General features: G+C 32.9%; 2 protein-coding genes and 2 non-coding genes across 5 annotated transcripts; 1 reads left to right on the top strand and 3 right to left on the bottom strand.

Moving 5' to 3' along the window:
* Positions 1-4,166: 4,166 nt before the first annotated feature.
* LOC103496669 (uncharacterized) lies at positions 4,167-9,194 on the bottom strand. Its single transcript, XM_008458612.3, has 6 exons — positions 9,055-9,194; positions 8,696-8,965; positions 6,650-6,784; positions 5,946-6,002; positions 4,792-4,926; positions 4,167-4,366 (listed from the first exon to the last, which is right to left on the bottom strand). Exons 2-6 carry the CDS (start codon positions 8,960-8,962, stop codon positions 4,301-4,303), a joined length of 660 nt encoding a protein of 219 aa, XP_008456834.2. The 5' UTR covers positions 8,963-8,965; positions 9,055-9,194; the 3' UTR covers positions 4,167-4,300.
* Positions 9,195-43,925: 34,731 nt separating this feature from the next.
* LOC103496668 (uncharacterized) lies at positions 43,926-56,225 on the top strand. Of its 2 annotated transcripts, XM_008458609.3 has the most exons (7): positions 43,926-44,261; positions 44,352-44,427; positions 53,210-53,282; positions 53,586-53,681; positions 54,338-54,388; positions 55,108-55,467; positions 55,677-56,225. In XM_008458609.3, the coding sequence occupies exons 1-7, from the start codon at positions 44,060-44,062 to the stop codon at positions 56,010-56,012; spliced, it is 1,194 nt and encodes a 397-aa protein (XP_008456831.2). In that variant the 5' UTR covers positions 43,926-44,059; the 3' UTR covers positions 56,013-56,225. The 2 variants fall into 2 exon arrangements, with proteins under 2 accessions (XP_008456831.2, XP_008456833.2); XM_008458611.3 differs by lacking the exon at positions 53,586-53,681.
* An 11,615-nt stretch (positions 56,226-67,840) lies between these two features.
* Positions 67,841-67,950, bottom strand: LOC127151513 (small nucleolar RNA Z152/R70/R12). Its single transcript, XR_007824563.1, has one exon. It is a non-coding gene; the product is annotated as a small nucleolar RNA Z152/R70/R12 (small nucleolar RNA).
* Positions 67,951-68,056: 106 nt separating this feature from the next.
* LOC127151509 (small nucleolar RNA R11/Z151) lies at positions 68,057-68,142 on the bottom strand. Its single transcript, XR_007824560.1, has one exon. It is a non-coding gene; the product is annotated as a small nucleolar RNA R11/Z151 (small nucleolar RNA).
* Between the last annotated feature and the right edge of the window lie 3,892 nt (positions 68,143-72,034).

Genomic DNA, 72,034 nt, shown 5'->3' with positions numbered 1-72,034 from the left:
TCTCAGGAAAATGTATGCCTGAAATTGAATAAAATAAAGGCAGAATTGTTTCATCCCTAGTCATCTCAGAGCAATTAAGGCCCGAGATCGAATAACTAAATGAAGAAGTCTTTCATCCTGGGGATCTCGTGGTAATGTATGCACGAGATCGAATAAAATAAAGGAAAAATTCTTTCATCCTAGACCATTCAAAGCCAATAAGGCCCGAGATATAATAACTAAAGGAAGAATTCTTTTATTCCGAGGATTACACCCAAATCGTATATCAAAATCTACACGATTGTGTATGATGTAGCCGATTTATCAATATTTTAGTTTGATTCATTAGAATATTTTAGGAGTTTTTTCAAAGATTAAAAAAAATATATATCTAGACTCCTTACAGAAAAAGAACAACTAAAAGACAATTTATTACTCTCATTTTTTTTAATGATAAACATTTTGTCAAATTTTCTATTGTTGATAATTTTCCATTCTTCATTGGCTAATTTATTAATTAATACAACATAATTTTATAAATTCAGCAAATTTGCCGCATCAAATTATGTAATCAAGTATTAAATGCATTTTGGGTCTTCGAAGTTTGGAGTTCATGTCTATTTGGTCTCTGAAGTTTCAGAATAAATATTTTGGTCCACATACTTGCTAAATACTTCTAAATGGTCCATGAATTAACTTTTAGTTAACAGCTAACTAGACCGTTATAGGATGATATGGATGCTAGTATGCATTTGATGATCTGTTAATTATATTTAATTAGTTGTAAAATCAATTAATCATTCGATGGCATGAGGCTCGTAAACAGTGGTCATGGCTTCTACTTCTTTCTCCCCTCAAAATATGGCTTCTCCTCCTTAGTGCTTCATTTTCTGGAAATACTTGTCTGTACAAATTCAATTTTAACAATATGATTCAATTTAGGAAATCAGATCCACGAATTTTTGTATTTCAAATGATAATTGAACAAGAAATTTTATTTTCTGTCATTGCCAGGTTTGATGGTTTGCACAATCTCGTTCGGTGCTAAGCTTCTTCGTCATTAAGCTATAATCCTGTTGAGCTTGGCCAGGTTGCTGTAATGTTGTTTTTCATCTTCCTTATTGCCTTTGACTTCGGTCTATGACTTTTGATAGAATATGATCTTAGTGATGTAACTTCCCCCCAGTATTTTATAGTCGTTGACTTGTACAATTTTGATGGATTCTTAAATTCTTCTTAAATTCATTCATCAATCACCCTATTAAATTCATTTTTGCAACTACTACCTATTAAAATGCCTTGTACATAATCTCAGAATGCATATCTCGATCCGGTGGTAGCTCAAGATCCCCCGGTACCTATTATTTATTGCTTCAAAGTATATAATTATGAAGAGATACCCCGAGTTTTAAATAAGGAATTTACATAAGTCATTTCTCGAGGCACGTTGTCTTGAGATGCCTCGAGTTTATAAAAAAATACTCCTCAACTTTGTATTTATATGATGATCTCGATCGAGATTTTCTCCAGATTCATCAGAGAATACTATATATTTTCTTTCTCTTGCATATGCCTCTTGTCACGAAGATCAATTTTTGGTTAAATTATAAAAAAAATACTCCTTAACTTTGCAGTTTGTGACAGGTGGCATCTACAAAAAAAAACACGTAAATCAATATTCCGTTATGAATCTTGAAAAGTTTTTGGAATAATCTCGATTGAGATTACATGAATAAGCAATAGAAATCAGGCAAGATTGCACCGAGATGCCACGAGATTAAGATTTTACATGCATTTTGTATAGTGATCTCGGTCAAACGTCAAAGAAAATCGATCTCGAAATTATCCTGCAAAATGCATGTGAAACTCATCTGATCTTGGGACTCCTTTAATGAAACTCAGGACAAAGTCATAAATCTCAATCGAGGTTTCATCATCTGCACGGACAAAGATTCATAAAAAAATCGAGATTCTTCAAAAGAGTTCATGAAAAACTATAAAATCAACTCATATTAACTCAATAATAACTAAGATCAAAGCACTAAGACTCGAAAATATATATTTTTTTTTACCGACAACTTAAATAAAAAAGATAAAAGATTTTAAAGTTGTATATTTTGAAACTTTTAAATATTTTAAAGCTTTTATTTATTTATTTTTCAACTAATTCAATATAATTTACATATCACCAAATATAACTAATGTCCGGTATGCATTCCATTAAATTAAAGTTAACTCACGACCATTTAGAAGTATTTGGTAAACGTGGAGATAAAAGTATGTATTTTGAAACTTCAGAAACCCAAAAATGCATTTTATCCTTGCTTGTTTTACAAATACAACTAATTAATAGCATTTGATTGTTAAATAATTGGATTTTCTCGAAACTTTGAATAGGATTTAATATTTATGAATTAATCTATTAAAATTCTATTGAGTTTTCATAAGTAATTTTGCAAATTAAATACAAGAATAATTTATTCCGTATCATTCACATACACAACCACAGACATCATTGATTCCCAACAATCTTATCATGGATTTTCTATTCTATTAAATAAATCAAAATGCATAGCAAGCTTAGGTAAATAAATACACCGATAGAAGAACGCTAAATTGGAAAACCCAAAACACTAATTAGCAACAAACTCGAATTTTCTTCAACACATTCCCTTAAACTCAAGATGGTAAAATGAGAAACTTGAGTTTCCGAAGAACTTCGAGATCAAATCAACAGATTTGAGTTAGAAACAAAAACTCGAGAAAAACAGGAAGAAAAACAAGATATTCTAGGTCGAAAAAACAAAAAAAATATCATAAAAAATCTAAAATAAAACCTACTGTTGGAAAGAAAGATTCTCGTAGATAGATCTACACAAAGCCATCAAACAATTAATTTGAAAATGGAACATAAACCCACAAATGCAAAGAGTCATAAACAGTACCAACAAACACCCAAAGTAGATTCTAAAATGAATAGAAAACAAAAGCCTAGCAACTGTGAACCATGAGCAACGAATCCTATGCATGGATCTACCTCCATCGACGAAGGTAGAGATTAGACAAAGCGACAATCACTAAAGTTCAATCAAACAAAACCCAAAGCTCTAAGACCATGCCAATTTTCTATATTATTGTATAAATCAAAGAGCTGTTTCATAGGTGAATAAATAGATACCAATCAATAAATAAAGGGAAAGGTACATAGAAGGAAAGTATGCTATAAAAGAAAATACTAAATAAGAATAACCTAAAGTCTAATTAAAAATAAAATCCATCTTTCTTTTAAGATTTTTCTTGAGGTTTATTATTTCTAGACATCCTTAATTCATGGATATTTATAGAACATTAAACCTAACCGATCCTTCAAAAGAGTCATCCCGTTTTTTCAGACCTTCAACAACAATGAATTGTTGCAACCACCACCACCACACCATTTCCTCACCATTTCATTTTCAGAATTTATAAAGTATCCCTGATTCCTTCAGACACTTCCAGATTAAAAAAAATCCCATTCTCCCTATCTCTCCCACAACCAACACTATTGGCAAAATTTCTCAAACTTCTACAGGTGATATCCTTCTTCTTCTGTTAGCAAGATCACGGATAGATGTTGGTGATAACAACTAATAACACATTTATCAAATTGAAAGTTAATCTACTCTTCAGTGACTATCATGATAGAAACTATTACTTAAAGTTGTTGTCTTTTATCAATGATAGTCATTATCAATTATATTAACCGATAACACTTTTCTTAAATTAAAAGTTATAATCGATGGTTGTTAACACTGATAATCGCTATTATTGATAGTAACTATTGATGATAGCTTTTAATTTTAAGAAAACCAAGAAACAGTGCTTGTAATGGTAATAAATAAAAGTTATCATTGATAATAGCTATTAGAGATAACTAATGGCAGGAATTAGTGATATTCACTAATTGTAGCTATCAGTGATAGCTTTCAACATGAAAAAATCGAGAAAAAAGTATGTGAAACAATCATTTCTCGAATTGAAACCAATGTAGCAACTATCAGCTTGTGATATATGCTATCAATTATTACTTTTAATTTGAGAAGTTCAGGAAGAAACATCCAAAATGGTGGTTGCAGGTGAGTATTTTAGTATTTTACTCATTTTTGTGTTGTATATGCAATTATTTTATCCTTGCGCTAGATATGCTATTATTTTAAGTTATTTTTTTTCTTTTTGTCATTTATGCAACTAACCCATTAATAAAATGTGTATTTATTAGATTTTTACCTATACAAAAAAATATATAAGAAATATACATTTGAATTTTGTTCGTGTAAGTAATCTACTTGTATATCCACTCGTTGGCACGACCACCAGACTCGTCCATGTCAATAAAAATACTGACTGCCTGCAAAGTGTCGAGAGCAACCAATGATCACATTCCATAAGAAAATACAAAGCTAACAAAACACAACCAACAAAGGTATTCAGTCTCAAGCTCATGTGAAGTCAGCATTGCTAAAGATCATCAAGTTTTCTAGCTTGCCTTTTAACTCAATGGGTCATCGTAATTCTACTATTTGATCAACCTTTTAAATGACCTTTTGGACGATAATAATAGGCATTTTATCCACTGAGCTATGCTTAGGTTTGTAATGAAATGAACTAAGGCAATTTGTGGTACACTCAAGTACCCGTTTTTGCCGGTTCCTACCAAAAAGTTCTCCCCTTCAACTCCGTCCTTGCCCGCTAGCCTATGTTCATAATTCTAGTGGAGATTGCTTAAAAATGAAAGACATACAGAAAAAAGAGTCTAGGTCCCAGTAATCTTACCTTTCCTATCCGAGGCCTGTCTTTAGTTTTGTCTAAGCTGTTTCGGATGTGGGCAACAGCTCCCCAGCATTTTAATGTATTAGCCACACCATCAAGCCGCAATAGATACTCTTCCTCAGACAATGGAAATGATTTCTACGAAATTGACAATTATCCAAGATTTAAAATGTGAAATAATCTCCCAAATTTTTAGGGCAGTGATGCTCTGTGAAGTGCTCATTTTCCTTCATGCACAGTCAATAGCTAATTGTTAAAAAAATCATCAAAATATGTTGAGCAAGAAGAAGATATAAATATAGAAGAATATATTTGGTCTATAATTGTTTTTGAAAAATAACCATTCCTTTCGACTCTATAAATTATTTGTTCATGTTTAGTTTCATTAACATCATTAACTGACATATGCTTCAATTTTGGTGATCTTACTAGAGCTTGTGCTTGGTTTTTAGTTCTTGGACGCAAGCCAATTAATGCAGCTAGAAGCCTAGAAGCATTTAAATCCTGATAAGCCTAGATATATGGTAAGATAAACGGTCTTGAAAATACAAGATAAATCAAGTGTTATCAAGTGTTTGAGGTACTTGTACTCTCCCAATCTTGAGATAACTCTCAAGCCCTAATACGATTTCCAAATATTGCTTACCTTCTTCATTCCCCTCCTCTGATCTATTTATGGACTTTCCTAACATAATTCCTAAGTACTAATGTACCCCTAATATTCCTCTCCTATCATCCTTCCGCTTCTCCCGAAATCTGGTTTGCTACAATCATCTAAAGGAACTTCCGTCAGATAGGTCAATTTCAGGTAACTTTCCGGGTACTATGAGAGAATAAACACTCCTTCCGAGCATTATCTACCACGCCACATCCTTTTAAAAGAGTCATGGTAGCCACCAACATTAAAAGATTGCAGAGGGAATACAATATTTCCATAGTACTGGAAATTTGCTTGCTAATTTCCTAATTGTTCAGATAGGTTCAATTGGGAGGTTAGAACAATATTCCAATCAGAAAATTCCATTTTTTAATCTTTAATTAACCTCTCGGTTGTTAACTTGTCATAATTCATTGACAGGTAGGTTCCCCTAATTCTGTTCTCGGTTGATTTAAAGATTTTGATGAAAAAGTAGAAGTGGGGACAAGGTCTTGCATACCTGCTCTCTGTATTTCCACATGACATTTAAAGCAAGAAGATTCCGTCCCATGAACTCCTGAATTATGACAGAAACAAGATGAGGAATCCATAATTTAGTTTAGATAAAGAACAGACCACACTAATAATATGACATACTCGAAAACTAGACAATCCAAGTGAGTTTATGAGAAATTGGATTCTTGAATTTTAACGATACTGCACAACAAATCATCTTTTGAAACGGTAAGATTTCAGGGAGAATGGATGGAAAAGAAATTCAAAATTGAATCGAGTTTGTTTAGGTAATATTAATATGGTTAAAACTCAAACATGTTCCTAAACTTTAATTTTTGTCTATTAGCTAAGTCTCTAAACTTTAAAAGACATCTAAGTACTGGAAATTTCAGTTTTGTATTTTATTAGTTCCAAAGCTTTAAAATTTTCAAATAGATACTTGACCTTTTAATTTAGTCTTATAGATCCCTAACATCTATTAGTAGGCATAAAATTAATTTTGTCTTGATAACATATCTCATTAAACTTACAATTTCGTATCCAAATAAAAGCTCAAGGCCTTATTAGACACAAAATCAATGAAATTGTGAAGTACTTTTAAAGTTCAAGGACCAAGACTTATTACACACTTGTTCAAATTCAGAGACTAATTTAACCGACCTAAAAGCCTATACTAGTAATTTAATTTAAGGAATCAAAGTTGAATACCTTCTTTATTAGTTGAACATCATAAGACTTGCCATACTTGTTTCTGATAAGAGTAGCCAGATCAATCCCACTAAATCTGGAATCGTCTGTCCCAACCGATCTCTCCAAGTTCTCCCTAAGCATTTCGAAGTTCATCTGAAAGAACATAAATGGCTCAATTTAAGTCTATACAGGAAAAATGAAGCCACGATGGCTGAAAATTTCTGTTTCTTCTACCATAAAATGTGACATGACGCTTATTTTTGTTGCATCCTTTTCATTCAATTGAACCTATTTTTCATAATAATGAAAGTGTGATTAAAATCACTTTTTTCATGTCGAAAATCATACTAAAACATAATCTCATTTTCAATATCAATTGTGATGCTTGAAAATGGATTTAAGAAGTGTAGAGATGATTGGAGAAAATTCAGTATTATTCAATTACCTAAAACAGCTAGTTCCAACCTTTACCGAGCAATAACATTCCAAATGGTCAAATCCTAAGATCTAAACTTTTAAGTACAGTAAAACTAAACCAAGTCTAAAATAACTTGAAGAAAAGAACAGCCATGAAAAATTAGGGATTGATTGAGTTGTCCAGCAGAGTATGAATCTTGAATAGACTGTGGACTGATTTAAGTGGGTAAATTCCATTTGAATGGTTAAAAATTGGTTTGGCTTCCTCCCCAATTACTTGTCTTATTTGAATATTTTCTTGAAAAGATTAAAAAACTATTTGCACTGAAGTCTTGCACTTCATTTTCAAAGCACAGTTGAGTCGAATAAAATGGAGAATGGTCAAATGTCTCCATCAATTTTTTTCTCAACTTCCTCTTCCTCATCAAAATAATTTTTAAAATTTCAGAAAACACTCCTCTTTGTTGAAAACCCCAGATTCTTTCTGCATTCTTGGAGTATTTACCATGCTGAAATATGTTCCTAACATTATTTGGAAGATGGCCTTTCTGTTTCTTGGAAATTTTGTAATAAACATCTTCAGGGTTTGATCCTTGGTAGAAATTTTCTTTGCTCCAACATTCATATTCTTGACTGAATCTTGAAACTTTATGTTCTAGAGGCCATCTCACTTTATTTTCTTGATATTGATTGATCGTAAGTTGCTCAATGTGCGTGTCATTGTAACAATCATTTGATGAATCTCACCGACAACTTTCTGTAAATTTTCTCAATGTCCTTCCCCGACCCACCCCCACCCTGTGGATGTGTCGAGTTTCCCTCTCTCCCCTCTTTTCTGTTATCATTCTCTCCCCAATTTCCTCTGGTTCTTCATATTCCTTTTCTCTCTCTTCACCCGATTTTCCTTCAATTCTCTCCTCTCGGTTCTTTTCCCTATCATTTTCTTTTCTGAGTTGCAGCTCCCTTTTCTCCTCCTTCCCATTTTTTACGTCCTCTCCCTTTTACTCTCTGTCATGACTTGATCCGTTGGTTGTTTCAACCAACATCACTGCTGTACATTCAACCATGTGAGCCATCGCACGTCCAAGCTTTCGTCCATCTCAAAACCAACTATACCGACCGACAGAACAGATGAAAGACAGTTGGTTAGTACATAGCTGTTAAGTTTTTGACCAACTGGTTGACTTTCAGTGACGTTTCTGTGCTGAGATGGACGCTGACCAACTAACTTACATCTCTAGGTAGTAGAATTATACTCTCAAACTTTCAATCGTAATAATTGATCCCTTATACTTATACAAGATACGGTTAAAATTGGACCCTCAAACTTAAAATGGTTGTATACGGACCTCCAAATGATAAATGTTGAACCCTCAAACAATATCTATATAGTTAAGTTAAACCAAACCTCACTTTCATTTCAGTTAAGAAAGGAGTCGATAATATCTATATAGTTTAACCAAGTCACATTTAGGGCAGCAAATCGAGAAGTCTAGAATTGAGATTCTTTTTCTTTTGAGTTCAAGCTATATGGGAATGGGGACTCAACTGAAGGTATATGTCTAAACACCTATGTTGGAGAAATATTTAGAAGTTAAAAACGATAGATAATATGTTAAGTGAAAGCAGAAGCAGTCGAGTACTAACCCCTCCATTTTCTGTTTTAGGACTCTCACTGTCGTTAATCCGACGATCAGGGTCATCGGGATCCATGGCACCGTCGATGGAACCGGCAAGAACAGGTCTGAGTTGCCGTCCAGTTCTCCGGCGACAGTAAGCAACATGATTCCCATGGTGGGTGGAAGGAAGAAATGGAAAACAATCCACCCTAGAAATCTTTGTTCTACCTCGATGCTCTTGAATCCCAATCCCGGGCGACCAATTACTCTGGTGACCAAACGTTACGCTCGTCATAATCTGTAAAAACAATCAATCGGTTTCATTGGTTAAAGACAGGTTTAGCGAAACTGAAATTGAATAACTGAAAATTTGTACATGAACATTACCTTCGAGGATAATCGGAGGGATCGAAATGGAACAGGAGTGGAGAATTAAGAATTAGAGGAAGGATGTGGCTTCCAATTGCTTTATTCATGTTTTCACTCTCACATTAATTTGAACCACTTGTTTGCTTGCAATTCTAGACCCACACGACTTCTTTTTCTTTTTTTATTCTTTTTTTTTTCTTATTAATTCTATTCATAAAACAATAATAATTATATAAATGGATGGAGTTTGCTTCAAATATTTACAAATTATAACAAAATTTTAAATTTTATCAAGGAAAGTTATTAATAGATTTTTATTCCTTTTTATCAAGGTCATCAATATATAGAGATAGAAGTCTATTAGTGACTATCAATGTCTATCTACCCGATCTGAAATTTTATTATATTTTGTAAAAAGAAATGGTTCATTTTGCTATTTTTGAAAATATCTCTTAAATTTTTTAAGGATTTTTTTAAAAATATAACAAACCAACAAAATATTTACATTATATAGCACAATTTTGAAAATGGAAAAAGTCCACAGGTCCACAATGGAGAAATACAAAAAATGCCCTGGTTAATACGTGATTAATCAATCACACGCGCGCGTGTAATTTTTGTTCTAAATAATCATGATACGCGATTGTATAGGAAACGATACACTATCGTCTAGGAAATGATATACAATTGTGTAATTCTTTTTAACGATGGAAAAAATGTTTTGTGTAATTCTTCTTCTAAATGATCATGATACACAATCATGTAGGAAATGATACACGGTCATGTAGTTCTTTTTAACGATGAGAAAAATGATTTGTTTAATTCTTTTTCTAAACGATCATAATACACAATCATGTAATGTAGGAAAAGATACATGATTGTGTATTTCTTTTTAATGATGGAAAAAATATTTCATGTAATTCTTCTTATAAACGCTCATGATACGCGATCGTGTAGGAAGTGATACAGGATTGTATACACGATCGTATAGGAAATGTTTCAAATCTAAACGATCGTTGATCATATTAAAATGATACTTAAACGATCTTGATATTCTGGGAGAGAAGATGTAAGAAAGAAATAGAAGATGAAGAAAAAAAGTAAGAAAAAGAAGATGGATAAAATAAAAGAAAGAAAATCTTAGAAGAAATCTATATTTTATTTAAAAAAAAAAGATGAACGGATGAGTTCAAGAAATCTGGAATAAACATAAAAATAAAAGAAGAAAGAGGTGAAGATCAAAATTTGAAAGAAAAGATGAATAAATCGCAAATAAGAAGAAATAGAATTAATGAATCGTCCTCAATATCAAGGGCAAATCTGAGATTTATGAAAAATTTCTACCGACTTCATAGTTTTTTTTATTTTTATATACGAATCATAAATATTTTGGTAATTTATTATATTTAAGAAAATTAACCAATTTTTTAAGTATATTAATTAAGACACTTGTTGTTTGACTTATTTATAATCACACTTAATCTTATAAATCAATTTCGTTCATATTGATGTCAAAATTCAGAGAGATTATACATAGCCTCTATACGACAATAACCGTAAAATTTATAATTAAAAAAGAATATGTGCTCCCAAGTATAGATGCACACTAATGTGGCGGTATGGAGCAATTAGAAAAATTAAAGTATTAAAATGGACGTGCTTCCTATGTGTCTGTTGAGTTGCATTAGAGTTATCGTTTGACTCACAAGGCTAAGGTGTGCCTCATTTGATGTTTTGCTAGGTACGACTTCTACTAAGGCCAAGGTCGAGCAACTTTTTCTTGCCATATTTTGAGTCTTAATTGTTTGGGTTCGAGCATGCTCCTTTAGGTAGGTTTTAGGCTCAATTTTTGGTTTGGTTGAGATTGAGCATGATGCCATAAACCAAGAACCAATACCCTTTTCTAAGCCTATTTTGGTCTAAATTGTTACTTTTGTCTTTACTTGATCTTGTTCATATTCTTTGGTTCATAATCATGCATAAGAGACAAACCATCCATGCATTTAAGTGGTTTACATGTGTAGACATCTTCAAATGTTGGATAAATAAAATTGACGATTAGAATCACTGAATACACAATTTTTTTAAAAAATGTTAATTGAGAGTTTAAATTGATAATTAAAGATTTAATTGACATAATATACAAGTTTCACGTGATTGTTATGCAAAACGTATGGAGGATGTAAATTTATACCCCAATATGATTAATATTCCTTTTCTTTTTTTCCCTTTTCTACTCATCTCATGTTTAGAAATGAGTTGGCCCTATGTGTGGCAAGAGAATTCAAATGGGGAAAGGAACACAAACTTGTACTTGTACGTTATACCCATTCTATTTTGTTGTTGAATGTGAAATTTGGATTTGTCCTAGTTGACCATATAAATTGGATACGTTTCCTAAGTAAAATAAGCGTGTGGAAATATAGAATTGTAGTTCAAATTATAAGGTTAGGAGTTTGTGTCAATTATCAATAAATTGACTTTATCATAATTCAACTACTTTGATAAACGATATAGATTATGCAATTCTTCTTCTTATTATTTTTTTTAATGCTATTCTTATTCTTATTAATGTTGTTGTATTATCTAAATAATGTTAACTAGAATTGAAATTAATGTCCTCAATCATAATGATAGTTGCTTGCAGTGGCAGATCCAAATAATTTATTGACAACAAGTTTTATAATTCAGTTAAAATAATTTATCAGTGAGTGGTTCTAAAATTAATAAATTTACTGACTTTTGTACATCACAATTGTCCTCTACGAGATTTCATATTTTGAAATCGATACATAATAACTTCATTATCTATCTTATCAAATAAATCTCTCAAATATATGTTACAAGACAATCATTTATCCATTGGTCTCCCATTCGATTGCGCAATTAAGTCTTTATAATGCTCATAGCAGAAAATATTCATCTCCACGGTATTCGTTATAACTGGTAAGATTAATGTTAAGGTAAGTCACCGATAGACTAATGAGTAGACTTTATCTTTAGTTGTTATCACCCATCTTTTGAAAAAGATCACCAATACTTGTTAACTCAACAAACATATTATTTATTTGAAATATGAAAACCAAATGCTTCAAAATAAAATAACAAACTTGAAAATAGAAGAAAATAAATTACAAAATTTACCTCATAAATTAGGAGATAAAGTTGAAGAAGAAACCAAGAAGAAGTTGAAGAAAAAATTTTAACAAGTAAAACAAAAAATAAGAATGATTTTAAATATTAAAAAGAATGCATAAAATAAAAAACTTAGAAAGAAAAAGAAAATAAATAAATAAAAACTTACATCACAAGCTATGAGTAGTAAAATGAGTGAATTTGAATAGCCTAGTAGCTTTAATTTAGTTGGGGAAGAGTATATAATTATGATTTCTTGGGCGAGCAAACAGAGTAACCACTAAGCTACTTACCAGTATTATATATATATATATATAAAGACAATAAAATTGAGGAGGGCTCAAGCCCCCCTCCTGATCCTATACTAAATTCGTCGATGGTTTCTTTGGTGTGGTGTCTTTAAAGTAAAGCTACATGTCTTTGGTGCTAAACATTTCACAATGATGTTAATGATCTTACATTATTGTTTTCAGCATTAGTAGAACACTCTTGACAAACGAGCACTCATAAAAAAAAAGTTGGAATCAAGAAAACTTTACACGGTGAGAATAAACATAGATGAGTAAGAAAAACCATGCAAGTTGCTAAAGAATCTTATTCAACTTTTATAAAACACCAAAATAGTTTGCTTGAGCTTGTTTTTGAAAGCAAAAGCCCGTAAACTATTTTGCATCGATTGTTGGAATAAAATGGTTAATTGTTTGTGTTTCTTCATGAATGGATTCATCACGAGTGGATTGTTTTTGTTTTTCATGAATGGATGTATCACTTCATGGAAAATACCAACAACTAAATTATAGGAAAATATATGAATTTTCAAATGGCCACAAATAAATCTATAAATAAGGTCTTTTCTATTTGGTTGAAGAGATATCATTTTATATAATCCTTTGTCTTCTTCAAAAAGAATTCTCTCCATTATCCACAATCTTGACGTTCGGTAGATCCACAAAATTTCGTTCGTTGATCTTCTAGACATGGTGCTACTCTTAAAAGAAAGGTGATCTTTTCTATCCTGGGAGATGATTACTCTCAAAACTCAAGTACTAAGGTGAGTAAATTTGTCTTAATGAGCATCTTGAATTCATTAGGCTTAGATATATAATACATATATGATTTTTTGTTTTGTTGTGATGATAAGTTTGATAACATTGACAAAATAAATAAAAAATTAATTCTTTTAACATGCAAGTGAGGTTATTTGAACTCGACAAACAATAGTGGCACAAGCGTGAGAAGTGTTAGTAACACTTTAGACATTATTTACAAGCTCGTGACGTAAGACAAGGGTTAAAGGTTTAGAGTGTTATCTTTTGAAATATTAATCTCTTCAATTAACGGTGTACATAACGAGAGATTATTTGACGACCTGGTCTTATACAATCTCATTACACATATACCCTTATTCACATAACATTAACAATTTGAACCAAATCACTTATAAGACTTATAACTCTTGTAACATTTACAAAATGAGTCGTATCCATATTTTTACCGAGATGATGCAAACTCAAACTTATCTATATACTACAGATTTTTTAAGTTATTACTTGAACCTAATCCACTTATACGTTGATCACATACTGTTCAAGGTATATAAAATAACCTTGAATTTTGGCTTATTGGGTTATGTGCAAAGACTTTTGTTCAACATATTGTTTTCTTTGCAACTTCACAAGCAATAACATACTCTACCTTAGCCAATTTGGCGAAGCATCAAACAAAGTCAGTGTATCTTGTAAGGATCAAATATTTAACGTGTTATCTCGTGCATATGAATTCGTATCTCGCGTCAAGATTGATGTTGTTTTATTCTGCACACTAGGCATTCAGCGTGTTATCTCCTAGGGAGATTCAAGTTGAATATCTAAACAGTCATGCCTCCACATGATCGTATGAAGTGATCTTAGGGCAAGGCATGACAAAAAACAACCATCTTCATTACATCCCAACTCAATCGATCTTGAATTAGATCTCAATGTCTCAAACTCAAAATTAGTCTTAACAGCTATAAAGCGGAATGGCTTTAGCAAAATTTCTTTACTACAAAACAAACTCTTCTCTTTAAAATTACAAAAAACCTGCTGAATATTCAAATTACAAGAAACCTGCTGAAAAACAACAAAATGAAGTTTAAAAGAGTAAAATTAAACAAAAAGTTTTTTTTTTTTTTTGCTACAAATGCAGAAAAGAAGGACATTATGTCAATAAGTGTCTACAAAGAGGGATCCATGAAATAAATGAAGAAAAATATTCTTTAGATTCATCCTATATTTCTGACTTTAAATGGCAGGAAATTGCAGACGAAACCGATTCAGAAATTTCAAGCCAATCTTCCTCAGATGAAGAACTAAGAACATGCGGGTGTATAAAAGACCTATGTAAATGTATTTAAAATGAAATAAATGTTTTAACTTCCGAATAGGATTTATTATTTCAAACAATTAACCATGTTTCAAATGAAGAATTAAAAATAAATATTTTAGAAACGCTTAGAGATTTCTCAAAAAACCATCTCCAAAGAAAAAAAAACAATTTCTCAAAAAAGTCTTTCAAATATTTTACAAACTTTAAAAGAAGAAGCACAAGTTTCTATTGATGATTTAAAATTTAAAATCAATTGCCTAAAAAGAGAAATTTCTCAACATAAATATGAAATTTTAGAAATTTAAAAAGAAAATTTTCAAATGAAACAAAATGATTATTTAGGAGTTTTAGTTTTAGGAAAAGATTTTCTAAATAATCTAAATCCTGAAATTAATTTAATTTAAGAATAAGTTTTTAAAAATGGTATGTTTAATTACACTAAAAATAGAAGATTTCAAATTTACTTTGAAAACACTAATAGACTCATGTGCACAGATCAAAATTGTATTACAAAAGGTTTAATTTCTAAAAAATATTTTGAAAAAACCACAGAGGTTCTTACAAGAGCAAACGATAAAAGATGAAATATCAAATTTAAACTTTCAAAGGTATATGTTTGTAATAAAGAACATTGTTTCAAAATTTATTTTCTTTTAGTTAAAGACATTCGCCAAGAATTAATTCTTGGAATACCTTTTATTGCACAATTGTAGTTTTTAACAATAACAAAAAAATGATAAGTAACAAAGAAATTTGGAGAAGAATTGGTTTTTGAATTTTTTTCCTCCAATGTTACCTCATAAACTTTTAGAAATTAATGTTCTGAAAAGCGAACAAATAAAAAGAAAACAAAAAAAAATTTAATTATCAATGTGTTGAGAACCAATTTAATTATCAATGTATTGAGAACCAATTTCAGTTTTGAAATTGGTGGTCTGCTTAAGGATGCTCAAGGAAATTAGGTTCGTTAATCTTGGGAGATTTTGTCTTAATTAATTTTCTATTAGTTCATCTGTTGAAGCTTTTAGACTGTATACATTAGTGTAAACTTTAGTGTCGTGATTATGCAATAAAACCTTAACATTGTATATAACAATAAGTACTAAAATCTTTGAACTAAATAATTTTACAAATTAAATTTAGTTAAAGAACAACATACCTTGATCCATGAATAATCTTCTTGAGAAATTGTGTTTCTCTCACTTGGCCTTCCTTTCGAACTTAGTTTAAGTTTCTTGATGGGAAGAATAAACGACTTAATGAGGCAGTGAGAGGACCAATCCTTAAGATTTTATTTATAGACATCACTCATTATGGTGTTTAATTAGGGCATTATCTTTTTACCTAATAGGCCTAATAAAATAATAGGCCCGAAAGAGATGAATAACATATAATGTCTATGGGTCACATTAATAATAATGTTATATTTAAAATAAATCTAACATTCTCCCACTTGACCCATTGGCATTATTTACCATATACGTTCATAGACATAATATGCAAAATTAAACTTCATAACATATCATGTCAAGTGAAAATCATAGCGGTCATACATCATTGCATTAACATACTCCCTTCCATGTATCATTGAAATAGTTCTTCTATTAACAAGATCTATAATAAAGATAATCAATAATGGTCCAACAATAAGTGTCTTTATCAAAGACGATGTCCTGTTTGGTTTACATAATTCATTTATGTAAACCAATTCCACTCAAATAACTCGACTGAAAGGATCAAAGAATGATCGAAGAATGATCGAAGCGACTGGAAAATACTAATCATAAGAATAGAATCATAAGATAAAATCAGAAACAATAAATAAATAAGCTCAAAGTGTCAAATAACATAATCTTGATCTCAATAATGATATCTACCAATGTCCATACGTTCAACATGATCATTGAACGTCTTTGGTGGCAATCCTTTAGTTAGTTGATCCGCAATCATAAGTTTAGTGCTAATGTGTTCGATTGACATCCTTTGTTTCTAAACTTCTTTTTTAACGACAAAGTATTTTAATTCCATATGTTTAGCATCTTTAGAATACTTGTCATTTCTTAAAAGAAAATTGCTGCATAATTATCATAATAAATTTCTCGGTGACTTAGCAATACTGTTGACAATTCCAAGTCTTGAAATAAAGTTTTGCAACCATAAACCATGAATTGTACCCTCAAAGCATGCTATAAATTCAGCCTCCATAGTGGATGCAGTGATAATAAATTGCTTTGCACTTTTCAATAAAATTGCTCCTTCAGCTAATAGGAACAAATAGCCAAAAGTGAATTTTCTTGAATCCACACATTCGGCAAAATTTGAATCTGAGTATCCAATCACTTCAAGATGATTAGATGTCTTGTAAGTAAGCATATAATCCTTTTTGTTCCTTACAAATACCTTAAAACTTTCTTTGCAGCTTTTCCAATGATCCATTATTGGATTACTTTGATACCTGTCTAGCACACCCATAGTAAAACTGATGTCTGGTGTAGTGCAAGTCTGTGTTACAATAAGCTTCCAACAATAGATGCTTAAGGAATGGTTTCCATCTGATTTCGTTCCAATTCATTTTTTTGGACATTGCATGAGACTAAACTTATCTCCCTTATGAATTGGAACTACACTTGAAGAGCATTTGTCCATCTTAAATTTCTCTAAAACTTTATTAATATTTGTCTTTTGAGACAATCTTACAACCCATGTGTTCGATCACGGAATATTTCAATTCCAATCGCATAGGATGCCTCGTCCATATCTTTCATTTCAAATTTTTTCGAAAGAAATTCTTTGGTTTGACATAACAAACCAAAGTCATTCGTAACAAGCAAAATGTCATCAACATATAAAACAATAATTATAAACTTACTCCCACTAATCTTTAGGTATATGCATTGATCAATAATGTTTTCTTTAAAACCAAAAGATATGATGGTATTATTAAACTTAAGATACCACTATTGGAAACTTGTTTAAATTCATACATTGACCTCTTTAATTTACACAACATATGTTCCTTTCCTTCAGTCTTAAAACCTTCTGGTTCATCCATAAACATTTCTTCATCTAAATTCCTATTTAGAAAGGCAATTTTCACACCCATTTGCTAAAACTCTAAGTCACAATGAGCTACTAAAGCCATAATAATTCTTAATAAGTCCTTTCTCGAGACAAGAGAAAATATTTCTTTGTAATCTGTCACCTTTCTAAGTATAACCTTTGACAACAAGTCTAGCCTTGTATCGTTTGATATTGCCATTTGAATCACGTTCGGTCTTCAAGACCCATTTACACCCAACTCTTTTACTTTCTTTAGGCAATTCTACAAGATCCCAAACTTCATTATCATTCATAGATTTTACCTCTTCTTTCATGACATCTAACTATTTGACAAAATTATCTTCTTTAATGGCTTGTGAAAATGAAACTGGGCCATTATCAATACTTAAGTCAAATTCTGACTCATGTAAATAAACCACATAGTCATTAGAAATAGCTAATCTTCTTGGTCTTACGAATTTTCTTAACTCTATTTCTTGTGGTTCCTTAGTTACAGGATCATTTGTTATAATATCATTATATGGTGTTTGACCATTTAATTTATTCTTCTTATGGATTGTTAACATAATCAACAATTACAGAAACAACAACTTGAGATGAAGTTATAAATGAAGGAATTTTCACCCTAATTTCTTGAATTTCCACTTTACGTGATTCCAAACTCCCACTAATTATGTCATTCTCAATGAATCTTACATTTCCAGTTTCAACTATTATTGTATTGTGGTTAGAACAATAAAATCTATACCCTTTTGATTTTTCTGGATAATGAAGAAACCATTGGTTGTTCTTGAATCCAATTTTTTTTTCATGTGGATTATAAATTCTTACTTCCACTTGACAACCTCAAACATGTAGGTGTTTTAAACTAGGTTTCCTTTCTGTCCACAGTTCAAAAAGTGTCTTTGGAACTGACTTACTAGGAACCCTGTTTAATAAATATTGAGCGGTTTTTAATGCATACATCCACAAGAACACAGGTAAAGATGAATTAATTAACATGCTTCAAACCATATTCATTAATGTACGATTACGCCTTTCTAAAATACCATTTTGCTGTGGTATTCTTGGTATTGTGTATTGAGCACATATGTCGTGGCTTCCTAGGAATTTAGCGAGTGGACCTTGACACTGTCCATTCTCATTATATTTTCCATAATATTCACCACCGCTGTTAGATCTTAAGATTTTCACCTTTCTATATAATTACCTTTCAACTTCATTTATAAACACCTTTAAGGCATTTATTGCTTGAGATTTTTCATGCAACAAAAATATATATCCATAACGTGAGAAATCATCAATAAAACGTGAGAAATCATCAATAAAGGTGATAAAATAATTTTCTCCACCAAAAGATGGAACATCAAAAGACCCACAAATATTAATGTGTATAACTTCAAGAAGCTGTGAGCTTCTTGTGGCTTCTTTATTAATTGTGTGTTTTATTTATGGTTTCCATGTTCAAAGACGGGGGAAAAATGCAATTTGACAGTCTTTTCTTGTATCTAGTTCAAAATCAGATTGCTACTTATGTGAAATTGAATAAATAAGATGTGAATCCCAGGAAATAGATCAATAAGCCAATCTTTCTCATAGCGAATGAAATGGCTTACCGAGACAAGAACTGATCTTGCTTTTTCCTTCCTCGGCATCAAGAAAAGCTACAGCTTGTTCAAAAGCCACAATTAAAGCAACAACTTATGAAACCGAAACAAGAACAAGAGATCCCAGTCCGTGGTAGTTTAATTCCACTGGGATGAGGGTTGAAAGGGATGAAGATCCTGCTGACTCTGACTTTTTCTCAATCAACAAATCAAAAGAGCAGTCAATGAACAAGGCTCAAAGAATTTGAGAGAGAATGAAAGAAAGACAAAGATCAGAGTGTTGAACATGGAGAAAGGGATAAGAAGAGCTGATGATCTCAACTGATAGAACTGAGAAACTCCTACAACTCTTCCGTAGGTAAAGTTCGTTGCCTTCACTTTTTCTCTTTTTTATCTCGACTTCCTCATTGGTCTCGCTCCTTCTTCGCTTCTATCTATAAGAGAGCTTGAACACGCCTTCTGACTAGCCCATAAAGAGTGATTCCAGGAAAGGGCAGAGCTGCTTCATGTCCCATTCAGTGAAAAATGAAAGAGATTCAGACCTATATAGAATAAGCAGCAAGGGGACCTATGCTTTCCTTTATTAATTGTGTGTTTTGTTTGCTTTCCTTTAATACAATCCACACAATTTCCAGGGTCAGTAAAATCCAAATCTGGAAGAATTTCTTTTTTTTTTTTTTTTTTTATCAATCTTTTAATTCTTTCTTTAGATATGTGACCCAAACATTTATGCCACAAGTAAGCTGAGGATTCATTAATTTGACCACATGTAGTACCAACATTATGATGTAGGGTTAACAAACTCTCAGTAAAAAAATTATCAAGCTTTAATTTATATATAAACCATCACAAAAAATATCAGAGCCAATAAAAATATTTTGTTTGAATAAACTAAAATACTCATTCCAAAATTTAAAGCAATAACTCGAATATCAAGTTTGGATAAGAAAATCAAATTACGAGAAATAGAACAGACAAAAAGAGTATCGAAAAGATCTAAATGACGTCTAGTGTCTTAAAGTTAAACGATAGGTTCCCGCAGCTTCAACTGGAACTTTGACTCTGTTTTCCATAAAGATGAATCTCTCATTTAGGTTTGTGGTTCGAGTCGTAAGGAATCCCTGCATTGTATTGGAAACATGAATAATAAAACCAGAATCAATCCACCGTGTATTATAAGGAACTTCAGTCAATTTAATTCAAAACATACTAAAGCATTATGCTTACCTTTATTCTCGAACCATGCTTTGTGTTTTAGACAATCTTTTTAATAGAGTCCAGGTTTGTTGCAAAATTGACACTTATCCTTAATCTGTTCCTTTTTATGGATTGAGGCAGATGACTGTTTTACCTTTAGTTGTCTATGATTGCCCTTTCCACTCTTTCTTCCATGTTTCTTTCCATGATTTCCCTTTTCACTTTTTAATAGCTCCTTTGTTACCCATGAAATTGGCAGAGTGAATTATTGGTTTCATAAGTCTCGCTTCCTCTTTAATGCATAATACTTTGTAATTCATGCACATTTCATTTATCTTTCAGAGTGTTATAGTTCATGTGGAATGAATCATACTCTGAACTTAAAGAATTAAGAATAAACGTTACCAAAAAAGTTTCATTAACTTTCATTCCCATGGTCTTTAATCTTGCTGCCAAGTTCGTCATTTCAAGGATATGCTCATGTATTACGAGAACCATCAAACTCGATGTTGGTTAAAGTACTCATGAGTGTTCCAGCAAGTGACTTATCAGCCGACTTTGACTAATAATATTTTTCCACAAATTTCATAAATTCCTTAGCATCTTCAGTTTTCATAATTGTGGACTTAATACTGTTTGCTACAATAATTTGCATAAACATTAAGCTCAGTCTATTTGATCTTTTTCAAGTTTTATAGAAAGATCTATCCTTAATTATCACTACTAGAAGGAGTAATTGCAGCAGGTTTCTCACTTAAGAGTGCAAAATCAAGATCCAAAACTCCAAAATGGAATCAAATTTGTTCGCGCAAATTAGAGAAATTGAGTCCATTAAACTTGATTATAGACGTAACATGTGAATAAAGAAAAAATGGAGCAGATACTGAAATTACAAAATAAATATGCTTATACACTATTGCTTTGAGAAATAAACTTGAGAATACAACATATATTCAAATAATATTAAATAATCATTAACTAATACATTGAAGTTCTTCTTTGGAAGGCAGAAAAAAGTACAATATTTATAATTAACTGATGTTAGATTTAGTTTCATATAATTGATAATTTAAATGCTCAAATAAGATACACTAGTTATCTTTGGATGTACTAATAATATCTAACCAAACACCTTAATTAACCACAATAAGATTCAAAATTATAAAACTACTAATTACCTTTGGACAAATTAAATGTTTTGTAATAATGAAAATTAATACACTCACGACAAATCATTAATGTTTCATAATATCATCCCATTCATTAGCATCAAATGAACATGAGTAATTGAATCAACTTTAGTTTGATGTCTAAAGGTTTACCAATTTGGCCACTTTGGTGACTAACAAACAGTTCATAACATAAGCATCACGATAAAACAATTCCAAATGATTTACATCACAATTTGCAGTTAGATATTGCAATAATTTCATCAAAACTTCATACAATCATACACTATTCTTCAAAATTTAATTGTATAATTTAAATTTCAAAGATAAGTGGGTACTTCAAACCTGTATAACACATAAAATATAATTAATATATGATTATCAATTTGAATCTAAACTAAATATATTCCCACTAAATATAGTAACTTTGGAAAGATCATTAAAATCTAAATTTTAATTAGATTGTCGGCAACCTTCTATCCTTCATTAGATTTTAATTCTCTTTAATTCTAGATTAGAATATTAATTTAATCAACTGACGACCTTCTAAGCAAAACATTAGATAAATGATAATGGAAGAAACAAAACACTATGACTGGCGGTGAGTTTTGTGACCGGCGGGACATGTACACATATTTTTATATATATATTATCAAATTTCCTTCTTCCTTCTGACTTTTCAATCTTAATTCAAATTGAAAATTGATAATTAAAAGAATCTTAATTTAAAATTAAGAAAACATTCAACGGAAACATTAGAAACAAATTATTAATCATTCACGTAAAACACAAGTTCTTAATCAAGGCTTTAATATCACATGACTTTAGTTTCATGATTATACGATAAAACCCCAACATTGTATATAACAATAAGAGTCAAAATGTATGAACAAGATAATTTTACAAATTAAATTTAGTTAAAAAACAACATACCTTGATCCATAAATAATCTTCCTGGAGAATTATGTTTCTCTCACTTGGCCTTCCTTCAGAATTTAATTTAGGTTTCTTGATAGGAAGAATAAACTACTTAACGAGGTAGTGAGAGGATCAATCTTTAAGATTTTATTTATAGACACAATCCATCATGGTGTTTAACCACCCATCATGATGTTTAATTAAGGCATTATCTTTTTACCTAATAGACCTATTAAAATAATATGTTCGAAAGAGATAAATAACATATAATACATATGGGTCACATTAATAATAATATTATATTTAAAATAAATCTAACATGTAAAGATCAAAATTAAAATAATTCTAGTGCTAAAATTTCTCTTGGATGATTGTTTTCTTGGTCTATTTTAGAATGTGGTAAAGGTTTTTATATATTTATATATTTTTGTTTTCAATTCCAAGTAAATAAAAAATTTCAGTGGTAGAACATGCATTAAGATTCTTTTTTGAAACTGAAGTTTGAGAAACAATACAATTGTTTCCATTAAGATTCTTGAGAATTCATATCAACCTGTGATTATGTCACACATTGTTTTTTATAGTTACTATATCTTTCAACATTATTGGTGTTCATTTAACATTTTTATATGAGATTATGGGCACTCAAAGTTTTTTGAAAGAAAATCAAAGGAATCGAACCAACCAACTCATCTTTTATTGATTGGTTTAATTTGTGTTCATAATTTAACTTTAAGCTTAAAATATTCCTAAACCCAACCTAACCCACAAACACATGTGTGAAAAATTGTCCAAAATAACTCATAATAGTTTTCTCCTTTTGAAAGTAGCACACTTTTATAAACTTTTTTAAAGTGCTTCTTTTCGGTCCTTCTCGACCAAGATCAACCCCAAGATTTATATTCAAACGCTAGGATTTGAAACAACTCGCACTACTACAAAATCTACTTTACTTGACACTAGCTACTTTTACATACTTGACGTTTTTGTTAAAAAAAAAAACGTAAAGTATTGATCATTTTAAAGGAAAACCGTCAAGTATAGTCTAAAAAAAATGGAGATTTCACTGAGTTTTTTGAATTATTTTACGTTAACCTTTACTTGACGTTTTTTTCGCATCAAGTATACATGACAGTTTACTTGACGCTTTATTGCATCAATTATTTCGAACATTTACTTGACGCAAAAAAAACGTCAAGTATAGTTTGAAGAAGACAAAAATTTTACCAAAATTTTTAAATTATTTCCCCTTAGCTTTTACTTGACGTTTTGTGTCGTGTCAAGTATAGTGGTGATTGTTCTTGACGATTTTTTAGCGTCAAGTATAGTGCAGATTTTACTTGACGTTTATTGCACGTCAAGTATAGTTGGCATTTGCTTGACGTAGAAATAATGTCAAGTATAGTTAAAATTTTTATTTGACACTTTAAAAATTAATGTTTTAAAAACGTCAAGTATAAAAATATAAAAACAAAAAAAAAATATAAAAATACTTTTATTTCTCTCCTTTCATTAAATAAACTTATTAAAATAAATTTATTAAAATAAACTTATTAAAATAAAGTGTTAAAACAAATTTATTAAAATAAGTTTAGAAACTTATTGAAAATTAATTTACTAAAAGAAACTTTTAATCTCTCCATTTTCTCTCCCAAAACCCTCAAGCCCCTTAATAACCTCAATAATGTACTTTCCTTCTCCATCTCTACGTCTCTCTACCTTCACTAGCTGTCGACCACAAGAACACGCAATCTCCATCAGCCACCCACCACACTCCATGCAATCTCTTCACTAGCTGCGACTACAACCACATAATCTCCATTGGCCGTCACTGTGCTTCGTTGTTCTCTCTGTTTTCGGACAGCCGCCACACAGACATGCAATCTCCATTGGCGACCCACGACATTTTGATGACGACCCATGGCACTTCGACGACGACCCATGGCACTTCGACGACGACCCATGGCACTTTGACGGCGACCCACGACACTCCTATGACGACCCACTGCACTCTGACGACGACCCACGGTACTTCTCTTGAACCTTTCTCCTTTTGAATCACCTAATTTTCGCCGCTAGAACCCTAAAATCCTTCATTTAGAGGCCCACTCTTTCCTCTCTTTCTTCCAAATGGGAAGATGAAGTTTGAATGGTGCAAGGTGCTTTTAAAGGAATTGGCCTCAAATTTGTTGGTTTCTCTTTATCTCTCCCTTTGTATCCAAGAATTCAATTTTGAATTTGGTAATGGTTTGTTGTAGATGTTAGCTAGTTAGTTATCTGAAAATGGTGTGAATTATTGACCTCCAACTACTCTCTCATTACTTAGTTTAGTTGTTGCTTAACAAATTAAAATTGGGTTTAAACTCATCTTGGTGTAGGTTAAATATCTACTGAAGTGTTCTGTATGTTTTCTTTTTCACATAAAAGGATAGCTTCCATTTGTTAGTTCCCATGGCTGAGGGACATTAAGTTGTTAATCTACTATTTTAATATCACTCTAGAATACTTGTTGGTATTGGAAATCTCTTAGAATGTCTAGGATCCGTTTGACAATTGGCTTTTATTTTTTGGAAATAGGCACATAATCTGTATGACCAAATGATTTGGGGAAAAGATTGTCAATTATGTATTTTAGGTCATTAACGTGATTGCTGCTAGCATATGTAAATGATATGGGTCTCTACAATCTTGACTGTTGAGATTTGTTGAACTATCTTTTGCAAGAAGGCTTCAACTTCTTTTCTACAGTTGTTAAAGAAAAGAATCAAATCAGTTACAAATTGATTTTGTTAGAACAGGAAGTTATCTTCAACAAAATAACAAATTAAAAGTCTTGTAACCTTGAGAAGAAAATTTACATAATAAATACAAGGAGTTGTAGTATGAAAATAAGTTCATTTTTTTGTCTTGAATCTACTTGTAAGAAAGAATGTTGAATAAAAGGATTCTTACCTTTGAAGAGTGGATGTAGGCTATGAGCTGAACCACTATAAACACCATCTTGTTCACTTTAATTTTCTCATCCATTCATCTTCCATCAAGAAACCCCTTTGAAACCCTATTTTCTCTCCCCTTCTCTCTCGATGAACATGCACAAAAACAAAAGAAAATTCAACGAATGAAGAGAAATTTGACAACTTGTGAAGGAGTATAAAGGAGAGAGAAAACTAAAGGGTAAAAATGTAATTTTCTTACCTTTTCACAAGTCTCAAGATAACTTTTACAAAGAAAGAGAAACTTTTCTTTTCCAAGATTGACCATTCACTACTACAAAATCTACTTTACTTGACACTAGGCACTTTTACATACTTGACGCTTTTGTTAAAAAAACGTCAAGTATTGACAATTTTAGAGGAAAAACGTCAAGTATAGTAAAAAAAAACGGAGATTTCACGGAGTTTTTTGGATAATTTTACGCTAACCTTTACTTGACGTTTTTTTCGTGTCAAGTATAAAGGACATTTTACTTGACGTTGTATTCGTGTCAAGTATTGCGAAACGTTACTTGACACGAAAACAACGTCAAGTATAGTTTAAAGAAGACAAAATTTTCACCAAAATTTTTGAATTATTTTTACTTGACGTTTTGGGTCCCATCAAGTATAGTTGAGATTGTACTTGACGGTTTTGTCGCGTCAAGTATAGTGCAGATTTTACCTGACGTTGATTTCGCGTCAAGTATAGTTGACATTTACTTGACGTGGAAATAACATCAAGTATAGTTAAAAATTTTATTTGATACTTTGAAAATTAATATTTTAAAAATGTCAAATATAAAAATATAAAAATATTAAATATAAAAATATTTTTTATTTATCTCATTCCATTAAATAAACTTATTAAAATAAACTTATTAAAATAAAATTACTAAAATAAAGTTATTACAATGTTATTAAAATAATCTTATTAAAACAAACTTATTAAAATAAATATTCTAAAAGAAACTTATTAAAAATTAATTTAGTAGAAGAAATGTATTAAAATAAATTTAATAAAAAGAAATGTATTAAAATAAATTTAGTAAAAAGAAATTTATTAAAATAATAAAAAAGTTTATTAAAAAATTCCCTCCAAAACAACCTTTCATTTTCCCCCTTTTCTCTCCCAAAACCCTTCAATCTCTCTATCTCCATCTCAATCTCCACATCTCTCTCCAGCCATCATCTCTCTCCAGCCATGACGCCGACGACCCAGACGCCCACCACCCAAGTCGCCGACGACCGCCGCGAAGTCCATATCCTAGCCGACGACCGCCGAAGACCACGTCGCCCGAACACCCACCCGCCCGAACGCCCGCCGTCCAAACACGCCTACCGCGCGAAGACCCGCGTCGACGACCTGTGAAGACCCGCGCCGACGTCCCATTTTCAACCCTTGTTATCTTGCAGCAACTTTTCGGTCACCAATCAGCAAGGTTTCGAGCCTTTTCCGTAAGAGTCGGTAAGGATTATTGCTATACTTTCTTTTTCGAATTGGATTTAAGTATTTGAATATTCATATGAGCTATTAGAATTCGTTTGTTATTCTATTTGGGTATATTACTAACTATCTGACTAAGATTCAGCAGGGTTGAACACATTTTGGACTAATTTGCATTTGATTAAGATGTCTTAGATCAGTTTTTGAACCGGGAAAGTTTGTTGGGCTTAGTTCTGAATTAATTTGGAGTGATTAAAAGGTTTATGGTGGATTTTGGATAAGTATATTACTTTTGAAAATCCCATGGTGTTGATTAAGGTTGAGATTTATCATTTAGGCTTTCTAAAAGTTGGTATTTCTTCAAGTAAGTTGAATTTTGGATCAAGAATTATATGATTGTTGAGCTAAATAGTTTCCACATCCCTTCTACAATGTAAATTTTGATAAAAATATGTTTTAGTTAGGTGTAGAACACTTTTATGATTGCATCAGACAATACTATTTTATTGTTTGGATCATCTTGAATTTCTGATAATTTGTGGGTATTGTAAACTTTTCTAGATTTGAAATATATCAATAGTTATATAATACCAACTTAAAAGTAGACATAAAGGCCTTGTTTAACGAATCTTGCATTAGAAACTTAGATTAATGGGTGGTGTTGGAAGTAATAAGGATGAATTAGTTTTTGGCTTTTGATATGTTTATTTTTTATAATTTTGTTTTTATTTTTATCTCCACTTTTGGTTTGAATTGGTTCTTTTTGTTTATTTAATTGGAACTTATTTTCTTAAGAAAATAAACCAAACCATTACGACACTTGTTAATTTGAGCTTGATTTTGAGTAGTAGAACACTTAGGCTAGATTGGGATTTGTTTGTTGATAGGATAGTAAGTTGCATGAGTTACCTGATTTTGAATATTGTAATTTTTTTTTTTTTGTAGATCCAAGATTATCATATTATAAGTATGGATAAATCATGGATGTCAAAGAGTAGATTATCTAAAGAGTTTGAGTTGGGTGTAGAGAACTTCATCAGATTTGGATTTTCCAATACAACTAATACTTCTATACGTTGCCCTTGTTTAAAGTGTGGAAATTGTCAAAAACATAAAGCCAATGATATAAGAGATCATTTATATTTTAATGGCATTGATGAAAGTTATAAGACTTGGTTTTGGCATGGTGAAGAACTTCCTAATTCATCCTTTCATGGAGAATCCTCTAAGTGTATGTATGAGGAGAATGATGTTGGAAATATCAAAGAAATGGTTGAAATTGCTCATGAGCAATATTCAAAGGATCCAAGTGGTTTTGAGAAATTGCTTAATGATGCTGAAAAGCCGTTATACGAAGGATGCAAAAAATTCACCAAGTTGTATACATTAGTGAAGTTGTATAACTTAAAAGTTAGACATGGATGGAGTAACATTAGTTTCTCAGAACTACTGAAAGCGTTAAAAGATATCTTACCTTCTCCTAATGACCTCCCTACATCAATGTATGAAGCAAAGAAAATGTTAGGTGCATTAGGAATGGAATATGAAAAGATTCATGCATGCCCTAATGATTGTTGCTTGTATCGAAAGGAATATGCCAACGCAATTGTGTGCCCTGAATGCGGTGAGTCTAGGTGGAAATATGGTAAAGATGCAAATAAGAAAAAGAAAATTCCTGCTAAAATAATGTGGTACTTTCCACCTATTCCACGATTTCAACGGATGTTTAGAAGTGTTGAATGTGCTAAAAACTTAACTTGGCATGCTACTGAAAGAGAAATTGACGATAAATTAAGGCACCCTGCTGACTCTCCAGCTTGGAAGTTAGTCGACACCATGTGGCCAAATTTTAGTTCTAAACCCAGGAATCTTCGTTTAGTATTGTCAGCAGATGGAATAAATCTTTATAGTGATATAAGCTCCATGTACAGTTTTTGGCCAGTTGTGATGGTGATTTATAATCTTCCCCCATGGTTATGTATGAAACGAAAGTTCATGATGTTATCAATTTTGATTTCGGGTCCAAAGCAACCAGGAGATGACATTGGGATATACTTAGAACCATTGATTGATGATTTAAAACTTTTGTGGGAAAGTGGTGTGCAATGTTATGATGCCTATAATGAGGAACTATTCAACCTAAGAACAGTCCTACTATAGACGATTAATGATTTTCCGGCCTATGGAAACCTTAGTGGATGTAGTGTGGAAGAGTATAAGGCATGTCTAATTTGTGAAGATAACACATCTTCAATACGATTGAAATATGGAAAAAAATGGCATACCTTGGGCATCAAAAATTTCTACCACATAATCATCCTTTTCCTCGTCAAAAGAAATCGTTTAATGGTCAGCGAGAACTTGGAAGTATTCCTGAACCTTTGTCTGGGGAGGTTGTATTAGAAAAAACTAAAGATCTTGACTTTCAAAGAGGAAAAATAAACAAAAAAAGAAAACACTCTAAAGGAAGCACCAAGAGTTGTTGGAATAATAGGAAGTCTGCTTTTTTCGAGCTCCCCTATTGGAAGCATCTTTATGTTAGACATTGTTTAGATGTGATGCATATTGAGAAAAATATTTGTATGAATATTTTAGGTACACTTCTTGATATTCCAGGAAAAACTAAGGACGGTTTGAATGCTAGACGTGATTTAGCTGATTTGAAGATTCGACCTGAGCTTACTCCTATTAATGGGGAGAAAAAAATTTTCATTTCCCCTGCTTGTTATACACTTACTAAGAAAGAAAAGCGGTTTCTTTTGAAGTCGTTATCAGAAATGAAAGTTCCTCGGGGTTACTCATCCAATATTACGAATCTTGTGTCAATAGAAGATTCAAAGCTGAATGATCTAAAATCTCATGATTGTCATGTCCTCTTACAACAATTGCTCCCTGTTGCCATCAGATTTGTGCTTCCAAAACATGTTCGATATGCTATAACTCATTTGTGTCTTTTTTTTAATTCTATATGTAACAAAGTTATAGATGTTACACAAGTAGAGAAGCTGCAAGAAGACATTGTGATTACATTATGTTTACTAGAGAAGTACTTCCCTCCTTCATTCTTCACGATAATGGTCCATCTCACTGTACACCTTGTTAGAGAAGTAAAACTTTGTGGCCCATTTATTTGCGATGGATGTATCCATTTGAAAGGTTCATGAAGGTTATAAAAAACGCTGTGAGAAATCGAAATCGTCTAGAGGGTTGTATTGCTGAAGGTTATATATTAGAAGAAGCTGTTGAATTTTGTTCAGAATTTTTATGTGGAGTAGATCCTATTGGACTTGGTTGTCAAAAGTTAAGAGACAATTCTGACTATTCAGAACTTGGTAGACCATTGTCAAGTGGAGTTACTAGCATACCTGAACGAGAGCTTTTATATCAAGCTCATCCATATGTTTTGGAGAATACCGTTGATGTACAACCATAAATAGAGTAAGTTCTTCTGTCTATAATCCATTTATTTCATTGAAATTCATGAAACTAAAAGTAATTACATTCTTGTTGTACTTCATAAGGAAACATTTGATTGCATTGCAACAACAACACCGAAGTAGATCAAAGAACTAGAAATGGATTCAAGATGAACACAATTGAACCTTCATATCTTGGTTACGAGAGAAGGTATAACTTGAAATTAGTTATTTAACATTATCCGTTCTCATTTATATTCTAATTGTTTAAGTCGTTGTCACTTAGGTTGAAACGGAACTTGCAACAGGAGATGTTGAGGTTTCAGATAACTTGCGGTGGATTGCTCATGGCCCTCATCCAGTTGTTACTACTTACAATAGTTACGCTATTAACGGATGTCACTACCACACAAAGTCGCATGACAAGAATAAAACTGTACAAAATAGTGGAGTTAGTTTAGTTGCAAAAACAATGCAAGTATGTAGCTCGAAAGATAAAAATCCTATAATCGGAGAAATGTCCTTTTATGGTGTGATAGAAGAGATTTGGGAACTTAATTATAATTCATTTAAGATTGTCATTTTTAAATGTGATTGGATTGAAAATAGTGGTGGTATCAAAACTGACGAGCTTGGGTTTGTGTTAGTTGACTTAAGTAGAGTAGGGCATAAGAATGATTCTTTTGTATTTACAACCCAAGCAAAACAAGTGTTTTTTGTTAAGGATCCAAGTGATAGTCGGTGGTCTATTGTTCTTACTCCACCACAAAGAGATTTTGCGGATCAATATAATGATGACGAACTTGGAGATACAGTTTTAAATTGTCAAGGAATGCCTAAAGCTACAATAGATATTGAATCTAGACTTGATTTAGACGAAAATACTCCAACATATGTACGAGCTGATTGTGAAGGCACATGGATTGCTAATGAGTAAATGTTTGGGTAGGTTTTTACTTATTAATTTGTATGAATATGTTGCATCTTATACTTAGCTAACTAAACTTTATTTTTTTTCTTAGATTCATTCTTATACAATGGAGCTACCAACTGATGAGGACTTAACCTTTGGAGTGGACGAGGTTGAAATAGGTTTGGATAATGCACATACGGATCACTTAGAACAAGTTGATGCATCAAAGAACGAGAAGAAAAAAACAAGAGGACTAACATTGATGCATGATGTTACAAGAATTAAGAGTACGGGGGAAAAAACAGTAGTTGAATACAATGAAAATGGAATACCTATTGGGGAGAATGGGCACAAGCTTCAATCTTTCATTGGATCTTGTGTGTATCATCATATCCCCATCACACATGCATCTTGAAAGGTAGTGCCGACTGAATTAAAAGAAAAAATATGCAGCATGGTTGAGGTATGTAATAATCCTTTCTCTTTTTAAAATCGTGCAAATATTACACTATGTTGTGGCTATCCTGCAACTATGGTAGGCAATCATGCATAGATTGATACACTTATTGTATAGTTTAAGTTGTACTATGTTTTGGCTATCCTGCAGCTATGGTAGCCAACCATGCATAGATTGATACACTTATTGTATAGTTTAAGTTGTAGTATGTTGTGGCTATCCTGCAGCTTTGGTAGTCAATCATGCATTGACACACTTATTGTATAGTTTAAGTTGTACTATGTTGTGGCTATCCTGCAGCTATGGTAGCCAATCATGCATACATTGACACACTTGTAGTTGTACTATGGTAGCCAATCATGCATATATTACTTGTAGTTATTTTAAATGAACGCATTGTTCGGTTTGTCTAGGGAGCATTCGTAGTTGATGGTCGAAGTAAGAAGACCATTATGAAAACGGCTGGAGTTTCATTTCGTCAATTCAAGCGTTGGTTGACAACTCAATATATTATCCCTTTTATGGATGAACCACAACTTTTGATAGATCCACATTCGTTGTATGCTCACATAATTGATAAACCTGTTTGGCAAGAGTTTGTTAGGTCAAGAATGTCTTTAGAATTTCAGGTATTAACCTTTTGTCTTGTAATCAAATCAATCATAGTATAAAGCACATGTTTGTTATTTTAATCTTTTTACGTAAAATTTGTCTAGAAACTGAGAAGGGAACAACAAGATCGAAGAAAGAGGAGTAAATATACTCATAATATGTCAAGACGTGGCTAAGCTAATCTTGCCGAGGATATGGTAATTAGGAATGTTATTGTATTTTACAAATATCCTAAAATTTAACTATGGTGTGCTTAATAATATACAGAAAAAGGGTTCTTTCGAAGAACAGGATTTTGGACGAGCTAATATGTGGAAAAAAGCTCGGACAAAAAAAGATGGAGGATACATAAACGAAGATGTACAACAAGTTGTCGATGAAATAGTAAGATTCTCAATGCTACATTTGCACCAAATCACATGAATATACTTCTAACGTATTACTGGTCATATTTAATCTTTTTTAGGATGAGATTTTGGATAAAGCACCCAATGAGGAATCACCCAATGATGCATTGACTCAAGCGTTGGGTACTTCAGAATATGGCGGACGAGTACGTGGTGTGGGTGGTTTCATTACACCTACTGTTTATTTTCATCAAGCAAAGCCAAGAAAGTCAAACAAGGTGGATACAACCCAACAAATTATTGATGAAAATGAAGCACTTCGTAAACGTATTCGAGAGTTGGAACAAAAATTTCAAAGCATCCCAACATCGGAACATGGTAGTTGCTCCAAGAGCAAAGTCCAAGAGAAGGTAAAATGTTTGTTTCTAAAGTAAAGTTACAATATTAATTGTTTATCAAAGTGAAGCTATCATTTACTTGTGCTTTGAAAATATCGATGGTTTTAGGAGAAAGTTTTAGAAAATGTAGTAAAAGAGAAGAAAGAGATTGCTACTAGTGTACCACCAGTATCTCTTACATCAAAGAAGAAGGTCGTAGAAGAAGAGGAAGTGATTGCTACTACGCCGATGACAAAGAATGAGGTAAATGTGAAGGTGGATTGTAAGCAAACAATTTTACGTATATGAGTTCTTAAATTGTTACTTACTTATGTTAGGTAAAATCTTCAAGGCCGATGACAAAGGAGGTGGAAGTTACTAGTGAACCATCAAATCTACCAATACAATTGAAGTATATTCTTAGATATGCTGAAAGGGTAATGGTTGATGGGTCTAGTTTTTCATTTCAACTACCTCTTGAGTTATTTGGTATATCTCGAAAGAGTTATGTTTTGCGAGAAGATGTTATTGATTTTTGCAACATGCAAAAAGTTAAGACTTTATCAATGGTGGCTTATATTACGTAAGTAAATGTTACTTCTTCATGATATATATATATATATATATATATATTCACACTTTTTAGTTAGTAGTAAGTTGATGTATGCAATTAAATGTTACTTCTTCATGATATATATATTCACAATTTATTGTAGGTACTTATACTCACTCATTATTGATTTAAAGAAGGTTTCAAAGTACATTTTTGTAGATCCATCTCTTATTTCAGCTGGTCATAGTACTCGAGAGATTAGAGCTCGAAACTTTTGTAGTAGATTAATGACTTCCAAACAAGATCAATTGGTTGTTGCTCCTTATAATCCTGGGTAAGTAATTTTTATCAATTTAAACTTGCATTAGTATGAAAATACTAATTACTTGCATATTTATTTCATTTAGGGATCATTGGTCATTAGTAATTATTAATCCATATGATGATGTGGTGTACCATCTTGATTCCTTGAGAACAAGCTCCCGAGATGATATTAAATACGTAACGAATATGTAAGCTAATTGTATTTATGTTTCTTTATTTTTAATCACTAAAGAAATTAGTTCATTTTAATTTATATTATACTTTGGGAAATGTAGGGCCTTGACGATTTTCCAATCTCAGAAGAATTTGAAAAAGACCAGAAAAACAACATTCTGGAAAGCGGTAAAGGTAAATATATTTATAAATTTATTTACAATTTAATTTAGCACATAATCTAATATGCATTGTTTATTTGGTTTTGTGTTATAGTGTCCTTTACAGGTAGGAACTGTTGAATGTGGATATTATGTCATGAGATACATGCGCGAAATCTTGAGCAAGGACACAAGCATTATTACTGATGCGGTATGTTTTTAAACTACTTACATTGTAATGTTATAAATACTATAATATGACTATTTTTTAACAAAGTGTCTACTTGACTTTTTATGTTTTATAGATTGATACAAGAAACTCGTACTCACAGCTTGAATTGGATGAAGTACGAGTGGAGTGGACTGAATTTTTATCCCGGTACATATGATAGATACACCTAGATATGATCTTCTTCTTAATTTTGTAAATGGCTAACATAGGAGAATGCCCATAACATTTCTTGTGTAAACGTTTTGTTCATAGTCATTATACTTATAGATGATGCAATAGATGCAAGGGGATAGATACTTTAGTTTTGGTATACAAGATAACTATTATTATTGGTTATATAAGAGGTAGCTATTATTATTATTGATTTTGGAATAGGCCACAGATAGAAAATTTTAGTTGGCTATATTTGGATTGGAATTATGTAATCGTTGATGACATTGGTGAGAACAAATGAAATTATTGTTGGTTTACTTAATTATTTTGTCATTTTCTTGTTGCGTAACTATACTGGTTCTGAAAATTTTATTTTGTTAATGGATATGTTTTATTGAAACAAATGTACCTAATGCAAGAACCAGAAAATGAAAAATTTGTATATTTAATATATATTAATAAACAGTACTATACATAACGTTAAATATATGTCAAGTATACGATATTTCTTTACATGTAAAAACGTTAAGTATATTTTTACTTGACACGTATAAGGCGTCAACTATACAACATTACTTGACACATAAAAGGTGAACTTTGATGGATTACTTGACGTTAATACAGTGTCAAGTAAACGTATACTTGATGGTTTTTTAGTGTCAAGTAAATGGATACTTGACGGTGGTTTAGTGTCAAGTAAACGTATACTTGACGGTGTTTTAGTGTCATGCAGACGTATACTTGATGGTTTTTAAGGGTCAAGTATATTTATACTTGACGGTGTTGTAGTGTCAAGTATACGTATACTTGACAGTTTTTTAGTGTCAAGTAATCAGACTATACTTGACAGTCGATTACTTGACGCTTTTAAAAACGTCAAGTAAACGTTTACTTGACCCTATCTTAACGTCAAGTAATCCGATTTTTGTAGTAGTGTCACAACAGGGCATTACTACCTATGTGATGTTAAGTACCTCAAGGCTAAGGGTTTTCTGGCTCCATACAGAGACCACAAAGATACCACCTCCAGGAGTGGCATGGTACGAGTAATGCACCTATAACAGCACGAGAGTTCTTCAACATGAAACATTCTTCTACACGGAATGTGATTGGAAGAGCATTCAGTCTGTTGAAGGGTTGTTGGGCAATCCTTCAAGGAAAGTCACATTACCCAGTCCAAGTCTAATGTCACACGATAATGGCGTGTTGTCTACTGCATAACCTCATCAATAAAGAGATGACGAACACTAATATGTCGGAGGATTACGATCAGGGTGATTCGAAGCATGCAACGATTATAGGTGGCAACATTCACTATATTGAGACCTTCAGTTAATGGAGTCAATGGAGGGATGATCTAGCCGAAGAAATTTTCAGTGAATGAAAGTTACATAATCAGTAGTACGCTTACGTAATACCCTTTTACATAATTTGTTAATAATGGACACTAGACTTACTTTTTTCATACTTTTTTTAATGTATGTGTATAGCTACTGAAGGGATCAGAGCCCTATGCAGTAAAAGATTTAACAGAGACCTTAACTCAATTTAATTGAAATTCTAAAAATACCAATACATTGACAAATAATATGAAACAAATTTCTAAGGCTAAGCATGCTATAAAAAAAAGGAGAAAAGGAAAGAAATACTCACTCTTGTTGACAACTCTGGATATGTCAATCACCAAATTGGAGCACCACGCCATTGGAAACCTTCCTATTCTCTAAGCTAGAGATCTTGGTTTGTGGGAACAAAAAATTGAAAGGGAATTGACCTTTTAGAGAATATTTTTTGTTCTGAGAGAAAAAAACTATAGAGTACCAGAATCACTCTTGTATATCAATTTTGTCGTACTGATAACTAGAAGTTGAGAGAATATGGGAACGTGGAAAAACCACTCATGTTTCCTATTAATTTAATAAATCAATATTAAATCAATTAATTAAATTAAATAAGGGGTGTTTGCAAAAATAGCAAAAAAAATTATGATAAATATTTTCTAAATTGCAAAATTAGCAAATTTAAAAGCGGATAACTTTTTGATAGTCAGCTAATAGCCCTTTGATAGCCTTCTGATAGTCGTCTAATATCATTAATTACTTGTCAAATTTGTCATATTAGCAATATGCAAAAAAGAGATGCTATGAACTTTTTTTTTTGTCATTTGTTGCAAGTTTTCATTAAATAATTAATTAAGTTAATAATTAATTAAATCATATTTAATTAATATTTCATTTAAATCATATTTAAATGAATATCTCTCACATAACCTATAGTTTAAATTTAATTAATTTTTTTAATCAAATTAAACCAAACTATTAATTAATTCTCCAATTAAGTAATTGCTAAATTAAATATCTTATATTTAATTTAATCCAAATTTGAATCATATTCAAATATAAATTTATCTCATAACATATAGTTTTAGTGTATTTACACATTAAATTTTAACCTATAGTTTTAATATGAATCTAATTCACATTAAATTAATATTTGAACTCATTCAAATATTTTATTCACATTAAATTAATATCTAAACTAATTCAAATATTTTATTTTCTCATAAATTAATTTTGAATCATATCCAATAGTAAATTTATATAATAAAATTTAATTAAAATATAAACTTTATATTATAATGTATCACCATACATTATATTAATTTTCAAAGTAAATTTGAACATTTCAAATTACAACCAATACAATTAAATCTCATTACCCTTTATGAGCTAGGAAAGGGATCTAATGGTCCTACATATCAAAAGCTATAACAATATGCGATTAATTGGTAAACTCATTAACTACATTAATCAATATTCGTTAACTGTGTGTATACTTCACTAAAGACTCAAAACTGAACTCTTCTCACTGTAGATATATTTTTGTGTCCACGGATATAGACCAATAACAATAAGTTAGTCCTTCACAAGTGTTCGTAACACAAGTTGGATTAAATTATCGTTTTACCCCTAGGTTACATATAGTCCTTAAATACCGGTGCTTCTCTAATGAACAACTTGTTTATGGTCCAACCACGAAACAAAAACCCCTCTCATGCCATAGAGAGGGTAGGACTCTTTGTTCAAGTCCCAGAGACACTATTTAAAGGAACATTCATCTACTTACCCTAAAGTTGGGAATGAGTGAATTTCATCTTGTGTGATTATGTTCTCAACTCCCCACTCGATCTTATCCTCAAAATGATAAGCATATTGAGTCAACAATCTATCCACTTTTACCCGTACAAATCAAAGAACAATCCATCGTGAATAGGAGTTCATAATACACTCAGAATTAAGACTAAGTTACCTAGATCATCCTAATGAAATAGAAACCCAACTAGTTAACGGAGTTACATCAGTGGTTACTATTTTATGGTCCAGTCTTATGCAAACTCATTGCATAAAATACCCTCAGTCACATGTCACCTACGCGAACGCGTTGGATCATTGCGTTTGTATTAAATATAAAGTGAGTCGTATCTATAGTGTTAACATGATAAGGTACCCAACCTTATCCCTATATTATAGACCCTTTAAGTTGTTTCTCGAACATTGATCCCTGTATGTCTCCACATATTGTTCAAGACTCATCAAACAACTTAGGATGTTAGTTTATTGGGTTTCGACTATTAAGACAAAACTAATAATATAATTAATAACACTTATTTAAATTATAATGATAACATTTTATTAATAACGGTCAACATATTATATTTACTATCTACGAGTTTTAGGACATAAAACCCAACATGTACAACATCGATGAATAACTGACAAATCACTTGAAGCACAATGCAATATGTTGCATATTTTTTGTCTTATGTAACTCACTTCATTAACATGTTTACGTGTATTTAATAATATGACAAGTTCTTCCTGAGCCCCTGAACACATTTGAACTAAAAAGGAAGAGTCCAACCTGGTCGAGTGCTTAGTGGAGTTGGTCTCCGCGAGTGGTTGGAAGTCAGATAACGGTACCTGGCATAACTACAAAGAATGATGACAGCTGCCAGGATGTAACATCCAAGGTTCTCCGATAATTAACTGTCGCATAAAAACCCTAAAGAGAACGTTTCAAGCCATAGCAGAAATGCACGGCCCATCATGTGGTGGGTTTGGTTGGAATGATGAACTCAAGTGCATAATCATTGAGAAGGAATTGTTTGACAATTGGGTGAAAGTACGTTATGTTGGGTTTTATATCCTAAAACTCGTAGATAGTAAATATAATCTATTGATCATTATTAATTAAGTGTTTTATTATTATAATTTCAATAAGTGTTATTGATTATATTATTAGTTTTGTCTTAATAACCTAAATCCAATAAACCAACATCCTAAGCTGTTTGATGAGTCTTGAACAGTATGTAGAGACATACGGGGATCAGTGTTCAAAATCAGCTTAATGGGTCTATAGTATAGGGTTGAGGTTGGGTACCTTATTCTATTAATATTATGGATACAGCTCACTTTGTATTTGATACAAACACATTGATCTAATGCATTCATGTATGCGGCATGCAAGTGAGAGTATCCTATGCAATGAGTTTGCATAAGACCGAACCACGAAATAGTAATCACTATATGTAACTCTGTCAACTAGTTGAGTTTCTATTTCATTACGATGACCTAGGTAACTTAGTCTTAATCCTGAGTGTATTATGAACTCCTATTTGCGAGGGATTGTCCTTTAATTTGTACAGGTGAGAGTGACCAGATTGACGACTCAATATGCTTATCATTTTTGGGATAAAACCGAGTGGGGAGCTAAAAACATAATCACACAAGATGGAATTCACTCTTTTCCACCTTTAGGGTAAGTAGGTAAGTGTTCCCTTAAATAGTGTCTTCGGGACTTGAATAAAGGGTCCTACCCTCTCTATTGCACGAGAGGGGTTTCTGTTTAGTGGTTGGACCATAAACAGGTTGTTCATTAGAGGAGCACTAGTATTTAAGGATTAGAAGTAACCTAGGGGTAAAATGGTAATTTGACCCAGCTGGTGTTACAAACACTTGTGAAGGACTAACTTACTAGTATTGGTCTATATCCGTGGACACAGAAATATATCTACGGTGAGAAGAGTTCAGCTGTGAGTTTTTAGTGGAGTGTACACATAGTTAACGAATATTGATTAATGTGGTTAATGAGTTTAACTAATTAATCTCATATCGTTGTAACTTCTGATCTGTAGGTCCATTAGGTCCCCTTCCTAACTCATAAAGAGTAATGAGATTTATTTATATTGGTTGTAATTTGAAATGTTCAAATTTATTTTGGAAATTAATATAATGTATATTGATACATCATAATATAAAGCTTATATTTTAATTAGACTTTATTATAGAAATTTAATTTTGGATATGATTCAAAATTAAATTATGAGAGAATAAAATATTTGAATGAGTTCAAATATTAGTTTAATGTGATAGATTCATATTAAAGCTATATGTTAAAATTTAATGTGTATGTGATACATATTTAATCTATAGGTTATGAGAGAAATTTATATTTGAATATGATTCAAATTTTGGATTAAATTAAATAGAAGATATTTAATTTAAAAATTAATTAATTGGAGAATTAATTAATAGTTTAGTTTAATTTAATTTAATTAAATTAATTAAATTAAAACTATAGGTTATGCGATAGATATTCATTTAATTATGATTTAAATAAAATATTAATTAAATATGATTTAATTAATTAATTAATTAATTAAAAATATATTAATTTAATATTTATTTATTAAATTAATAGGAAACGTGGCTGGTTTTCCCACGTTCCCATTTATTCTCTCAATTTCCCACTTCTTACGTCTGAAGAAGAGGGAATTTTTGCGTAACAAAAATTAAAGGTGAGTTCTGCGAATACTGAGACTCTTCTATTCTCTTTGAAAAAATTTTCTCTGTAAAGAAAAATTCCTTCAATCCAATTTGGTTCCCACAAACCATTTCAATTAGATTAAAATTAGGTTTCTGTAATTCTTCCACTGTAAAGGGCTTTTTATTCCTTCACGTTATTCATTCTATCAACCATTATTCATCTTTAATCGTAATAAAGAACTGATAATTTATTGAAACGTTTGTACAAAGTCATCCTGCTGCTAAGGGCCTCCTAAATAAATCATTTTCTTATTACGACGACATGTTCTATGTTTTTTTGGAAAGATCGTGTTATGAGAGCACGCGTAGAGATGATAACTTGTAGAAATACAAATTATTATGGCCTTTTAGGTAGAATAATGGAACCAAAACGTGTAGTAAATGTCTCAAAACACATAGCTTCTATTGTAAATTCATAACTATTAGGAAATACATCTCACATAAGTCTTCTTGCCTATTTCACCCTGTTTTTAGTATTTTAATGCAAGATTAATAAGAAAAGAAAACTAGTAAATCACAGAGGAGCGTGTGTAAAGCATTACACGAGAAGAACCCGTCTGACAAGTATAATCTCTAGGCGAGGAACTATGTCATCGGCGAGGAACTATGTCATCGACGAGGAAGGTTGACTAGAAGACAGAAATAGTAGTTGGAGTTGATGTGATCACTTGACAAGGTTGCAATCGGCACTGACATAATCAAAAGAATAGAAGTTTCTCGTCGAATGTTGCCTATAAAGGGCTACTTAAACCAAGTAAAATGGTCGACTTCGAGAGGAGTTAGACATCTGTATGGATCGACCAAACCCTAGAGAGTGGTGGAAAGGAGTAGTCTTTCTGCTGTCTGTAAAAGTCATTCTTCTGCTTATACGGTTAGTCAGTAAGTGAAAGCTTAGAGTTAAAGTAGAGAAGATTTCATCATTCCTTTACCCTAACTTGTGAAGTCATTCTCTTTACTTTTCGTTTTGATACTTCTCTGTAATGTATATGTTCACATTATATAATGGCCTAAGGCCTATATTCTTTAATACATTGCATGTTTATACCTTTTCAATCCAACATTCATTTGCTATTCATCTGTCAATATGTTATTTGTAGTTTAAGTTTGTAATAAGTTCTTGATAAGTAGTTTAGCTTATAAAGCCTATTGCGTTAGTTGAGCTATAATCATCACTTGGCCGTAAGTATATTGCCAACTACTCGAGAGAGCAAGTAGCAAGGATATGACTAATGTGCAAAAGGGGGAGTTCAGAGACAAACTTCACATTGGTGAGATAACTTCCATCACTTGTGTTCGAAAGGAGAACAAGTGCAGGTATTTAGGGCAGAGAGGTTGTCACTCTTAAAAGAGAAGTTATATAAGTTGTGTAAGTGAACCCTTCTAGATAAATCTCGCTTAACCAAGTTTATCATTTACATCTCGAAAGGTGAGCAAACGTGGCATTTAACTTAGGGTAAAGTTAGTTCACATATCCACCTCGCATCCATTATTATTTCCCTTTATAGAATCTCTAGTGTAGATAGTAGTTTAGCTTTAGATACACTTCTCCCTTATACTGTATAGATAGAACTTGTATACTACCTGAATGAAGAGTAAGCCTTAGAACTAAGATTTGATATCAATTCCTTGTCTTTGACCATGGATTATCCAGGAAACCTATTGTTTCGTTTACACTTGGGAAAGCAATATGAAAACTTGTACTCAACGAGGATTTAGTAGTTACGCGAGAATAAGAGACATAGTGAGCATCTTGCATGTAATGACCATGACTCGTTGTGTAAAGAAAGTATATCTACTAGAGCACACACCAGAACACTAAACACTAAGTCTTGAACCTAATTTTCATCATCAAGAGACATTTGTTGATGTGAAGTTGAATGTGCCGAATGGTATGAGGGATTTCCTGCTGACGATGGGAACAATCCGGAGATCTCTATGATGTATAGTCAAGGATTAGATATGTCATATGAAGACATCATGGGCACACGACTTGGTCGCTCAAGTAAGGGTCGGAATGCTTTGAGCGGAAGCAAGAGGAAGCGAGAAGGCTAGAACGACTGAAACTGTCGACATCATTCACAAATGCAATGAAATTTGCGAATGACCAGTTGAAGGCCATTGTAGAATGGTTGGATGTACAATGTCAAGTGGAGAATGACTTATGTGCAAAAGTTGTGAAATAGTTACAGGTAATCCCTGAAATGAGTGGCCGCGATTGGGTGTGACTTATGTGGATAATAATGCGTAATGTTTAAGACATGAAAGCATTCTTGGAGATACCCAACGGGCTTAAATTGGACTACTACACCGTGATACTGGAAGATAATGCTTGACAGATTATCAATTTTCGTTCATTTCTTCCCACTGTCGGCTGGTTCATCTGTTTTTATGTATTTGTCTTTATTTCTTAATCTATTGTAAAAGAATTTGCTAGAAAGCTTATATATATTAATGAATTTATGTTTGAGTAAATATGTATTGGGAAGGTCTTTTGCCTTGCTTTATTACCTATGTATCCAATCGTAGCGATTTATGTTTAAACTAGTATCAAGCATAATATCCTAAAGGAATGAGGAAATGACTATGTGAAGATTTGTCCAAAATTAATCGACTAAGAATCCTAAGTAAGAAATTTTAATAATATCAGTTTGTAATTATATGTTTTCCATTACATGTGTATGCCAAAAATAAAGTAGTGAAAAGTATCGATTCAAGCTATATGAAATGAATGTCGTAATTAAGAAGATTAAAGAAAATAATTTGAAGAAAATTTTGTATTTCATGGATAATCAGTGGTAGATCTAAAAAATATATTGATATGGGACTAAAAGAAAAATATGAAAAATAAACTACATAGATAATATTTAGAACTGGGTTGTAAGGAGAGCTGATAATCAAAGTAACCAATAAACTAACTATAATTATTAAAAAATAAATAGTTTTCTTTATATATATTACATAAAGACAATAAAGTTGAAGATGACTCGAGTCTCCCTGAACTATGCTAAATCTGATGGTGTGGATAATATGCATGGGAAAAAATATTAGTGCAAAAGCAAGATCGAAGCTTAGTTTATTATATGAACGTCATAATTAAGAAACTTTTTCCATTTGATGTACCATATATATGCATGAAAAAAAAAAAAGAATAGTGAAAAATGATGGTAGAGGCTAAATTTATTAAAATATATATTGCATGTAAAATATGTTAAGAAAACAATAGTGAAAAACCTATGTTATAATAATCTGCACCTAAACACAACTTATAATAACACGGATTATAATAGTTTGTACCTCAAACGTAAACTATCTTACACATAAATTATAATAGTCTGCACCTTAAATGCAAACTATTAAAACATACGGTAATAGTTTGCACCTCAAGTGTACGAAATTGTGTGCTATCAAAATTAAATAAAAATCTCGGAGTGGGCGATCGACCAGTGCGACCACTTTTAAAATGTGTGCTCCTTGTACCTTCCATTGGTGAAACGTATCCTGGGTTATTTTGGACCATTTTCCCACCCGTCTTACTGAAACGGGAGAGACGGAGAACTGAGACGCCAAAATGGTAGATGGAGCTGAGAGCAGGCAGCGCCGGCGTCTGATTCTTGAAAATTTCTTAAGCCGTGAAGAATGCAGGGAACTGGAGTTCATCCATAAGAGCTGCTGTACGGTGGGGTATAGACCAAACGTCCTTTCCACCACTCTTTTGCATCTTGTTGCCACTAATTCTGCTCATTTGATCATCCCTTTTGTTCCGATTAGAGGTAAAGCTGCCCCTTGCTCGATTTATATCCTTAGTTTTTCTTTGGTAATCTCTATGTTTAATTTTGATTTGACTCCTATTTTTGCGACAGAGAAGCTGAAGGAGAAAGCCGAGGAATTCTTTGGGTGTCATTATGAGCTATTTGTTGAGTTCACTGGCTTGATCAGGTTCTTCTTCTTCCTCATGTGCTAAATTCTGAATTGGGTTGTTATCTCTTTTTACATATAATTCCAATTTTTAAAGAATGAACATAGGGAGTAATTGATGCAGACATGTGAGGAAACAAATTAAAAGGATAGCGGTAAGTTGTTTTTTTTTTGTCTCTGGGAATCTGACGGTTGTGGTATAGTCGTCACTTAGAAATTGAAGTGCACTACTTATTGGTGTCCATAACTTGTACGATTAACTTGTCAAGTAATACAAGTAGTTTAGATGCTGTATCGATTTGAATTGAGCCTTAAACAAGCGTGCCGTGGGCATTTTTCTCCACAAAGAGAAAGACCTTAAAATTTCTCACTTGGTGACAAAATGATGATCTTATCTCTCACTACGCTGAAAACTGATCATCTTGGTAAACTCCAAAGTTGATATTCTTGGTAAACTCGAAGGTTAAAAAACCTATGAACTCTACAAAAAAAAAAAAAAAAAAAAAAAGGAAAGGTAACCATTAGAAATATAACTGTAAATCATTAGTACTTGGTCTGAAGTATGAGCAAGCTATGTGAACTTTTCCCCCAAACGTAAGAGAATCAAGTACTCCCACTTCGACTAAGTAGTAACACTCGCCATTTCTTCCAACTCAAAGACTTGTTCCTAAAGAAGATAGATTCTATAACTTTTGTTAAGGCTCCTAAGAAGCTTATTCAAGCTCTTTCTCGACAATATACTCGAAAAGGTCCTCTCTCCCTTGCATCCAAGTTATTGAATGCTCATAATGATCTTATTGATGTTGCTTGTGTATGAGTCGAAGTCCCTCATTTGGCTTTGTCTAAGTCCAATCACAATTCTTCCACGCTTATTCCCCCTTCACAAAACTCCAAGCACCAATGAATATGGAGTGTTTCTCAACAAGTTAGCTCTTATTGTCACTATATTCAAATTGATAGAGAAGATGATTTAGTTGTAAGTGTTGGCAAGTGAAGAGCTAGAGCTACTTTCTTTGAATCCAAACTTAGAGGATTCCCCTCTTGAGGAGAACTTTGGAGAAGATCGTGTTTTTTTGTTTGATTGTTGAGTTGAGAAAAAGGTTAGTGAGGCCAATTTAGTTTGCTTTTCTCCTCTTTCTCCATCTCAAATTTCCTCCAAGTTCTTCTCCCTATCCTAGTCGAAACTTGTGGCCTTCAATTTTGCAAAGCCTCCCACTTTTCATCTCAGTTGGTAATTTGATTGTTCTATTACTCAGTATGGAGATGATTTCATGAATTATTTGGGTAGTTGGAGCAATTTCTTTTAACCTATAAGGAGTTACATGGTATTTGTTTGTTCTTGCAAAATTACTTTTTGCTGCATTTAAAGATTTCAGAAGTTTTGGGACGTTTGTTTGCTTGTTTGACTTGTTTTGAGATAATCTTGGGGAAAGCTTTAGTTGCCGCCCGTGGAGTTTGGGAATGTTTATTTAAATAATGTGGATCTATTGACAATTTGAGTGGGTTTATAGCTTATTGCATTTTGAGAAGGATTTTGGTAATCTTGAAGATTTTGATTCCTAATGTCCGAAAGAGAGTCAGAAGTCTAAAAAAGTAGTTTTTGGCTTTTTCAGAATTCAAGTTGTCCTGGAAGAAGGCTCATTTGATGTCATGTTTTATCTTCTTTTTTTATTTTTATTTTTATTTTTTAATATGTTATCTTGGTCTAGTTTTGAATCTCTTCTTGTACTGGAAAGCTTTTGATTCTTTTATGTTTAGTATCCTCATTTGTAATTTGAGCATTAGCTCATTTCATTATTTCATTGAAAAGTTATGCTTCCATTTATTAAAAGAAATAATCTGTATGTGGCTTAAAAAATTCAAATTTTCTGCCAAACTAAAGACTTGAACTTTGACCTTGGCAATTACCTTGGTCCTTTTCACTTTCATGCTTCATTTCACCTAGGCGACATCATCAACTTATTAGAATGTTTTTCTATTGGGGTTTGGGTAGAAAAACCCCAATATTTAACTTATTAGGTGACACATTGAAATCAACTATCTCTCTTAGACTTCCCAATTGTTTTTGGGTTGATAGATCTAGATCTGACTGATTGAAATTGGTTTTCATTGCTACTGGTTTAACTCTACACCTACTAAAACCGTTTGGAACTATGCATCCATTGTCTCATTGATCCTTTGACAATATTTAAATGCTATTTGTAGAATCTAGATTTTCTGTGGCCAACTACCACTGCTTGGGATTCTTGATCGAGTTTACATTCCAAATCACACTTGCAACCCTCATCATCCAACTTAGGGTAAAGATCGCTTTTGTAGCCTCGGGATTCTTTCTACTGCTTTGTATTGGTGCAAATCTAAGCAACCTTTTTATCGTTTGAGCCTTTTTTATTTTGTTTCCAATTGGAAATTTCCTTTGTAACCACCTTTAAGTGCACTGGGGTATCCCCTTTTATCTCATTTATTCTTGTTAGAATTAGTACTTTTGGAAAGAATAAAATATACTTTTGGAAAAAATAAAATATAAGATTTTATTTCCTAAATATTTCCTAAATCTTTTCCTTTCTTATTCCTATTGTACTCTATTTATACTCCCTTTGTACCTATTGTTTTTGTTCATAAGAAAAATAATAAAAACTAAAGTATCGTGGTTTTTCTCCCGGTTCTCGGGTTTCCACGTAAGTCTCGGGTTGTTGTTAATTGCTTTCAATATGGTATCAGAGCAAAGCAATAACGAAACCCTAGAAAATAACCTAGGAGAAACCCAGATCGAAACTGAACCCGTCACCGCCGCCGCCGCCGCCGCCGCCGGAATCGCCGCCGCCGTGGACGCCGCCGTCTCCGCCGCCATGGAGAAACTGCTCCAGAACCTACAGAAACCGCCGATCTACCCAACGGGAGTGGTTCCGCAGCCGTACGCGCCGCCGTCTGACCAGAAGTTGATTCACGCGCCGCTCGTGTCCGGCGCGTGGGCCCACGCGCCGCCGCCGTTTCACGTCACCGCCCATCCCGTTCCCTTCTACGCGCCGTCGGATGTCCAGCCGTCAAACCCTTCCGGCCATCCGCATCCTCATGCGCCATCTACGAGCTCCGGACAGCATCCCTCAATCGTAAATCTGTCAAATCAGTACAGTAAGCAGCAGCTGTACGTTGACCCTTTACAGCAACCGCTGTTTTCTGGTAACGGAATTGATCAACCCCAAAACAGATCGGACATTGAAGCGGGCGAATCTTCAACGCATTCCAAACCAACCGAGTTGCCGATGTATTCCAAGAACCCGGTAACTTCGTTCCCTAATTCACAGTCAAATTATATAACTGGCTCTTTGGGTTCGTCTACAGGGAATTTTTCAGGCGAAAAATTAAATGGTCAAAATTATTTTTCTTGGTCACAATCAATAAAGATGTTCCTCGAAGGTCGATACCAGTTCGGATTCTTAACTGGAGAGACTGTACGTCCTCCACCAGGAGACGCCTTGGAACGACTCTGGAAAGGAGAGGACTCACTTATTCGGTCCATGCTGATTAATAGTATGGAACCACAGATCGGCAAGCCTTTACTATATGCAGCCACAGCAAAAGATTTGTGGGATACAACTCAGACCCTTTACTCGAAACGACAGAATGCCTCTCGGTTATATACACTGCGAAAACAGGTCCATAATTGCAAACAAGGGACCCTGGACGTAACTACCTATTTTAACAAGCTCTCTCTCCTCTGGCAAGAGATGGATTTGTGCAGAGAGACAGTTTGGGACACACCAAATGACAGTACACAATATGCTAAACTTGAAGAGGCTGACCGTGTTTATGACTTCCTTGCAGGACTTAATCCCAAATTTGATAATGTTTGTGGTCGTATACTCGGACAAAGACCTCTTCCCTCCCTAATGGAAGTTTGTTTTGAAGTCCGCCTGGAAGAGGATCGCACTAATGCCATGGGTGTATTGACTACCCCTACCATCGACTCCGCAGCCTTTAGCGCTCGGTCCTCAAATCATGACAGTGACAAGAATAATGGGAAGTCAATTCCTGTGTGTGAGCACTGCAAGAAACAATGGCACACCAAGGATCAGTGTTGGAAACTCCACGGTCGTCCCCCAGGAGGTAAGAAACGGTCCTCCAACGAGAAACAGAACTCAGGACGTGCCTACATTAGTGAGACTACACCTGCTAGCACTTCTCAATCAACTGATCCTACTGTGAGCCAGACCAAGACTCCGACTCTGGGTGCCATTGCTCAGTCAGGTATGCCTCAGTCCCTTGGGCTTATTAGCGTTGATGGGAAGAATCCCTGGATCTTAGACTCGGGGGCTACAGATCACTTGACAGGTTCTTCAGAACACTTTATCTCATATGCCCCGTGTGCCGGTAATGAAAAAATCCGAATAGCCGATGGCTCTCTAGCTCCGATCGCTGGCAAAGGACAAATAGTTCCCTTTGACGGTTTTGCTCTCCAGAATGTTTTGCATGTCCCTAAACTGTCTTACAATTTGTTATCTATAAGCAAGATCACTCGTGAGTTGCATTGTAAAGCTATCTTCTTACCTGAATCGGTTTATTTTCAGGACATGAGCTCGGGGAGGACGATTGGCACTGCCCGGCATAGCAGGGGACTTTACATCCTTGATGATGATACCTCATGTAGTAGTTTGTCTAGGGTTAGTTTACTGTCATCCTACTTTAGCACTTCTGAACAAGACTGTATGTTGTGGCATTTTCGACTGGGCCACCCAAACTTTACATATATGCAACATTTATTTCCCCACCTTTTTTCTAAAGTTGATGTCTCTTCTCTATCTTGTGATGTGTGTATCCGGGCAAAACAACATCGAGTCTCTTTTCCCTCACAACCATATAAACCTACACAACCGTTTAACCTCATCCATAGTGACGTTTGGGGTCCTTCCAAGGTCACCACCTCCTCGGGAAAGCGGTGGTTTGTAACTTTCATTGATGACCATACCCGTCTCACCTGGGTCTACCTTATCTCAGATAAATCCGAGGTTCCATCCATTTTCCAAAACTTCTATCATACTATCAAAACACAATTTCATACAAAAATTGCAATTCTTCGAAGTGATAATGGTCGGGAATTCCAAAACCATAACCTTAGTGAATTTCTAGCCTCCAAGGGGATTGTTCACCAAACCTCATGTGCCTACACTCCTCAACAAAATGGAGTGGCCGAACGAAAAAACCGACACCTTGTGGAAGTAGCCCGTTCACTTATGCTTTCCACTTCCCTTCCATCATACCTGTGGGGAGATGCTATTCTTACAGCTGCTCACTTAATCAATAGAATGCCTTCTCGTATCCTCCACCTTCAGACTCCCTTAGATTGTCTTAAGGAGTCTTACCCCTCTACTCGTCTTGTTTCTGAGGTTCCTCTTCGTGTGTTTGGGTGCACCGCCTATGTCCATAATTTCGGCCCTAATCAGACCAAATTTACCCCTCGGGCTCAGGCCTGTGTGTTTGTTGGGTATCCCCTTCACCAACACGGTTATAAATGTTTTCACCCGCCGTCTAGGAAATATTTTGTCACTATGGACGTTACTTTCTGTGAAAACCGACCCTACTTTCCTGTTAGCCATCTTCAGGGGGAGAATGTGAGTGAAGAGTCTAACAACACCTTTGAATTTGTTGAACCTACTCTTATTACCGTGTCTGACATTGATCCTCATCCCATAATCTTACCCACAAACCAAGTTCCCTGGAAAACATATTACAGGAGGAATCTCAGAAAGGAAGTTGGGTCCCCTACTAGTCAACCGCCGGCTCCAGTCCAAAATTTCGAACCTCCTCGAGACCAAGGTATGGAAAACCCTACAAAACCTTGTACTAATAATACAATGAGTGAGAATGACAAGTCTGATATTGCTGTTCTTGAAAATATGGAAGAAAAGAACTGTGATGATGAGACTGAGGTTAGAATAGAAACCAGTAACGATGAAGCTGAACAGGGTCATACAAGAAAACTTGATGAGTATGATCCCTCTCTTGACATTCCAATTGCATTGAGAAAAGGTACCAGATCATGCACTAAACATCCCATTTGCAACTATGTTTCCTATGATAATCTCTCTCCACAGTTTAGAGCGTTTACAGCAAACCTTGACTCTACCATAATACCGAAAAATATCTACACTGCTCTAGAGTGTCCTGAATGGAAGAATGCTGTTATGGAAGAGATGAAGGCTCTCGAAAAGAATAGAACTTGGGAGATCTGTGCTCTACCCAAGGGACATAAAACTGTAGGATGCAAATGGGTATTCTCTCTCAAATACAAAGCAGATGGTACGCTTGATAGACACAAGGCAAGGTTAGTTGCAAAGGGGTTCACTCAAACCTATGGTATTGACTATTCGGAAACCTTTTCTCCAGTTGCTAAATTGAATACTGTTAGAGTCCTGCTATCTGTTGCTGTGAACAAAGATTGGCCTCTATACCAGCTGGATGTTAAGAATGCTTTTTTGAATGGAGACCTTGTGGAGGAAGTCTACATGAGCCCCCCACCAGGATTTGAAGCCCAATTTGGTCAGGAGGTGTGTAAACTCCAAAAATCTCTATATGGTCTGAAACAGTCTCCGAGAGCATGGTTTGACAGATTCACTACCTTTGTCAAGTCCCAAGGGTACAGTCAAGGGCACTCTGACCATACTTTATTTACAAAGGCTTCCAAAACAGGAAAGATAGCTATTCTAATTGTTTATGTGGATGACATTGTTTTGACTGGAGATGATCAAACAGAAATCAGTCAACTAAAGCAGAGAATGGGTGATGAATTTGAAATCAAAGACTTGGGCAATCTGAAATATTTCCTTGGAATGGAGGTGGCTAGATCAAAAGAAGGTATTTCCGTGTCTCAGAGAAAATACACCCTTGATTTGCTAACCGAGACAGGTATGTTGGGATGTCGTCCTGCTGATACTCCTATTGAATTCAACTGTAAACTAGGAAACTCTGATGATCAAGTTCCAGTTGATAAAGAACAATATCAGCGCCTTGTAGGTAAATTAATTTACTTATCCCATACTCGTCCGGATATTTCCTTTGCTGTGAGTGTTGTCAGCCAGTTTATGCAGGCTCCCTATGAGAAACATATGGAAGCTGTTAACAGAATCCTGAGATACTTGAAAAATACACCTGGTAAAGGGTTGATGTTTAGAAAAACAAATAGAAAGACCATTGAGGCATATACTGACTCAGATTGGGCAGGATCTGTTATTGATAGAAAGTCTACATCCGGTTATTGTACCTTTGTTTGGGGCAATCTTGTAACTTGGAGGAGTAAGAAGCAAAGTGTTGTGGCCAGGAGCAGTGCTGAGGCTGAATACAGAGCTATGAGTCTGGGAATATGTGAGGAAATTTGGCTCCAGAAAGTCTTGTCAGATCTTCATCAGGAATGTGAGACACCATTGAAGCTTTTTTGTGATAATAAAGCCGCTATTAGTATTGCTAACAACCCAGTGCAACATGATAGAACTAAACATGTTGAGATTGATCGGCATTTCATCAAAGAAAGACTTGACAGTGGAAGCATATGCATTCCGTACATTCCTTCAAGCCAACAGATTGCTGATGTTCTTACCAAGGGGCTTCTCCGACCACACTTCGACCTTTGCGTTAGCAAGTTGGGACTCATTGATATTTACCTCCCAACTTGAGGGGGAGTGTTAGAATTAGTACTTTTGGAAAGAATAAAATATACTTTTGGAAAAAATAAAATATAAGATTTTATTTCCTAAATATTTCCTAAATCTTTTCCTTTCTTATTCCTATTGTACTCTATTTATACTCCCTTTGTACCTATTGTTTTTGTTCATAAGAAAAATAATAAAAACTAAAGTATCGTGGTTTTTCTCCCGGTTCTCGGGTTTCCACGTAAGTCTCGGGTTGTTGTTAATTGCTTTCAATAATTCTATTAAATGTTTGTACTCTAAAAAAAAACATCCAACTTAGGGTAGAGATGAGATTCATCTTTTAAATGATTACAAATGAGACATGGTGCATAGGAAGCATGGACATGTTTTTGACATGCAAGAAAATTCATGTCATCTTCTTGTTTTTTTTTTTTTTTGTCTCCCTCTCTGATTTCGGACACATGAAGACATGCACTACACTCCATTTTCCCACGAAAAACCGAACCTTTTTTACTTTTTACTTTATTGGACACAACATTCAAGTTCATTAAAAAATGAAAGAATATAAGGGTATATGAAAAACCAACCCCAGAAAAGGAACTCCCTCAACAAAAATGAATTGAAATATGCAAAATAGTGCCTATAGAATAATTACAAACGGTCTTTGAAATTGGAGCTTACGGAGAAACATGAAAACAAACGAGAGACTAAATTTCATGAGGGTCCTTTCCACCTCTCTAAACACCTTACCCTATTACACTATTAGGATTTCTTTCAAGAAATATAGACTTTTAATAATTGTTATTTAGTGGACTTTAATGTACCTTTTTCTCTTTTTGGTTTAAATGAACTTTTGTTTCTGTTAGTGGTATATAATTAAATTTGCCTTCAACCATGAGCCCCCTGCATTGTCATTTTTCCCCCAATTAAAATTAACTTCCACTTGTTGGGCCTTTCAAATATTTCAAGCCCACAAGCGAGGTTAGTGTTGGTGAAATATAATTAAATTTGCCTTCAACCACAAGCTTAAGCTTTTGGGTGAATTGGTGGTTTAATAGTTTCTATTTATGTTTTATCCAATACTTCATTTGATTTACTCTTTAGTCTTTAATAGGGTAGTAGAACTTGTATTTTTCTTCTAACAATTTGTCATAATTCAGCTGGACCAGGGGAGCAAGCATTGGATGGCATAGTGATGATAACCGACCCTATCTAAAACAACGCGAATTTTCTGTATGTGGACCAATCTTTCCTAAGAAAGTTGATGTCGTTCTTCCTACTCTTGATAGGCTATTATTTCATTTCAATTGTGTCTCATATTACTAATATATTTTTTCTACGGTATATTCTCCTCGAGTATATTTTCTCTACAATGTATTCTCCTCGAGTTTTTCTTTTAAATTTTTCTTTCTGGCAAGGGGGATGGTGGCTTTGTATTTTTACAATTCCTTTACCTTCTCTCTGAAATTCATTTGGTATGTAAGCTTTGTTATACAGTACTCTAGCTGATAGTTATCTTTGTGTGTTTGGCAAAAGGCAGTGTGTTACTTGAATAGTTATGGAGTAGAATTTGGAGGTGGACTGTTTCACTTTCAGGATGGGGAACCAGAAACCATCTCACCTTTTTATGGAGTAAGATGAAAGCTGTTTACCTGCTTAACTTATTGTTATTATTTAATGTGGACAGTACATGTGTAACTTTATCGTATGGAAAATGGTACATATGCTATTGCTGCCAATCTGAGTTGTAGCTATGCTGGTTAAGACATTATAACATAGACCAAAAGATTAAAGGTTCTAATCCTCCCCATATATTGTTGAACTTGAAAATGTACATTTGCTATTTTGAACTTTGAAGAATGTGCTTGTGCTCTTTTGAGCCATGCAGTCTGCACCATGTTATGGTAAATAGAAAAAAAATAAGTGGAGCTAATCCTTTACACTTTGAATCTACGCCCATTTATTGCTTTTCTTGTTGTTACCTTTCTAATTATTTTAGTAATTATGCCTTATTTATAAATTCTAATGTTCCAGTCTTGGGGATGATGAACGGTCGGGTTTCTTGTTTGATGTCAATATATATAAGTAATGTTGAATAGGGCACATTTTCGGAATTGTTTGATTTTGGTGGTGGATTTTTAATTCATTTGACGGTTTTCCTTTTTACAAGAAATGCTTGCGATTAAATTAGTCTGAATAAGTGATGGTGTTGGATCATAGTTCCTAGTAGTTTGAAATTTGAAACAATGACCGATCAACTATAGTTAATACTCGTTTCACTTTATCAGGATTGTGTGATGTACACGGCTGACAGTGACAATGTTCATTCTGTTGATGAGGTATGTCCCAGCACTCTGAGACCCTCTGAATCTGTGTGTGCAATAATTTTACAAATGACTAACATCAAATCTTCCCAATTTTAAATATTGGCTAGGCGAAATTGCATCCATTCACTGAGTTTATATTTTAACGTAATGGAGTAATTTCATGTGCATCCATGACCCGTCCAATTACCACTATCATTTTAAGATATCAGTGGATAACAAAAAGTGTCTAATTGTTTCTAGAACTTCTATAGTTGCATGTAACAAAATATCTCAATTCTTAATTTCTTAACTTGGAGACAGCAACACATGCTTCTTGACCCTTTCTGGATGCGGCTCTAAATGAGGCTAAGCCTCGATGCCTTGTGTTTGATGGACTAATCACAGCCTTTCTAAAATTAATTGGCATCAGTAGGATGAGGATCATATACATAAAATTGCTCGTCACAGTTAACACAAAGATTTTCTTAATACAAGCAATTGATGGGTGAGGATCTGAACTTTGATCGATTCTTTAACCCAAATCAAGTCTTCGTCAAGTTTTCTATTGAGTCTTTTTTTGGTTATTTTTTGGAGATGAAGATAAGTAGGAGCACATTAATTCTTTCTTGCTTTTTTGCTTTTTACAGGTAACTGTGGAAACATGCATGTTGATTAATCCTCACGAGAGTTGCTAGTAGACCTATTAGGACAGTTGTTTTTCATCTTGCTTACTTCATGGTTTCCTTGGATAGATAACCAATGGAGAAAGGCTTACACTGACACTATGGTTCACCCGTGATAGCTCTCATGATGAAGATGCAAAACTTCTTTCCCTTCTTTCACAAAGCCCTTTACATGATCGTTTTTCTAACTCGTGCCTCCCTCAGCCTCCGTCCTGTAATATGTATTGGTTTTCACCAGAAGACGATCCAAATTTCAAGTTCGGTTTTGATATATGCTGGGCGAGACTGCATGCGCTTGGATACGACATCTATTTTCCTGGGGACCATGATTTTTCAGAGTATCCAGATTTATTCTCACAGGACGTACAATTAGTGTGGGGAGATAAGATATTCTTTCAGAAATTTGAGAACATCTTGCATTTGCTTCAGGTATTCCATCTAAATTACCCTTTAACATTTATTTCCCCTTCTGATTGGGGAAACTGGGGGATAGTAGCGTGACGAGAAACTTGCTATATTGTGAATTGTGAAATGCTACTTTGAATAACTTGCTTTGTTCTATAGGGTTTTCTCGTTGAAAAATTCTGCTGAAACTAAAGTTCAATTGCGTTGACTACATATGCTTAATGGTTAAACAGGTAGTGCAGTTCCTGTGTTGGAAAGGCAAAGAGCTGGATACTACCAACCTCAATGAGGATTCGTGCTATGCAGAATATTTATCCCCAAAGAGAAATGTGGGAGTCAGTTACTTTAAATCTGAGTTTTCGAAGAACGATGGGTTGGCTGAATCGGTCTTCTCATCTGCTACATCTGGTGGCAAGGAGAACCAACACTGGTTGGGGTGGGATAAGCTTGTTGTTGCTGCAGCAGCAGCTTGGGAAGATTATGCTTCCATTTTACGTAGAGAACTCCTTGGGAGCTTCAGCCATTGGAGGAATTGTCAATCCATATACAGTGTTTCACTTGATAGCTGAATATCCCAAATACTTAAAGTAGTAGAGCTTCAAGGTTAGTTTTGGGCCTTTGTATAGCTTAATCTCCGTTCGGTAACAATTTTGTTTTTTGTTTTAGAAATTTATGTTTGTTTCATCCCAAATTTCCAATTATGGTTTTCAATTTTGTTATTTACACTCTAGGATCCCATTTGTAATCGTTTTGTTTTTGAAAAATTAAGTCCGTTGACACCACTACTTATCTAATTTTTACATCAATCCTCGAAACATTCCTTATATACCAATACCATCATCATTGGTGGGTCCCCTCGTGTATTTTTCCCGTCTCCTATAATCTCTCCTGTAACTGTCTCATGAGTAAATACCTTACCCCTGCATTTATGTGCATGAATAATCAGAGGCCTAAACATTACCGCTTTACTTGAAATTCACCTTCCTAAAGGTGGAATGTAAGGAACTCTTGGTTCATTTGATGTACTGACTCCTATGTAGCTTCACTCTCTGACAATTCCTTCCATTTCACTAACCATTCATCTGCTCCTTGTTCATTGCTCCACCTCACCCCAATATAGTCTTGGGCCAAACTTGGAGTTCAAACTCTTCTATTAACATAGGTGGTATGTGCTGCACATATTGCGTTTGGCTTAATTTGAGTTTTAGTTGGGAAGCATGAAAGACATTATGGAAATTGCTTTTGGGAGAAGTTCCAACCTATATGGCATTTCCCCAATTTCCTCTATCTGATAGGGTCCATAAAATCTGAAGGACAACTTTCCACGCCTTTTTCTTGCTAAGGATCAATTTAAAGAACTTCATCTCTTACTTTAAATTTCAATCCTCCCGTTTGAAGTCTACTAGCTTCTTCATTCTATTTTGTGCTATTGTCAAATTTTCCTTCGAAGCGCTGATTGTCAAATCCCTTTCCTTTAGTAATTGTTCAACATTATTGAGTCGATTTCCTTTCAACATAGGATACCAAGGGAAGGGGAGGTTTATTGAACACAATAGGAATGGAAGAAACTACTGCCATTTTAACTCCCACTTGTATATTGATTTGGCTTGGGCTTGAGGTGTTAATTTCTGACTAAAGTAATAATCCAGGTTTCACTCCACTTGAAGTAACAATTTGGAATATACATTTGATTGTATAGGACGAGCATTTTGAGATGAAACCGGCCGAACCCTACTCCTGGTGCAATCGTCTCGATAATAAAAGGTAGAGAAAAATCAAGACCATGGCTTGCTTCAATTGTTCGAAAGCCTCGATAGCTTCCTCACTCCACTTGAAGGAGTTCGTTTGTGGAAGTTTCGTGAGAGGTGCATCAATGTCTCCATAGCCTTTCCACCAAGTGTCTATAGTAGCCAGTCAAGCCTATAAATCCCCTTAGATCTGATACATCCCTTGGTTGCGGCTAGTTTACCACAGCGTGGACTTTCTTCTTATCTGCTTCCACTCTTTTGCTTGAAATCTAGTGGCCTATTGTATCATGAAATGCCTTATCACTCATTTCTTCTGGTTGGCAAACAACTTCTTGCCCCTTAGAATTGCAAATACCACTCCAGGATGTCTCTTATGCTCCTTAATATCCGTGATGTACACCAAAATATCATAAAAAACACCAATAAAAATTGCTTCAAGAACGGTCGAAATACTTGATTCATTAGGGACTAGAATGTGGTAAGGACATTGGTTAAACCAAACGGCATAACAAGGGACTCATAGTGCCCTTCGTAAGTACAAAACATCGCCTTTTCGATGTCTTTCTCCCTCATTCTCATTTAATGATACCTTGAGCACAAATCTAACTTGGAAAAGACTGTTGCCCTGTGTAATTCATCGAGTAACTCCTCAATAATGTATTGGGAACTTGTCCGCTATTATTACTTGATTTAGCTTGTGGTAATCAACACATATTCATCGAGTAACTCCATCTTTTTGTTTTTCACCAAGAGGGTCGGGCTTGAATATGGGCTGCGACCCGGTTGAATAATTCCAACTTGCAACATCTTCATGACCAACATTTCAATTTCTCCTTCTGAATGTAACCATCTTTATATGGTCATACATTAATAGATTTCTATGGTCATACATTAATAGATTTATGATCCTCCACGGTAAGAATGCAACGATCCACAACTCTCTTTGACTGTAAGTCTTTCATCCTAGAAAATATCTCTTCTTATTGCTCTAGCAAGAATTTCATCATTGGTAAATCTTCCTCATTCCCTTTTTCTTCAACTTCTTCTTCAGACTCCTTTATTTTGTCAATCTCAACATTTTGGAATTCTAGAAATCCTTGATCGTCAACGTCCCACATTTTTGTAATGGTTTTCAGCAAGCATTCAACTTTAGGCAGAGATGGGTCTCCCCTGAGTATGACTGGGTGGTTACCTGCCATGAACGCCAGTCATCGAGGGCCAGTGAACCCCTATAAACCTTGTAGTGCAAAGTCATTACATCTCAAGGATGACATCCATCTTCTCTAGCTCGATGGCAAAAAAGTCGACAATAATTGTCAACTTCGGTAGTTTAACTTCCACCCTCTTGTGTGGTCCATCACCAAATGGTGACCCTAGAACTCGCTTCCCTGGAAATCGCAAGTTTAAGCTCATCTACTAACCTCCTATTGAAGAAGTTGTGAGTTGCACTGCTATCAGTTAATGCAATTACTTGCCCTTCGTTGCCCTTTTAAGTTTTATAGTCTCTTTTGCCATGAATCCCATTATAATTCTCAAAGGTACCTTAGTATCCTTTAAAACTTCCAATGTATTTAGTTCCACAATTTATTGTCCGTTGTCTTCTATAATCACACATTCCTCCCTCTCATCTTCTTCATTCATTATGAACAACGTTAATTCCTTATTTTCCTTCACCCTACAACGATACCCACGTGAATATTTCTCAGTGCACTGAAAACATTGGCCCTTATCGAGATGAACCCTAAAATTCGCATCTGATAACTTCTTTACTGACAATTCTCCTTTCATATAGTTTTCTTGAATTGTACGCTTACATATAGTTTAGGAAATCGGTTTGACTTAAGTACGTGATGGTCTATGATGTCTTACATGATCGTTTAGATTAATTGGAAAATTTATGATCGTTTAGACATTAGTGACCAATATATAAACAATCGCTTAAAGCTATATGCACGATCTTTTACATTTCTTTACATGAATGTTTTTATATCTCTATACAATTGTTTTCTGATATCTATCTAAACGAATACAAACATTTAGTCAAAAGTTGATTAAAATTAAAAAGTAAAAACTTTTTATGTACATAAACCAAAACAAACATTTTATTTACCAATAGAATTTATGTCCAAAATTATACTACATATTGTTGTTTAAACAGTTTCATGTTATCCATAATTAGACAATAACGATTTGCATTTGTTACAAGGCATTCAATAAATTCAGTACAAAAAATTCTGCAATTTAATGAAGCGCCTTTTTGTAATGTGATGTTTGATCTTACTATTGGCCAAGGACCATACATGAAACATTTTCTATGTGTATGTATTCCAATAGTAATTGCCAGTGAGAGGGTGCGTCCTGCAGGTATTGCCATAGCTATATCGACAAGTATTTTTTCAACATATTTTAACATTGAGTTAATCACGTAGATCTTGCATTTTTTCATATCAACTGCAACAGTCAACCAGTGTTCTTTTATGTTGATGCAGCCAATCATGTAGTTGACATCTCTCCATCCTACTTTATCTTGGATTTCACCAGCAGCTGAACTAAAATAGTAATCTAAATCTGGTTCTGACCATAGTGCTATGTCTGCTATTGTGTCTGTCTATTAAACTTCCTTATTCTCTGGTATCAGCACATGATTATCAAAAAGTCATTGCCTAATTATGAAGAATTCTTTGTTGATTCCAGTCTTCAAGAACAAATAAAAAAAATTAGTCGAAATATAATTATGCAGTCTAACATCTATAGAAAAAAAAACAATAACTTACCATAAATGAGAATTTAGTATTGTAAAAGTATATTTACAAAGATGCTTCATATGCAACATTTTTTTTTCTGTACGTGGTATAATAACAAATCTATGGTCTACAAGAAAAATGAAACCATCGTTTAGTGAATAGAAGCGATAGTTTATCAAAATTCAAGCCATCATTTAGCAAAGACTAGTGATCGTTTACATCATTCTTTTCTATACTAAACGTTCGTGTACAACATTTTTTATTCGCTTATCTAATCAAACAACCGTGTATTATATATAAAAGATTGTTTAGTTAGATAATTTGGAGAGAGTATTTACGTCTTCTAGTATTAATGTGTTTTCTTCAAGCTTTTTGAAAAATTCCTTCCTTCTTTTTGTGAATACTAGTGTTCTCTCTTCATTAGTTGTTTTTCTAGATCTCTTTCAAGATAAATATGTCTTCCACAATTTTAGATCTACTACTACAAGGGATCATAACTATCTACATCTTGCAATTTGACATTTGGGATAGGTATTGTAGGTTTTAATATGACCTAAGTAGATATTATGGGTGGATTAACTTGTTGATCAGACATTTTTTTATCTGCTATTGACATAACTTCCTTCTCTTTCTTGATTTTTATTCTTTCTTCATTTTCTATAATGCACAATGTTAAAAAAAAACAATTGATGCAAAGTACTTTAGAGTTCTTAGAATCTCTAGAGATTCTAAGTCAATTGTAGAACTTTGTTTCTCAATTACTGGTTCATTTTCAACCGATGTAATTGATTCATCATTTTTTTTTTAATCTCAACCTATTATTTAGGTATTTCCTATAATGTATGATATTAGACAAGAAGCAAACTCTTAATTTAAAAGACTACACAATTGTTGTGTATACATACCACTTGAGACTCTAAATCAATTGTAGAACTTTGTTTCTTAGTTATTGGTTCATTTTCTTTTTGTATCTCAAACAAAGGAACTGTTTAACCATTTTTTTATTTTATTTTCTACAATGTATAATATTAGATAAGAAACAAACTCTTAATTCAAAAGACTACACCGTTGTGTATGAATACTAATTGAGATTCTATTTTTTTTAGCCAAAGTAGATGACTTTACATTGTCAATTGTTAAACTTTGTTTCTCAATTACTGTTTCATTTTCTTTTTGTATTTCAACCAAAGTAACTGGTTGATCATTTTTTTTGTATTTCCTACAATGCATAATATTAGATAAGAAACAAATTCTTAATTCAAATGACTACACAATTGTTGTGTATATATACTAGTTGACATTCTTCATTTACATCTGAAATTGATGATGACATTTTGTAAATTTTTAAAATTTGTTCCAATGGAGCTATTGTAAGATGTTTGAGAGTACTTGATGGTAGTATCTCACAAAGTGGAAGTGGTTGGCTCATAATTGGAAGAGTAGTAATCATTTCTGACCGGTCTTTTTCTTTCTGACTTTGAGCATTAATATTATCTAATATATTTCTTATAGTTAATAGTAAGTCTGCATCCCTGTTGTCTATGCTACTATCATTGTCTGATTTCTCTTGATGTTTATATGATGTTTTTTTTCCCTAAATAAAATGAGGAAAAAAAAAGAATGAGAAAAAAAAAAATACAATTGTTACTTATTTAGAAGGTAAGCAATTTTGAATAATATAAAATAGTAAATAATGAATGAAATGTTAACCTTTGAGTTTCCATGGTAAGTTCTTGAGTATAATATATGATTGCTCATTGTTGGTCATATCTTCTCTATTATGATGATATCATTATTTTTGTCCATATTATCATGATTAAAATCATCATGAAGATCATATTGGAAGCTGATTCTAATAAATAAATAAATAAAAATGAAAAAAAAAACTCAATTGCTAAACGATAGTGTATACAAAAGCAAAAACAATGATGTATCCTATCTAAACGATTGTGTAACTGTGATAAATGATCATTGAAATGTGATAGGCGATCAGATATTTCAGTTAAATGATCATTTATTTAAACAATCGATAAATGAAATACTTTTTGAAACCAACGTTTACCTGAACCAATCTCTCCATCATGTGCTTCATTTCAAATAGCTCCAATGACTACTTTCAAATCAACCATCGAATCACAATGACTTGAGTAACTTGCGATCAACCTCATCTCTACATGTTGGTGGACTTAATTCTGCTGTGCAATCGTCACCATGAAGAAAAAAAGACAAGCAGTGGTTGACCAGTTTTGAAACAAATTCAATAACCAACAAGAAACGTTTTAGATCCAATGACAATCCAAAACGAAATTATTCGAAATCATACAAAAAACTAAAAACTAACATCAACGAAGTTCGTAAGGATTTATCCACATTAAGTTCTGTAGTCTTTAGGATGGATAACGCAATTAAAAAGTAGTCATTGGAATTGTTTGAAATGAAACACATGTTGGAGAGATTGGTTTAGTTAAACTTTAATTTCAGAAAGTATTTTGTTTATCGGTTGTTTAAATAAATGATTGTTTAACTGAAATATCCTATCGCCTATCACATTTCAACGATCGCTCATCACAATTACACGATTGTTTAGATAGGACACATCATCATTTGCTTTTGTATACATGATTGTTTAGCAATCGAGTTTTTTTAAATTTTATTTATTTATTAGAATCAGAATCAATAGAATGATGATACTCGTCACTTTCAAGATGATCTTCATGATGATTTTAATTATGACAATATGGACTAAAATAATGATCATTAGAATAGAGAAGATATGATCAATAATGACAACCATATATTGAAGAACAACATACTTAAGAACTTACCGGGGAAATTTAAGGGTTAACATTTCATTCATTATTTATTGTTTTATATTATTAAAAATTGTTTACATTCTAAATAAGTAACAATTGTATTTTTTCTTTTTCTCATTCTTTTTAGGGAACAAAAAATACCACTTAAAAATCAAGAGAAATTAAACAGTGAAATTAACACAGACGACAAGGATGCATATTTGCTATTAACTACAAAAAATATATTAAAAAAGAAAAAGATCTGCTAGAAATGATTACTACTCTTCCACTTATGATCCAACAACGTCCACTGTGTGAGATACTGAAGGGATAAAAAACCCTTTACAGTGGAAGAATTACAGAGACCCAATTTTAATTAGAATCTTAAAAAAATACCAATACATTGGCAAAATTACAAAAATCATTTATATGACTAAACATGCTTTGAAGAAAATACAAAGAAGAACTTACTCTCGTTGACGACTCTGAATCTATCAAACACCAATTTGGGAGCCACCACTTGGAAGCCTTTCTATTCTCAATTAAGATGGTTTGTGGAAACCAAAATTGGATTGAGGGAATTTTTGCAGAGAAAAAAAAATTCTAAAGAGAATGCGATGATCAAAACAAAATCACAAAACTCTTTCTGTTTTGTTACGCAAAGAATTCCCTCTTCTTCAGACGGAAGAAGTGGAAAGTTAGAGAATAAATGGAAACGTGAGAAAACCACCACATTCCCTATTAACTTAATAATTATTAAATTAATTAATTTAATAATTAATTAAATCATATTTAATTAATATTTTCATTTAAATCACATTTAAATGAATATCTCTCGCATAACCTATAGTTTTAATTTAATTAATTTAATTAAATCAAATTAAACAAAACTATTAATTAATTCTCCAATTAATTAATTTCTAAATTAAATATCTTATATTTAATTTAATCCAAAATTTGAATCATATTAAAATATAAATTTCTCTCATAACCTATAGATTTAATACGTATCACATACACATTAAATTTTAACCTCTAGTTTTAATATGAATCTATTACATTAAACTAATATTTGAACTCATTCAAATATTTTATTCTCTCGTAATTTAATTTTGAATCATATCTAAAATTAAATTTATATAATAAAGTCTAATTAAAATATAAACTTTATATTATGATGTATCAATATACATTATATTAATTCCCAAAGTAAATTTGAACATTTCAAATTACAACCAATATAAATAAATCTCATTACTCTTTATGAGTTAGGAAGGGAACCTAATGAACCTACAGATCAGAAGCTACAACGATATGAGATTAATTGTTAAACTCATTAACCACATTAATCAATATTCGTTAACTGTGTGTACACTCCACTAAAGACTCACAGCTGAACTCTTCTCATTGTAGATATATTTTTGTGTCCACGGATATAACTAATATCAGTAAGTTAGTCCTTCACAAGTGTTCGTAACACCAGCTGGGTCAAATTACGGTTTTACCCCCAGGTTACTTCTAGTCCTTAAATGCCTGTGCTCCTTTAATGAACAACCTGTTTATGGTCCAACCACTAAATAGAAACCTCTCTCGTGCCATAGAGAGGGTAGGGTCGTTTGTTCAAGTCCCAGAGACACTATTTAAGGGAACACTTATCTACTTACCCTAAAGGTGGGAATGAGTGAATTCCATCTTTTGTGATTATGTTCTCAGCTCCCCGCTCGGTCTTGTCCCCAAAATGATAAACATATTGAGTTGGCAATCTGGTCACTCTCACCCGTACAAATCAAAGGACAATCCCTTGCAAACAGGAGTTCATAATACACTCAAGATTAAGGCTAAGTTACCTAGGTCATCCTAATGAAATAGAAACTCAACTAGTTAATAGAGTTACATCTAGTGATTACTATTTCGTGGTCAGTCTTATACAAACTCATTGCATAGGATACCCTCACTTGCATGTCGCATACATGAACGTATTGGATCAATGTATTTGTATCAAATACAAAGTGAGCCGTATCCATAGTGTCAACAGGATAAAGTACCCAACCTTAACCCTATACTATAGACCCTTTAAGCTAATCTTGAACATTGATCTCCGTATGTCTCTACATACTATTCAAGACTCATCAAACAACTTAGGATGTTAGTTTATTGGATTTAGGTTATTAAGACAAAACTAATAATATAATTAATAACACTTATTGAAATTACAATAGTAAAACACTTTATTAATAACGGTCAATAGATTATATTTACTATCTACGAGTTTTAGGACATAAAACCCAACAGATACTTCTATCAAGTACTCTCAAACATCTTGCAATAGCTTCATTGGAACAAATTTTAAAAACTCACGAAATGCCACCATTAATTTCAAATGTAAATGAAGAATGTCAACTGGTATGCATACACACCAATTATTTAGTCATTTGAATTAAGAGTTTCTTCTTGTCTAATATTATACATTGTAGGAAATATACAAAAATGACCAAACAGTTACTTTGGTTGAGATACAAAAAGAAAATGAACCAGTAACTGAGGAACAAAGTTTAACAATTGACAATGTGCAGCAATCTACTTTGGCTGAAAAAATAGAATCTCAATTGATATGTATATGTAATAATTGTGCAGTCTTTTGAATTAAGAGTTTGTTTCCTATCTAATATTATACATTGTAGGAAATAAAAAAAATGATCAAATAGTTACTTTTTTTGAGATACAAATAGAAAATGAACTAATAACTGAGAAACAAAGTTCTACAATTGATTTAGAATCTCAAGTGGTATGTACACTCAACAATTGTGTAGTTCTTTAAATTAAGAGTTTGCTTCTTGTCTAATATCATATATTATAGAAAAGACCTAAAAAAAAAGGTTGAGATTAAAAAATATGATGAAGCAGTTACTTCGATTGAAAATGAAGCAGTAATTGAGAAACAAAGTTCTACAATTGACTTAGAATCTCTATTCGGATAGGGAGAACAAAAATCAAGAAAAAGAAGAAAGCTATGTAAAATAGCAGATAAAAAAGTATCTGATTAACAAGTTAATCCACCCACGCTACTACAAAATTGGCTTTACTTGACACTTTTTACCTGTCAAGTATTGGTTTACTTGACGCTTTTCAATGTGTCAAGTAATCTAGTGTCAAGAATAAAGGAGGTTTACTTGACAGTTTTTAAGCGTAAAGTACAAGTATACTTGATAGGTAAAAAGCGTTAAGTATATAATTATACTTGACAGTTTTTATACTTGATAGTTTTTTCTTTTGACAATTTTAAGCGTCAAGAATAAACAATTCTCGACACATTTTCCATGTCAAGAATTTTTTTTTCAAATGAAAAATTGTATAATTTGAAGTATCCATATAATTATATTGTACACCAGTTTTGAAGTTCATTTGCACACATATAAGTAGAGCCTTTGAGGTTACACAAAGTTGCTAAACTACGCATATTAACTGAACAATAGAATCAACACAAACTTTCCGTCAAAGAACTAATATTTTAAAAAATTGCATATATCATTAAACTATACATATAGTGGGTCATTACATACTTACTTACAATAGTCCAAAATTTTACTATATGAAGAAATTGTTTTACCTAGCTCTATGCCTAAAGTGAAAAACCTTAAAGTCTGTAAAATGTAAATATGTAGAAAACCTAATGTTTGGTCTATGCTCTGAATTCTTTCATAACATGCCCTTAATAAGTGTTTCCCTGCACAAGAAATCAAGAATTAAGTCATCTTAATGTATGAATTTAGTTTTTCAAGCATATTATCTCTTCATTAAGAAAATACGTATATACGCTCGCTATAATGTGCAACTATGGTCATGAATGCAAAATAATATATAAATAAACCTTTCAACATAAGAAAACAGAAGAAGAATGGTAGAAACCAACACAACGGAGCATGACTTGAGCACATTGTCAAGTCGTATACATGAGAAAACAAAAGGAAAATCCGAAATACCTGGTAACTACCAACATATAGGAAGAGCGCAACTACAGCAACAACAAACACATTACCCAAGAAAAGGTAATATGCTCCTAAGAGGAACAAAGAAATCACCTGTCACATGAATACAATGTATAAATAAAAGGACAGGATAATGATCTTGTGAAGTCAGATGCGGTTTTTTTAAAAAAACTGTTAACTATTTGTACTTTAAAATAATTGATATGCTGTGACAGTATGATTGACGCCGGAAAGACAAAGGAAAAGAACAAAATAATATAACTACAATTGGTAGTAGTTTGCGTATAGGGTGATGGTGCCCCATGTATCTTATGTTCAAAAGTTTGAATGAAAAAAATCTTATGTTGGACCTGGCCGATTTATGTAGTGAAATCTATGAGCAGCAACTCCATGTATGTATTAATGAGAAGAAAAAAAGTAAACAAACAAAACTCTTTAACACTTCAAGAGCTAATAAGTTTATATACAATACAAGTTAAACAAGAGACAAAGCAAATAAGTTAACCAAATCCTAATCAAAACACGTTTAGGAACAAATGATCATTTAAGCACACATAAAATAATGAGCATAAAGCCATAAACATAAAGCCATTATGAATCACATTTAGAACTCTCAAACGGAACTAAAAAAGATAAGCATGCAAAACACACAATAAGGAGGGGGTCAAACATACAAAAAACTTTATAGATATTTGAAATTCAAAGAAACTCATCAATAAGCTAGATCTAATCCAAAACTTTATATCAAACTAGAGTTTCAAGCATAACATCTACTTCAATTGTAAAAATTACCTGTTGATTGTCATTATATTGTTATGAGCTTCATTCTATGTTAGATGTAGCTTCATCCGGTGCTTTAAAAAAAAGTCCTTGAAACAAGACATAGTGAGTTTTTAGGTTACCTATAATCTTTGAAAAGAAATTAATAATGGCTTCAAACTGTGAGTGATGTTCCTTCTTTCAATTTCACCCGGTGCTTTCTACTCAACTCAAAATTCAGTTTCTCCACAAATTTAATTTGTTTGGCTCCTGCTGCTAACTGCTGTAAATCTCCCAAAATTGGTAATGGATTTAATATGTTATACCAAGAATATACTCAACAATAAATGAAGTTGTAACTCAACAAAGAAGCCGAGTGGAATCAGAAGTCGTTTATTATATAGGCTCACGACATAACTTAATTAAAAGTTACGTCCACTGCCTATAACACATCAAAGTCTTCTGTTATCATAGCTTCATCTCTACCTAAATTAAATGTCATAAATAGAAGAAAATGTATTGCATTATTGCCAAATACCAAACTAAACTACATTATAACAAGTCTAATATACTAAGTTAAAAATAGGCTTTAGTGTGTGTAACATTTAGATCATTGATAAAAAATCTCACAGAAATTGGCTAAGATTATTTAAAATATCATCATAAGCCCATAGAATCAAATACATAATCTAAAAATTGGAAAGATGTGAATATAATTTAGTAAACTCCGAAAGCAAGTAAAAAATGAGATAAGTTTCTAAGACATAATTATATTAGTATGAAAGATGTAGTTCAAACTTCATAGCCATTCTCGTCACTTCGATATGTTTTTTCTTTAGACCATCCTAACATTCACAATTTAAGCCTTCAGTTTTGGTATATGCAAGCAAAACCAAAACAATTAATTAAAGAGGGAGAAAAAAGAAGCTTTTTGGCATACCATCCCTCCAATAAACTTGACTGTCGTTTTGGCGTTGGGGCGGTGTACTGCGGTGGCGCCATCACTGGTGATCCTTGATAATATCCTCCTGCAAATAAATCCACACCACCCAAAATTAGTAAATCAAACAAAACGTAACAACAAAATTACCAACTAATCATAACTTAACATACCTTGAGGAGTCTCTGTGATGCGCGGCTGAGGAACATCTGGCAATTTATGTGATGTACGGCCGAGGAACGTACGTCTGGTACATCTGTGATAAGCGGCCAAAGAATGTACGAGGTGGTCATCTCTAATGCGCGGTCGAAGAACGTACTAGATGGTCGTCTGTGTGATGCGTACGAGGTGGTCGTCTGACAAGAAGAACGTTTGCCAAGAAGATTGATCGAACTGGTGGTGGATGTTGCGAGGAGGCGACAACAACTTGAGCAGATCGATTGAAACCAGGCGGACGAACTTGTGGCGTACTAGAAGCGAAAGAGACGATGGAAACGTGTGATATCTTGTGGCGACGGCGAAAACTGATGGCAGACGAACTTGTGATGAACTTGTGGTAGATGTTGCAAGCAGACAGAAAAGGCTTGAAGAGATCGACTGGAAACGCTGCCAATGGATCGAAAATATGGCAAAAATATGGGATTGGAAACGGTGACTTGGTGTTATTGTTTCCGTCGAAGAGAAATATGGGGGGAGTTAAGGTTTTTTAGAAAATTTGGGGGAAAAGGAAATTTGGGAAAGTTAAATTAAAAGAGGGAAAGTTTTAATTGAATGAGTTAAAAATATATATTACTTGACATTTTTTAGATGTCGAGTAATTAAAATTATTCTTGACGCTTTTAACCTGTCAATTATTTAAATCAAAAAAATAAAAACTATGGGTTTTTTCAATATTTTTTATTCTTGATGCTTTCTTATGTTACTTGACAGTTTTTAACTGTCAAGTTATCAATTATACAAGCGTCAAGTATTGCCTGTTTTTTAGTAGTGCCATAACATCTACTCAGGTCATATTAAAACCTACAATACCTATCCCAGATGTCAAATTACGAGATGTAGATAGTTATGATCCCTTGTGGCCAGTGGATCCAAAATTGTGGAAGACATACTTATCTTGGAAAAGATCTAGAAAAACAACTAATGAAGAGAGGACACTAGTATTCACAAAAAGAAAGAAAGAATTTTTTAAAAAACTTGAAGAAAACACATGAATACTAGGAGACGAATGTACTTTTTCCAAATTTTATTTTATATATAAAACTACACGATCGAGTACAATATTCTTTATCTAACCAAACAATCGTTTATATATAATACACGATTGTTTGATTAGATAAATGAATAAAAACGTTGTACGCAATTGCTTAGTATAGAAAAGAATGTTGTAAACAATCACTAGTATTTGTTAACAATGGCTTGAATTTTGATAAACTATCGCTTTTATTCATTAAACGGCCGTTTGATTTTTTTTTTTTACCATGCATTTTGTTATTGTATCCCGTGCAGAAAAAAATGTTGCATATGAAACATCTTTGCAAATATACTTTTACAATACTAGATTCATTATTTTATGGTAAGATATTATTATTTAATTTTATTTTGGTATAGAAGTTAAACTGCATAATTATATTTTGACTATTTTTTTTATTTGTTCTTCAAGACTAGAATCAACAGAGAACACTGCATAATTAGGCAACAACTTTTTGATAATCATGTGCTGATAGTAGACAATAAGGAAGTTTAATGGACAGATACAACAACACACATAACACTATGGTAAGAACCAGATTTATATTACTATTTTAGTTTAGTTGTTGGTGAAATCCAAGATAAAGTAGGGCAATGATACTATGGTCAAAACTTGTTGATGCAGCTCTGGCAATACTTGCACGATGAGTTGCATCCATTCACTAGTAATTGCTATTGGAATACATGCGCATAAAAAACGTTTCACGTATGACCCTTGACCGTGATTGCAAATATCACATTACAAAAAGACGTTTCAATAGGTTGCAGAATTTTTTGTACCAAATTTATTGAATGCCTTGTAACAAATGCAAACCGTGATTGTCTAATTATGGATAACATGAAACTGTTTAGAGAACAGAATGTAAGTTTTAACTTTTTTTATTTTAATCAACTTTTGACTGAATGTTTGTTCATTTAGATAGATATAAAAAAACAATTGTATAAAGATATAAAGACATTCGTGTAGAGAAATGTAAAATATCGTACATATAGATTTAAGCTATTGTTTATATATACCACGTCTAAACGATTGCGAATTTTTCAATTAATCTAAATGATCATGTAAGACATCATAGACCACCACGTACTTAAGTCAAACAAATTTCCTAAACTATATGTAAATGTACAATTATCAAGCATAAACGATCAAGCGATGAAAATCACACGATCAATTAATAAAGTCTAAATGATTTTCTTAATACATGTAAACAATATTAAGCGGTCGTTTATATATACTACACTAATGTATAAACGATCGCAAATTTTTCGATTAATCTAAACAATCATGTAAGACATCATAGACCACTACGCACTTAAGTCAAATCGATTTCCTAAACTATATGTAAACGTACAATTATCAAGCATAAATGATCAGACGATGCAAATCACACGATCATTTAATAAAGTCTAAACAATCTTCTTAATACATGTAACCAATATTACGCGATTGTTTATATATGGCACACTAATATCTAAATAATCACGAATTTTCCGATTAATCTAAACGATCATGTAAGACATCATAGACCACCAAGCACTTAAGTCAAAACGATTTCCTAAACTATATGTAAACATACAATTATCAAGCATAAAGGATCAGACGATACAAATCACACGATCATTTAGTAAAGTCTAAATGATCTTCTTAATACATGCAAACAATATTAAACGATCATTTATATATACAACATTAAAGTCTAAACAATATTAAATCTCCATCAACTTTAATATCAAACGTTTATACATAATAATGAAAGAAAGAGATTACCCATTTTCATTAATTGTTCAAGAAATTTTTTCAACATCCCATACTCAGCAACTAAAACATCCACGTTTAACTTCACAATAAACCGTTGATTTCCATCCGTTGCTTGGTATTCAATCGTACTAATATGATCAACCTAATACATAAGACAAATAAGGACAATTAATAAAATAATAACAAATAGATTTCAATCTCTGTATACATTAGATATATATAGATAGCAATCTATCTGTGGTTATCTGAGACAGGAACAGAAAAATTGCTATCTTTATCTATTAGATAGAAAAAGATAGCAATCTATCTGTGGTTATCTGAGACAGGAACAGAAAAATTGCTATCTTTATCTATCGGATAGAAAAAAATAGCAATCTATCTCTAACTGTCTGAGATAAAAATAAAAATCTTACAAATAATCTTCTCGACTTTTCATGTTCTAAACGCAGAACATTTTCAGCCCAAGACGTCAAACGACTCTTCATTGTAGAAGAAGTTTTACTTCGTTCATAAAACCACTTTTGTAATATATTCCTAATTGAACTAGACATCGTAGCCACAAGTAGTTCTCTAGGATCTTTAAATACTGAATTTACACTTTCTGCACAATTTGAT

This window comes from Cucumis melo, chromosome 10, assembly GCF_025177605.1.
Source record: "Cucumis melo cultivar AY chromosome 10, USDA_Cmelo_AY_1.0, whole genome shotgun sequence".
Classification (NCBI taxonomy): Eukaryota; Viridiplantae; Streptophyta; class Magnoliopsida; order Cucurbitales; family Cucurbitaceae; genus Cucumis; species Cucumis melo.
Note: the sequence above shows the minus strand (reverse complement) of the source record. Positions and strands in the feature narration are given on the sequence as shown.

What these genes read in the sequence shown, in the direction of transcription:
- LOC103496669 (XM_008458612.3), bottom strand. Translation starts at nt 8,962, where the DNA reads ATGACGAGCGTAACGTTTGGTCACCAGAGTAATTGGTCGCCCGGGATT. An exon ending in TGTGGAAATACAGAGAGCAG is followed by an intron (nt 4,927 to 5,945) that starts GTATGCAAGACC and finishes TCAATTTCGTAG; the next exon opens with AAATCATTTCCATTGTCTGA. An exon ending in ACAGGCCTCGGATAGGAAAG is followed by an intron (nt 4,367 to 4,791) that starts GTAAGATTACTG and finishes GACACTTTGCAG; the next exon opens with GCAGTCAGTATTTTTATTGA.
- LOC103496668 (XM_008458609.3), top strand. Translation starts at nt 44,060, where the DNA reads ATGGTAGATGGAGCTGAGAGCAGGCAGCGCCGGCGTCTGATTCTTGAA. An exon ending in CCATCTCACCTTTTTATGGA is followed by an intron (nt 53,682 to 54,337) that starts GTAAGATGAAAG and finishes TCACTTTATCAG; the next exon opens with GATTGTGTGATGTACACGGC. An exon ending in ACATCTTGCATTTGCTTCAG is followed by an intron (nt 55,468 to 55,676) that starts GTATTCCATCTA and finishes ATGGTTAAACAG; the next exon opens with GTAGTGCAGTTCCTGTGTTG.